Genomic DNA, 72089 nt, shown 5'->3' with positions numbered 1-72089 from the left:
GTTAAGTGCTTAAAATAAAAAGAGTTTGCTTTTTCACTCAAATGAAAAAAATTGAGTCAAACCAAAGACAAGTGAATTTACTACATATTGAAAGTTTTCTACAAGTTGCATACTACTAGAGGAGAGGGAAATTTTTGTAATTAGGTACTTAAATATTGAAATTCGTAACTTACTTGTTTTTTGACGTGACAACGTCTTATAATTCGATAGAGCCGGCTGCACGCCCGAAAAAACATGACTCATGCGGCGTTACCTCGCTCTGAGGCGTTCCAGTGCAAGCGAGAGCGCGGAATGAGCGACAAAGAAGGACAATCGTTGTCACGTTCAACTATCGTCAGTAAACTGACTTTATAGACAACCAATTTTTTTTTTATAAAACTGAACCAAAGCACTCGACACATTTTATCCACCCACATTTATCTAAAAACTATATGCCTCTAATTGCATCAATAGCATCAAAGTATACCGCATCCAATTTAGATAAAACATCAAATGTACCCGAAAATCCATAACGTGACGCAATAGTAATAGAGTCAATTAATTAATAACCATAATTCGTTTCTATAGATGCTTTCTCATTACCAGTCCGACTAGATTCCGTCGAAGTATTATGCATTATTACGTTATCAAACGGGTTAAGATCTGGTCCTATAAACTTGAATTTACTCAATTTCCGCTTACACTGTACAAAATAAACACAAAACGAACGAAACCCTACACAGGATTACAATCACTATCCCAAACATATAATGATCATTTTAGCGTAAACCAATTTGGTATAGAAGTACCATTCAATCGCTGGATGTTTTTCAACTGTAAAAGGGTTTGATTTGAATAAACGTGCTTGAGATTGTTTTTTAATAAAACCAAGAACTCGTTCCGTTAAATGCTCTCGTGACGTCATATCAATTGAAATTGCGAGTCTTGAGTCGTTAGAGGAGGCTAATTAAAACCATTTGGATATCTAGTAAATAACTTCCAAATAAGCCTAGGTTATTCAATTACGTTTGGATTAGATTCTGGCTTGCTATTTATCGGTCTTTATGCGAATATTTATTGTGAACAAAACAACATAACATGAGATAGGTACCTACTTAGCATAGATCTCTTTTTATTATTATTTTAAATATCCAAAAATATGCTAAATACTAATGCATCTGTGTCTAAACACTAACAATGTCTTTATTAATACTTTGATTTTCTTGTATCGTTTCTTACATTAATTAATTATAAATATTAGTTTAAAACGATTAAATGAAACTCTTCTTATTTAAGGAACTAAAAATGAATCAAATTCACAAAAGACAAATTGAATTGCAAAGCATGCCATTTTATTGCATCTTAATAATAACAAATGACAAAGGTGCAACTTGTAAAGCCACAGAACAACAATAAACATTCTGCACTGAAAACGTCAACATCTATTGATCTATTATCGACACCCCAAAGTTCCCGAACGAACCTCGGCACGGACCAACAAAAAAAAACCATAGACTCGTGTCAATACTTCATCTATTGACATTAAGTAGCATTGATCCGATCAGGTAAAAAACTTATTAACATCTATATTAAAAAAGTGTTACGACGTTTTTGTTAACTTTTTTTTTCGGAACCCTATTCGGAATTTAAATTGTGAGATACTTTTTTTTATTGTTGCCACTTAACTCGATCACGGTAGACGAATTTCAATAATGTTTGTGGATAGAGTCATGTTTTTTGGCGCGCTTTTTCATACAGTTTTTGTTTGTAAGAAAAACGTGTGAAGCCCCGTTTTTGCGATGACGATAGAGCGTTTTTATAATCTTACGTAAATATTATTTAAATTGTGATTTTTAATCCTGCTAGTGTTGGGAATACTATTAAAATAATAACTGAATAACTCTTTTTTTGATGACGTATTAAAATATTTTTGTGACTTTTTTATGAGTCGTTTCAACCGATCTACTTCTATCGTTGTGTAACTAGTTTTCTTGGATAAAAATAGAATAATAAAAATCGAATTTTTTACGGCTCTACAATTTATTATTAACTAATTTTAATAATGTAAAAGCTTTCACACACATATATTTCTTTCTTTTAAAAACTTTTGATCGAATGCGGTTTAAATTTAGAACTAGAAGGGCTTATTTATGGTAAAATGAGAGATAAGGAATGGATGGAGTTTAGAACCCTCGCTTATATAATTGTAAATTGTGATAACATACTGAAATACTTAGTACTTACTAAATATATAACATAAATTCTATTGGGTGTGTGGTGTGTGATGTGCTTAATTCATATGACATAATTATTACATTTTACAGAAGATACCAATATTTTCCAGGTCTATGTTTTTACATAGACTTTCATAGCCAAACTACCTGTTCCGATTTTGATATCCGTAAGTAGGTACCTATAACTCCTATAGATGATAAGAATCACACAAACCACTTTCAACTGTGGATGTAGTTATAGGTCTTCAAAGTTCTTCTCTGAAGCAAAGCCGCAGCCAGAAGCCTATGTACATAGTATAAATAACTATAAGTAAATTTCGTGTAGTTAGTTTCTATAGGTACGTTTCTTTTTCTATTTAAATAACATTTCAAAAGAGTAAATAAAAACAGTGCTCCATCATCTAAACAAACTGTCCAAACAACTTGCAAAAATAAAACTTCACACTTAATTATAAAAATTAAATATCCCTCCTTTCGAATGGCATAAAAAATCCATATTCACTTCATAATCCCCGCAAAAATGAGACGAAATCAACGGAGCCGTGTTCCTAATTAATTTCCTAGGGAAAAATTAAATTAAGGGGTGGAGAACATTTTTGCCAAACTTAAATAAAAATGCAGATAGGTAGTCGAGGGTTCTTTGAAGTCGAGAGCACGGGAGCGTGCATCTTGAAAACGACCCTTGGAGCCTTTAAGGTGTATACGCTTGGATTATTTACTGCGCCTTATTTATTGCTTGTACATAATTATCGGCTGATAGACATTTTTGGTTATTTTATAATGAGGGTAGTTGAGGAATTTGTGTATTTTTGCAGTTACTGTGCTGTGACGTATATGGTAGTATTGTTGTTGCTAAAAGATAATATGTATAATTAGAAATCTAAATAACAAGGTAGGTATAATCATTTTTTCTTAATTATCAAGTAAAATGGTTACAAAATAATGGTAGAGCTTAGAAATGCTTTTATTATATTTTGGTCATTGTCATGAATGAATGAATGAATGAAAAATTCTTTATTGCACACAAAAATACAAGATTACAAAATAAGAGTGATATCTACAAGTTATAATATGTACAGAGGGCGGTCTTATCGCTGTAAGCGTTGTGATGTTTACGATGTAAAGATCTTTTTGGCATTTCTCTCCTATAGATAGGTATATTATGCTTTTTCGAGAGTCTATATTAGCATTCATTCATTTAAGTAAGAACAGTAACAACACAACCCAATGAATGTTTATATTGATTACTTACCTATTACTATAAAAAGTTTTAGAGCACTTTGCCTACTAAAAACTTAAAATACGCTTCAACCACATAGACTAACACAACTATATATTTCTATATACGTTCAATAAATCTATTTATAAGCAAGTACCCCCTCGTAGTCAAACATGGGGCCCTTTGTTTGATTTCCATAATAGAAAACACAAATTGCCGAAAGGAAATTTTTCCTCAGACCCTACACCGTGGATGTTCGAAAAATATTTTTTAAGATGATGTACGGTTAACAAAATAATAATAAATACGTAATGCAACTAGTTACAGAACCAGTTTGTATACATGATTAAAGTAAACGTGTTTTTTTGGCAGTTTTTAGTTAAATAATTAGGTATTACCTTAAAATAACTATCCCAATTTGTACAGTGCTACGCATATTAATTTCCAATGAACAGATAGCTTGCTGAACTTTACTTTATTTCACATTGAATCGAACACCAAATAAATTAAATAACAAGTAATAACTGCGTTAAAAACAACTGACTTCAAACTTGTACTTGCAAAATTCACAAATACCTACAGACAAAAATGCTCATAAAATAAAAACTACTGGGCCTATCCGAATAAAATTTTTATGGGACCAATTCGACACCATCCCGCATCGAACAAAAAAAGAATCACGTAAATCGGTTCAGAAACCTCGGAGTAATCGGTGTACATACATAAAAAAAAACATACCGGCCGAATTGATAACCTCCTCCTTTTTTTTGAAGTCGGTTAAAAATGAATGTAACAATTTAGTGGGTCCACTCCTATATAAATACTCACAACTGGTTTAGAAAATAGGTTTATTTTTCACTGATAGAGATTTAAAAAAAATAAATCAGAACACATTTTAAATCTTTGATTAAATATTTTTATATATTTTTTTAATAAATTCAATTGATTTGAATTTATTAAAAAAATATTGACTTAAAGATGTGTGTATCTCTTATAATATAGACATTTTGTGAATTGCGAGTTGATGTATGTATAGACAGACAGATAAATAATCTATTTATTTTGCTGACGGTACTTCTATAAAACGATGACGTGAAAGCTCTCAATATTTTTAATTATTTCCCGTTCCCCCAAGCTTCGATAATAGCAAATAAATATTCTTATATATTGAGAATATGCAAAATTTAAACCAATAGGTAAGGTTATTTTTAAACCAAATTATGTTTTAAAAGTCGATTTAAAATTATATGCCACTTTCTATGCTGTCTTTTGCGATTATCAGTAGGTAGTGTCAACACAAACGGTATAATGTAATAAAATCTATTTATATCAAATTTAAGGTATATTAATTTGGCTGTGTGTGAAGTGATTAGTTAACTAGGTATCTATTTTATATTTATTGCACCACCAAAATTATTGTATATTATTATTGACACGAATAAACTTTTTCTAAGTTAGTCACGATTTGGAGCCATTTTATATGATTCATACAGGGGCAGTGACAGAAGCATTGTACGGAATTCATAAAAAAATATTTAACATATAAGACGAAGAATTAATATAAAATTGACCAGAAATATTATTATGATAGGTGAAATTTAGCAAATTTCAACTTGTAAATCATAAAAGATAATTCAAATATATCAAAAAGCCATTTCGGTACCTATTCCGTTAACACCAATTCTATCCATAAAAATACTACTAAAATTATTTTTATCCGTATTTACATTAAAAAAATCAACACGTTCACGGGGGTGTCAAAATTCACAAAATGTAGTCTAATTCTGCTTATATATAGTGGTATATATAGATAAAATGCGAGGGAGCACACCCTTATTAAAAAACCATCGCCCCCATATCAAAGTATTGTGACCCCAATGTATAGAAAAATCGATATTTTTGATGGCAATCCATCAGTGGTGTGATGTAAATGTCATTGGAATTGTTTGACACTATAATAAAATAATTATTAGACTATTCAGTTTTTTTGGCAGCATTAATATTAGGTACCTGTATACCTGTGAACCTGTATTTATTATACTTGTGGTAGTTTGTTAATACGTGTGGAATCTACGAGTAAAATACAAAATAAAAATATTCCTATACGAATAATAGTACTTATACGTAAATTTATTTATTACTAGCTGTGCCTCGCAGTTTCACCCGCGTGGCTCCGCTCCTGTTGGTCTTAGCGTGATGATATTTAATTATATAGCATTATAGCCTTATAGCCTTCCACGATAAATAGGCTAACTAACAACAAAATAATTTTTCAAATTGGACCAGTAGTTCTTGAGATTAGCGCATTCAAACATACAAACAAACTCTTCAGCTTTATAATATTAGTATAGATGGAAGATGAAATTATTGTCTATAATACTTTAGCTTGTTCTCACTTTGAAGGTAAAGCGGTTTACGTCCAAGAAATTATTCAGTTATCAACAGCGTCTATAAGAGCAACTGGCATGTATCACACCGTACCTCCAAAGGTACGGTGTGATACATGCCTTGTAGTACCTATACTACAAGGAAAAGTTATAAATCTCTTAGTTACAACAGTAGTAACCTATACACATTATAAACCAGATCGTTCTGAAAATTCTAGAAGCATGCAAGTATGCAAGTGACGGGTTAGTGGGAACTAACCCGTCACTTGTCACTAGTTTTTCCATACCATAATTACATTTTTCACAAGCCCTTGTCATGTAAATCCTATACATAAGTGAAAGGCAACCAACCCTCGGAGTATTTATTAAAAATGTATCGGCAGTCGCGTACGGTTTCAAAGTGAAGGGATTCGTTAAAGAAAATGAACTTTTCATCCGCGGAGTGAGGGTTTTATTACGTACTGTCGTGTTGAGAAGTCGAGGGATTTTATTTTATAGTAAAACTAGCAGGGTTTTATATAAAATCTCAGATATAAATACACATATGTATTATAAAGATTTCAATCTAGAATGATATATGTAAACCACAGTATTACAATGTATTGTAATACTGTGTGTAAACCGTATTATTCCGTTAGGTCAAAAAATATTTACATAACAATATGTAATACTAAGATTTAAATAATAGAAGGAGGAAAAAAAGAAAGGTGAAAAACGTACAAAGTAAATAAAACTAACAAATACGGAAAACTGAAATGGCAAAACGATGAATTAAGCTATACAAGTATACAATTCTAGAAACGTCTCAAACAATGTCCAGTTAAATGCATGTTATTAAAATCTTGTTATGCTATTTTCTATACTTCTCAAACGTTTAAGCATTTTTAAGTTCGTACTAAAAGCTCGTCCACACGACTGTACATACAAGCTACACCCCACTAGAACAAGATGAAGGTTTTTTGCTCAAATCAGATGCACTCCCTCGCTTGTTAGCTTCTCTATATTAGCTTTGTTATCACGCTATATACGGGGGCAGTAAATCTTATATACCAGCAGTAATCTCGATTATTTGTGCGGAATATTTAAGTATAATTATGCGGTCGGGGCGCCATTTTTAAAAGTTTCGCAATTATGCTCTTTCATGTTTTTAACCGCTTTTATATGAAGCTATAATTATGAGGTTTTAATGATCGCGGTTAATATACTATATAAGGGGTAAAAAGGATTATGTGTTATTTTAATTATGTCTTGAAGGATAGATAAAATAGCTTAGTAGCTAGGTGCCGTAGTCCAAGTTGACAGCTGATGTCACATGCAGACTTTTTGATTCTCGCATTTTGGTTTCGTCACTTGTTTTCCGTCGCCGATAATAATTATTGGAGTATCTACTTGTACGGTGTCTAGATGAATATAATAATACATTACATAAATAAGAATATTTTTAAAGTAAATACGTAGGTATTTACAAAAGCACACAATCATTATCACTCAATTATTAAGTAGAGATAATGGAATTTACACTCTCGGGCATTCTATTCAGGGAGAGAGACTCTAGTCTCTAACCATTAGGTACACCACTGAAGTCAATTGAAATATTATATAAATCATTTTGGAAACACTTACAATAACTAAAATTAATATATTTCTTAACGTTCTTCCTTCTTACCAAATCCTCTATTAGTTGTTTTCACATTTTCCTCAATCAATCAACGAATATAAATTTATACGCAAGTAGTGTATAATAATAATTATAAAAAGAAAAATCATTATCAGTCGAAATTAAAAATAAAGCCAATGCACGAAATGTTGATCCAAATATAAAACGCGATAACGTCAGCATTTCAAAGCGACCGATATTTCATTCGTATCAAACCCAAACTCACGTGACTAAAAATTAATTTAGTCACGCCATGCCATCCGTTACAAAACCATAGCCAACCGGTTCTAATAACTAAAAAAAAACAATACGTCCGAAACGCGAAATGGGGTCAATTATTCCCAAGCGAAATTGCAACAGAAAAAAAAATTAAATTCAATAAGCAGATCTGCATATTGCACCTTATTTTTTCAAAGACAATGCAATATTTCGTTGAATCCAACATCTGTTCTTAACCCTTCTGTGGCCATTGTTTATAGCAAAGGTAGAAATATTACAATGGTACACGTTGACACAATTATTTAACCCTCCACTTCCGCAGCGGCTAAAACAAAAAACTGTGATTGTTGGAAGTGAAACAGGTTTTTGTCATTAGAAAGGGTTAAGTGAGATGTAAGCTGGTGAAGTATTTATGATTTGAGGGCTGTCACATTTGAGAAAATGAAAGAGTGCATCTGGATTACATCATTCCTCTAAAAATTGTGATAATGGTTATACGTAGTAACTAAAATAAATTGAAATATTTTTAGATATGTTAATATGAATTTTTAAATATTTAAATTAAAACTTAAGTTTTGTTTTGAGTTTATTTAAAATGTATATTACAAATCAAGCAAATGTTTCCTTTAAATATTTCAGAAATTCAGTTCTCTGAAATATGTAAAGATGAATTGTTAAACTTATAGTCAACTTAAAAACTTCATAAAAATTAAACTGCTGACAAGGGACAACCCTACCCAGTTTTAATTGCATCTTCGTCCCTAACTCCTTAAAGATATTGTGGCCATAATTTATTCATTCTCATTATAATAATTTCGCACCCAACGTATGCAAATCGTATGAAATTAAAAACATAGACAAAGTACGTTTCTTTATGAAATGTCATTGCTGTTCCCACAGGACGGGATTTTATTACTTACCATTCTAATATTAAGGATAAACCCGTTTTTTGGTATAAAAAAGAAAAAAGGTGAATATGTAATATCTAGTTATTATAAAAGTTTTGTTATTCTTATAAAAATATGATATTGTTTGTATTGTAAAATAAATTACCTAATATTCAATACACATAAACTTATACTTAATAAGAAGTACATATTAAGTATAATTCATTTGTCTATTTTTATTTATATAAGTACCTATTGCTCTGTATAATAACGATAAGAATAAAAATAAATCCTAGTGGCTCTGTGGTTTGGGCTTTCGACTTTAATTAAAAAGCCGGCGGTTTCGATATTAAAATTACGTGCTAGGAATTTTAAATTTACATTTATTTGCAAATTATTCACATTCTTCTAGTATCAGTGAAAACATCATTATAAAAAAATGTACTTATTAATTAAGTTTACTTTATATTTCGTAAATCTATTAAGAAGAAACTTCTTATGATTGATTTGAAAAGATCGAACAGATACGAACCTATATAAATTGCTGATTCCTAATTAGATTCCTAAATTATTAATTTTGGAAAATCGCAATGGAATAGCTCATTTTAATGCGACACCAAATATAATAATGCTTCAAGAAATATTTAAGACGCCTCTACAAAGTCATCCGTAAAAAACTTAAATGCCACGACGCATTTTCATACTATCTTTTTCTTTTAAATAAAGTTATCAAAATAAGTCTATCTTTATTAATTTTTCCTAATATGCTATAGCCCTATAGGGTGTATTAACAGCCATGATTATACTAAAATATTCAATTTGCTATGTAATACCAGGTATTTTAATAACCCTTATAACAATTTCCTTGCAATACAATTTATGATCAGGATACAGTCGATAATTGCTACGTCCTTGTTAGATTTCATTCGTATCCTTTTCGCTATAGGTGTATTTTTTTAATGTTTTTTTGGATATCTAGAAATATCCGGAATTATTATTGCTTTTATTTTATTACAAGTTTAGGTAACATAAACATTACCAAAAATAATTGCACCTGCATGGCACTTGCATGCTACTTGCATGGCATTTGCATGTCATCTGCATGGGATCTGCATGGCATCTGCATGGCATTAGCATGGCATTTGCATGGCATTTATATGGCATTTGCATGGCACTTGCATGGCATTTGCATGGCATCTGCATGGCATTAGCATGGCATTTGTATGGCATTTGCAAGGCATGTGTGGATGCGCCATAGATGAAACCCCTGGCACACGGGTTTCATCAAAGCCAGAGACGTCAATGACGAAATCACGACGTTGAATGGATTCAAAGTTTTTATTTGCTGAATGTATGCATAACGCATTGAAGGCACTGAGGTAGATCAGATAATATAGAACATGGTTACAAGCCATTTTCTTGACTTTCTGGACGTGAAAAATATAAGAGAGAAACAATACAGTGAACACTTTTATCAACCAGATCCACTTCATTTTTAGTGCGATTATAGGGATATATTATTTCCGGTTTCAATTTATCTCCAGTATCATCTACTATGGTCTTCTTTACTATTTGAACATGACTAGTCGCCAACAAGATCATCACGACAATGGTCCAAACAATGGACCAAACCTGGATCGATCAGTCTCTTTCGTGTGTTCTCCATAATTATCTAAATAACTCTGCTTTAATTACCTGCAAATATAAATAAATATCTACATTATAAAATTAATGATTTATAATTCTGTAACATTATTTTTAAAATCGCAATATAACATTTGTAAAAAATAAATGAAACAGTCACTACAAAAAACTTACGTAGTAAGTCGCGCGGCATACGTACGTAGACCGCGAATTTTGCGAACTCCTGTTGCACAACCACGCGCACCCGACTCTCCGCTCTGCAGTGATTGCATGCGGCAACTATTCAACTTAGAGTACACGAAGGATGAAATAACTAGAGCTATTAGATTTTTAGAAATTTACAATTTTGTACCACTGGATTACACGTGTAGACCATGCGACTACTGTAGGGTTAAGAAAATTGGTACCTATTTGAACTTTGACTCTTGTCAAAAACTGCAAACTTTGCACACAAACGAACAGCGAAATTTTACAAATTAGGACAACATTATCAATCTAAAGGCCGCTGCATACGTGACGGGAAAATACCTCGGACGGGACGTGAGCGGGACGGGCACGTGATTGCCACGTTCAAAACGGGAACGTGGTGCTAACGCATACGTACCGTGGCATTGATTCGGATCTAACGTGCTAGTGTTGTGAACAACGAAAGATGGATTTTTCAATTCAAGAATTGGCTTTAATTATTATTTATTTTTTTATTAATTATTTATTTATTAATTTAAACTAAACAATACTGTTTTTGATTTATAAGCTTAAGATATTTCATTTTTATATTTTTGGTAATAATGCCGCCATAAAACAAAAATATTATGCACTAAAATTATTTTGGCATTTTAAACATAAAATACGTAATTCAGAACACGATGAAGTGTCACAGGAATCATCATAGGTGAAAAGGTCTAAGTATAGTTAGGAATACCACAATATATTCATTAAATAACACTAACCGTTTTCACTGTATGACAATTTCACAGCAATTTTACGCCATAAATAATTTTTATACTTTGTGTCTAAATATTGTGGGTTCGCTATACTATACAACGCTGGATATGAGCGAACACATTCGATCAGTTTTTCGTCGTCCATTTTCGATACTTGGAAGGCGTCACTATTAATCTCTCCGGCACGAACGGAGCGACTGTGCATACGTAGCGAAATCACGGACGGGACGGGGCACGTGCGGGACGGGACGTGCTAAACATCGTCGGCGACGATATTTTTCCCGTCCACGTTCCCGTCCCGTCGATGTTCCCGTGACATATGCGTATTTGGATACATTTTGTATGCAACGATGTTTCCAAAACTTCCCGTCACGTCCCGTCCGGGTAAAATCCCGTCACGTATGCAGCGGCCTTAATATAAACTATTATGACATACGGGAAACAGATGCATTTCAATAGAGTTGTAACTTGTAACTTAGTTCACTAGTTTCTTTGTTAAGTGTCCTCTAAGTTAGCCACCTGCTATGTTATCACAGGTGTTTTATTGGTCGTAGTTTTGAAACCTTATTACGATATCGTTTTATAATCGACTGCTTGACCGATTGCTTGGTGTCAGCATAATAGAGGTACCTATAAGATAATGCTTTTAATGTTGGTAGTAAAAAAGTCAACGCAAATGGTACATAGTAAGATCAAGAAAAATTGATAATAACATGTTGATGGTTAGGTATGTTATGTTCTTTATAGGGGATACAATGTTTAAAGATTATTATTATACTAGTCGCAAAACCTGTCGTCTAGTCTAGTTTTAAAGTACTTATGAAGATTATTGTATTGTTGTTGATGACGGTAGTAGTTGTGATCACGTATGGCGCAAGCGCCAGAACCGGCGTATCACGTATGGCGCAAGCGCCAGAACCGGCGTATCACGTATGGCGCTTGCGCCAGAACCGGCGTATCACGTATTGGCGAACCCACAAATCAGTGGCACCCATCCTAAAAAAAAAAAAAAAAAAAAAAAAAAAAAAAAAGTTTGGACTCTTTTCCCACTAAAGCGACCACGCTGAGTCGATAGCACTCACTCCCAAAGCGATAGGATGCACGGTTTCGAAGATGTGCAGATCGATTAACTCATATCTAATTGATATCCGGTGGGTCATTAGCGTCCCATTGTTCACCTTTTCCTATTAGCTAATTACACCGTCCGGCGTTCTTATCTATTACTCATTGTGCACCTCGCTTATCACTGCTTTTGTATTAAACTTCTTTGTTATGACCTACCTCACTATTCTAACCAAACGATGTATTATTATATTCAAGAAAAAATACGTCTAAAATCCTATAACTATATTTATATATTATCGTACTATATTATTATAATTGCTGTTTTTTTAAAAAGCGATTCGCTTCTGACGTTGTTTATCAAAGTCTAACCTAACCTAACCTAATTGTTGTTTTTTTAAAAAGCGATTCGCTTCTGGCGTTGTTTATCAAAATCTAACCTAACCTAATTATTTTTCCGGGTAATCTGATGTATCGAACTTTGTTGCGAGCTACCTCGCTATTCTGAATCATCAATAAAACACATTCATTTTACTGCCATTTTTATTTCCAAAATGTTGTTGCTTATTATCTACTGCTTTGTGTATTTAGCGACCATTTGTCCATTTTGCTATATAAAAATAATTATTGATGAACATTTGAATTGTAGCCTTATCTACTTATAAAATAGGAGCGAAACATCTCATCCACTAAAATATCGTTGTACAGTGTGTTCCCTGTAAATATGCTCGTAAAACTATGCATTGAATATCCCTGAAACTTATATAGCAAATACATTAAGCAATATTCACCACAAACTGAAGTCCAATCATTCTGAATCCTATCAACATTCCAGTCCCATCTCTTACAATTCCTTTTCAAAAACTGGAGATGATATCGCTCAGGTGTTCGTCCATATGAATCAAAATATTGACCGATGCCATTCGTATCGATATGTACAGCTACCCAGTGTGAACCTGGTTTATCATCCGCATCCAAATTGCATATTATATACGTTGGTACATGGGTATACATAGGCAGTCTATTAGCAGCATAAACATTATTTTCTAGACTAGGATGAATCTTTTTCATATGTTTTTGTAATTCTAGTGTATCCATGATATTACTGTTATTAGCAGATTATTACAGTACCAATCTATTCAATGGTTGTCATAGGAATGTTCAATTATAGTGTTTTGTATAAGATTAAATAGGAAGTTTGTAATGAAATAAAAAATAGTAAATTGCATACAATTTGTTTTATTTAATTTTATAATGTTTCCTTTAGTTACATATACACAAAATGCATTAAGCATAACACATAAATCTAAAATATAACACACATTATAACCTTAACTACTATAGTCTACAGTAACATTTCTATTTTTATCTATTTCAATAATATTATCAAACTCAGCATAAACAATACAGTTAATTGTTTGTGTTAGTGAGGATTCAAATCGTACTTCTAATCTTACACTACCATGCTTTATGAGATTCCAATGAGCTGATGAGTTAGCTGATAAATCAGGAGTTAAATCAAATGCTAAAAGACAGTAGCCATTGGCATACTGTTCACGAGAGATTGCATTTCCTTCATTAAGAAAGTGAATACCAGTCCCCGAGAATAGAGTATGATATGCCGATGTGAATATATTATTATTAAAAGATGGTTGCAATGCTTTGGAAGGTATTTGTTGACCATCAATATATAAGCTGAAAGAGTTAATACCATAGTTTTCAAAGTTAAATGGATTTTTAGTAAGTGAGCCATTAAATGCGGAATTGTTAACAAATCCAATAATACATCTTTTGGGTACCTGTCCCAAGAATATATTATCAAGAGTTTTTCCTTGAACACCTGATGGAATTGTTAAAACTTTAACTTCAGCACGAGTAATAGGATATTTAGCAGTTGTAGAAGCTAAAACTTTCTGATGTGCGAGTAATACACTTGGATTAATTCGTGCTCTTCGAACAATAAGAGTTGCATCCGTAATGCAAACTTTAAACTTTTCATCATTTGACCCAGCAATTAAATTAAAACTCTCTCTTGACCGAACTAATTTTACACTCATTTCAACACCATTAATTAAAAATTTATCTTGATTGAAAATGTCACCATGAAGATGACCAATCATTTCTATTTCCCGGCTTTCATTAACTAATTCCTGTCTTTTAGCAAATCCTGTGTTTTTACCATCTGTGGAATCCATTTTGCCTGCTGTATCATCATACCAAAGACTACAAGTAAGATGAGATTGTTTAGCAGCAGGAGCATAGTTTAAAAGGGTTTCCATGTATGCTCGATAGGCATAGGTATTATTAGGTGGTGATACAAGTTTTTGGTTTAAATAAACATCGAGTTGACTAAAAAGTGAATGCAACCAATTATTTACAGGTGCTACTACTGTAGTTGATAACAAGTTTGTTGAATCTTGATTTAATACTTTTGCCTTTATGTGGAGTAATGTATGAGACAAATCTATGTAGTCATCGCCTGTTCCAGGAACTTGAAACTCGATAGGTCCATCATCAGCAAGAGATGAAATTGGTTTATAGTGAATCCACAATCCATTTTCAATGCTTGTTTGTGTGGACGGTAATGCAAACAAATCTAATTCTGACTTAACGCACTCACAAGAATGATTATGAAGGAAAGACATACTTAATTTGAAAATATATCTTTGATGTTTTTTGGTTTTAGGCCAAGTTTTTTCGTAGCTTTCACTTTAGCTGTTAGTGGTGGAATGAACGAGGCCAATCGTTTTCTTTTAGTTATATACCCAGATCCTGTCATGTTTCATCGATCAATTTTGTTATCAGCCTTTCGTTTTAAGTTCGTACTAACTTGCTTTAGACGATCTTTTATTGAGGCTTCCATAGGACGGGCTTGAATCATATCCGATAAAAGTCCTACTCCAGCGTTTAATGCCTCCTTACCAACCACTCGAGCACCACTTGAAAGTAAAGGTAAAACTGATCTAAATAACCCTCCTAAGAAGCTCCCAATACCATGACCGCGTTGGTATGGTGAACCCTTATAAATTACTCCAACTCCTGATCCAGCTTGATGTGAATAATAATTTTCATATGGACATTTATGATGATCATGAGGAGAATACATTATTATAATTTGCGGAAATGTAGTTTAATACACACGGTTCCAAACTGGAATGGTATTTTTTGTCCTGCGCTCGATCTTATATCCATTTCCAGCGTATCGAACTCTCTTCGCATAACGGGTAAGTAGTGAGGTGGAGAGAAAACGTGCATTTTATACGCACCATAAATGTATTTTGAAGGATCTAATGAAATGACTCTTAATAGTGGAGTCATAACATCACCCACAATCTGAGGATCGATAATGTCGCAATATAGAAATAGTTGAGATGGTAACCCTAAATGTAAATTAGCAGGACACTTCCCAAAATTTCTGTCTAGGAGATTTGTATTTGGTTCATAACCTAGTTGTAAACTTAATTTGGGTGATAATGTTACGGATGTTATATTTTTATCCAAAACAGAAACAGACACAAATTTTGTTATTTCATCATAACGAAATTTCAAGTTCTCTCCGATACCATTTAACGCTCTCAAAATATGTTCAACGTTATCGTAGTTGGTAGCGGGAATATGTTTTTTGTAGTACACTGATGATGGTTTATCTTCATTAGGAATTAACATGGTTTTTGTGATGTATACAACATTTTCATGATCTTGAACAGTAAACATTGTGCATGGATATTGAAACTCCACAACTCCAACCAACCATTCACCTTCTAATTTCATAGCTTTTGGTAATTTTGTTGAAAAATTTGTGGTCTTGTTATCAGGAAAGTATTCCATTGAACTATTGCTGAGCAAAGTTAAATAAAAACTTTCTTTATTCATATTTCTTTTAAACTAGAAGCTAAAATCCAACTGTTAAATTTATCTGGATAACCTTTCCACTTCACTAATACTTCTTTTCTGTTGCCCGAATAACGAGTACCAATTATTTTATCTATTTTATATTGTGAGGTGGGGTTGTAAGTGACCTTCTGTAATTCTCTTTCATAAAAAGTACCAACTATTGGTTCATTTTGTAAATCTGTAATTGTATAAACAACCCATGGAGATCTATCAATTATTGAAGATATAATAAATATTTCATCACTCCAATTTGATTCATATCCTTTTTGGAAAACATGTTTATATTTAGTTATTCGAACATAATCACCCACGTTGAAATTTGGTTTTGAATTTACTAAAGAAAGTTTGTTTGACCCTCTATCATAAAGATTAGTCCAAACTGTCATAATATTGTTGGAACTTACATCACATGGGCACATCTTAATACTCGAGTGAATGCTGTGATTATAAGAGTATATTAAATCTTGTAAAACATCTATAAATCTATAAGTATTATTATGAGTGAAATAACGCCACATTTTCATTTTTAGAGTTCTTTGAAATCGTTCAACAATACTAGCCTTAATATCAGGATTGTTAGTGGTATAGTAATTTATCTTTTTGGATTTAAAGTATTTTTGTACATCTTTTGAAACAAATTCTGTACCTTTATCAGATTGTATGTGAGTAGGGGTTGAATTACTTTCAGTAAATATACTTTCAAAACATTCTTTAGTTGTTTCTGAGTTTTTCTTTTTCATTGGTCTTGCAAAAGCATATTTACTAAATACATCAATAACACAAAGTATGTAGTTGAAACCATCATTATATTGAGAATAAGTTCGCATATCACTTAAATCAGCTTGCCACAGCTCATTAATATTTGATAGAATGTACCTATTACGCGGGAATTTTTTCCGAATGGGTTTATGTAATGTATATGTTTCTTGTGATTGTAACCATTCCTTTACTTGCTTTTTATCCATTTTACCCTTCATAGCTTTTGATAATTTATCAATACTACCAAAACCAGCGGGGTTAGATGGATCATAATAAATCCTGTTAATTTCTTCTAGTACGGGGTCCATTTTTCCCAATCGATCTTTTTACGTATTTTAGTTATATATCTTTTATCTCCACTGCTCGGTGTAGAAAATTCTTGAACTTCAATCTCAGAGGTTTTGTTCAGATCTTTCGCTTGAAGTTGGTTAATAAACTCACATCTCTTTGGATTTCCAATATAAGTAAGTGGTACTTTAATATCTTTCAATGCTTTAGCAAATCTATCCCACCCTATCGGATCACTTTTTTTTAAGGGTCTAAGTGAATCATTTATTAAATCAACAATATTACTTCCTGGAATTTTTTCATTATCAATTATGACTGTGCCTTCATTATCCCAACGTATTTTACTTTTACTTGTTCCAATTAAGTTTAATAATGACTCACCTTTTTTATTATAAGTTTTTGGTATTAAACTGAGTATTTGTGTTGGTGAATACAGTGGATTTGCCTCACTTTCTATACTTTTAATGGAACCTTTCTCCTCCAACAAAGATTCAGCATCAACTGAACTTTTTAGATCTCTATCTTTATTTTTAAAACCAATTTTAGACTCATTTGAATATTCATTAGATGTAACAGAATAAATTGGTAATCTGAGTGGTTGACGATCCTCTTCGGTAAAGTGAAGGTATCTTTGTAGTGTTTGTAAATATAACATCCACTTCTTTCGGTCTTCCGTCTTACTATTCATAATATTTTGCATTTCAATATCTAATCGAGACAAATTACTTGTATCCTTATTTTCTTGTTTTAATTTTTCAATCAATCCAGGTTCAATAAGTATCATTTTCTTAGCATTTTCCATGTTAACTGGCTAGTCCACTTACTAATCCACTCAATATTGCACCTAATATTATTGGTAAGAAAGTCCCTCCTTTTTGTATAATAATATTTTTTCTTAGTTTATGTTTACACTTACGCACCAGTTTACGGAGTATATTTTTGTGTTTATTCAATTTTTGTTTATCTTGATCTTTAAGTGGTATCTTTCCTTGTAAAACGTTATGAATACATTCACAAATACAATTTATTTCTTTTTCATCACACGTTTTAAGTAATGCTCTTTGATGTTTTGGTTTAAGCGTATGCAAAGCATTTAGCAAATGTTTATGCGTTGAGACTCGACGATGCATCATTTAGAAATGATTTGAATTGTTTGATTCTTGGTGTATTTAAACTCTTTCGTGGGGACGTAGACTGTACAGTGACCATTAAATGGGAATACATTTGTCTTGATACGACAAAAATCATTTGTATTCTGTTTTAAATCTACCATTAAATATCCATGTGCTTCTAAAGTTGCATCCCTGTAGGCGTCTTCAATGAATTTTGTGTTATCTGGTGACACTTGTCGTGCTAAATATCTTATTTGAGTTTTATCTCGAGGGTTTTTAAAATAAATTATATAACTTGAGTTTAAAGAAATGTCTCTTTGACCTTTACCTTGATGAAATAAATTTTGTGTTAAATAAAATACACTAAGATTCCGGTGATGACTACCTTTTGTAAATATATCCACAATTCTTCCATCAGACTCTCTCATTAGATCATCAATAATAATAAGGTGTGGGTTTTCACCATCAAACATATTAAGATTTGGAATTCCTTGATGATAGTTAACATTTGGTAAATTATATAAAGGTTGCATTTCATCAAAGCACCATGTGATATGATTAAAATCACAATTACATATTTCTTTAACTGATTTTATGAAATTTGTTACAAAATTTGACTTCCCACATCCACTTGGTCCGGCCACAATAGCAGTAAACGGATGGATAAAGTGAAACATTTCACACGTCTAGAGTTTAAAGGGATGAAATAAAAAATGAAAATGTTGGTGTAAAAATTTAATATATTATATATAATATTATATTGCTAAAAATATGATCTGTTTACTATTTCTAACACAATTAGTACTTATCAGAATTTCACGAAGTTTAATACAAAGCAGTGATAAGCGAGGTGCACAATGAGTAATAGATAAGAACGCCGGACGGTGTAATTAGCTAATAGGGAAAGGTGAACAATGGGACGCTAATGACCCACCGGATATCAATTAGATATGAGTTAATCGATCTGCACATCTTCGAAACCGTGCATCCTATCGCTTTGGGAGTGAGTGCTATCGACTCAGCGTGGTCGCTTTAGTGGGAAAAGAGTCCAAACTTTTTTTTTTTTTACGTACGTTTTTTTTTTTTTTTTTTTTTTTTTTAGGATGGGTGCCACTGATTTGTGGGTTCGCCAATACGTGATACGCCGGTTCTGGCGCAAGCGCCATACGTGATACGCCGGTTCTGGCGCTTGCGCCAGAACCGGCGTATCACAACTACTGACGGTAAACTTTTCAGCTCTTCATTATCTTAATAAATAGTTTTTAAATCTCCGATTAAATGTAATATTTTCATCAACAGCAAAAAATACAACGAGTTTAATACACTTATATATGTTCGAATAATTAATTATTTTAACTGATTATTTTATAAAATTCAATTGTAGCCTTTTTTTCAGCGAACCCGCATCATTAGAAATGATTAAGATGTAAAGAGGCATACATAAACTTCTTATAACTATTACTTTAACAAAGTCTACATTATGTATTGAAGAGTTGAATTAATTGGATGTTTGCTGTCTTGACTTATTATTATTTTTTAGCTCAAGCTGTAATATGTAATAAATTGTAATGTTTTAAGAATGTTATAATAAGTTAGTTTAGTTATCCGGGCAAACGTTGTTCTGCCTTACTCTTATCACTTAAGGGTATGAAAAAAAGATGTTGTCCAATTCTCAGATACACTCAATAGGCACACAAAATTTTACGAAAATCGGTCTAACCGTTTTGGAGGAGTTTAATTTTAAACACCGCAACATGAGAATTTGATATATTAGATTATAATTAAAATTGCCAATCTTAGGTTAATAAGAATACTAAATATGATGTTATCGAGCTGGTTACGGAGCCTCATAGTAGATATTCAGTGATTCTTAATCCATCGAGTTTGGGTTCGATAGATGCTACTTCTAACTCTATTTTCTTCTTCTGGATTTGATGAAGAAGCTGGAAAGTGGCTAATGGAAACCTCAACCGCCTATGAGTACCTAAACCTGGAGTAGATTTTGGTGTAGTAAATGTTAAGGCGTCTTTATAAGTAGTTTATTATACTGATAATTTGTTTATTGATTAAAAAGTCGGTAATGTATTATCGAGTCGTAAGAATAAAATAATATGCATGTTAGTCGTCTTTATGTTATTAAATTATTCTGCTCTATCAACTTGTTTTATTTCATCTTTTTCCGTAGATACTAAAATAATTGTACAGAAGCAAACGTTTTGTGCATTATACTATTATTAATAGTGTACATTTATACCAAGATACGTTTCAATATTATTTGCCGTGAAAACATAAATGAATAGATAAAATATCCACTAGGTACTTAATCTATCAATACTTTAAAATACCCTTATTATAAGCTACCTAAAGCCCTAGACACAGGCATTTGTAAAACTGAATATCTGCAAAAGGTGTTCCATAAATGAACAAAGTAATTGATATTCTAAGTCGATAGGCCAGTAGATAATGCCGGATGCGAATGGCTTGACATATTTTTTACGAGCTTAGCTTGGCGTGTAAGCGATAGATACATAGGCTGGTTACACACAGAACGGTTTATAAAACATAATTGACAGAATATTGATGATGACAAACTTTTGTTGGAAAAAAAAACTGTCAAAGGATTATCGACAATTAAGTATTCATTTCGTTAGTATTTTTTTAATTCAGTACTAAACTGTGTATTTTTGATGGTTACAGTATGAGTTATAGTAAAGATAATACTTGTTAGAAATATGTCTGCGATAGAGTCAACCAAATAATTCGGCTTCCTGACTTGTGATAAACTTTCAACTGGAAAAAAAAAACAGAATACGTAAACAACCTGTAACAATAAATGTGAACTTAGGATTGTTCTCTAATTTTTTGAGTGAACGTGTTGTCTCAATTAATTTTTATAATTCTATTTTAAACTTTTACTTCACATCATGAATATAAGGATCTTTTTCTTTTACTGAACGGTGTCTAGGAAATAGTCTATAGATTTTTCTGTATTTGGAATCGTTTACGATAAATCATTAAACCAGCAACCGCTCAGTATGTAACCTGCCTAATTCACATCCGCAATTATTTTATGGTCCCGCTTTGCATATGTCTGCGAATAATAGAAAATAGTAGCTAGAAATAGACTTACTGTTAGATAATAGCCAAGAATACTTTACTTGGAAAGGTGTTACTTAACTATACATAATGTAACTGTTGTTTTACAAGGAGGCGTATGTCTGCATGCATGTAGCGTTCTATGCATTACAATATCGTCTTTTTTATAAGCGTTAATACAGAATAAATAACTGTTACGTATTAGTGCATGTTTCGGTTGATTAATAGATTAGAGATATATTTGCACTTTAATATGCTCTATCAAGCATAACCAAAAAGCTTTCTTGTTATATCCTGGCCTATATTTACAATATTTCATCGAAACATTGTATTTTATAGGATCAAAGACTAAAAATGATACAAGTTTTTACCTACCTGGGTTTTGACACCTAATAAATAAATTTGTTTATTTAGTGAAAATCGTCACGGGAAAGTAGAAAAAAGGGAATAATAAGACTTGGTCATTCAGACCAGCAACTCTACCCGCTCGTTCTAGCTTCGTCCATTTGACCTGCCATAAATACTAACAAAAATATAGGCTAGGTTACTCAGAAAAATTGTAACTTTTTACTAAGGAAAACTGAATTTTACCTCTTTGTAATTAAGTTCATATTGTGTATTTAAATGCAAAATAAACGGATCAACCTAAAAGCTAGAATAGTGGTTGACCCTAGCGTCCCTAGGGTGCACTGACACAAACCTAACCTCTAATTTTCTGTTAATTCATACCCTTTATACAGAAACCTTAATTACTTGTGTTGAAAAATAAATAAATATTCTTAAAGAAATATTCTTAAATAAAATAAAGAAACCTAATTTAGATGGATAAGCACGTTTTTATTCAAAAACCCAAAGTATAGTGTTATATTATCAGTGGTAATACTTAAAAGTGTGCTTAAAATGATACCTAGATATTAAATGAATGTTATAAGGACTGTAGAAATATAGAGTTTATAAACCTGAAGAGTTTGTTTGATTGTTTAAACGCGCTAAGCTCAGGAACTACTGGGATTTGAAAAAATTCTTTCGGTGATTTATCGAGGAAGGCTATATTTAAATATTTCCACACAAATATTGGTTCCGCTTGTCATCGTACCTACTTATAACTATTTTAAATTTATCTGATAAAATTATTTGCAAATTTAAAACAACATGACTCCCAGGAGGCATGTTGAAATAATATTCATGATAAATGTATTTAATATTATTATTATAATAGAGGTGCAATCAAACAAACACCTTTTATGCTTAGAAAAACTAGCTATGCATCGCGGTTTTACCCGCGTTGCTCCGCTCCTGTTGGTTATAGCGTGATTATAGCCTTCCTAGATATATGCGGGTTCAAATCGGACCAGTAAGTAGTGCCTGAGATTAACACGTTCAAACAAACAAACAAACTCTTTAGACTTTATTATAATATTAAGTATAGATATATTCCCTCATATAAACAAGAATTGATGGTCATCAGCCAGTAAATTATATAAATATAATAAAGGTTACAGATAAGCCAAAAGTACGACAAGTATCGATCAATAGGCTTCATAAAAACAGTAATAAGTAATTTAATCTATACAAGTATACAGTCCACGCTAGACTTCCCCAAGTAATTATAACTTATTGAATACTATCTGTGCCGCGCGGTTTCACCCGCGTACGAATCCGCGTGCAAAATCAAGTATTTCTATTGTCCCATGTGTTATTCTGATAAACTAGTTATAAATAAGACAAATAACCTGTATTCCTGTAAAAATTTTATCCAAATCCATCCAGTAGTTTTGAAAGAGAACGAAAGAGTATAACAAAATATATCCATACATTCATACTTCAGTTTGATATTTATTTTTAGGCGGATTCACGGGTGGCCAAGAGGCTAGGCGTTGCTCCGGCATGGCAAAAAGGACGCGGGTTCGAATCCCGTCACGGCACGAGATCGATGGTTTTCTATTCTTAATATTTTTGAGTTTTTTTTCTCTATAGCATGCAAATCTATATCGGGGTGATTCGGATAGCCCTCTAGGTCCTCTACCTCCCAGCTTCCGTTTATCACTACTTTTTGGGACACCCTGTATAGGTATATAAATGAAACGGGTGAACGGGTGGACCGATTTCGATAATTCTTTTTTTTATTATATTCCTTGAAGTACGAGGATGGTTCTTATGTAGAGAATACGAAAATATGTACCACAGGCGAAGCCGGGGCGGACCGTGCTTTATAAATTTGCATGCAATAGAGAAAAAAAACTAAGCATTTGAATACTATAAAAAACGAAATACTACGTACAGTTTGTTCACCTTTATTAATTACACAACCCTCGAAATAAAACTATAAAGTTTTCTACCATTTGCATATTATGAGTCAACGGGCGTGGCGTTGACCTTAGTTATGTAATGTTTTTTTATAAGACATTGTAATAATAGACTTGAAGTAAGGTAGTAAGGTATAATTTTGTACCATTGAAGCTAATGAATCGATATGTTTATTCAGCGTATTACTTGTATTATATAGTATAGTAGTAGCTTTTTATCATTAACTAGCTGCGCTTCGCGGTTTCGTCCCACGTCACACGTGGCTCCGCTCCGTGGGTCTTAGCGTAATGATATATAGCCTAAAGCCTTCCTCGATAAATGGGCTATCTAACACCGAAAGAATTTTCAAATCGGACCAGTAGTTCCTGAGATTAGCGCGTTCAAACAAACAAACAAACTCTTCAGCTTTATAACGTGATACCTAGTAGGTACGTATAGATTTTGATGCAATATTGAGCTATCCATTCTAAAGTGAGACAAAAGCGAAAGTATATCTATGACAACTAAGGGCTGATTTTTCAATAGTTGGTTAAAACTTATTCATCGAATACGGAATAACGTATTAAACTACCATTTCAAAAATGTATTCTAATTGTCCGTATTTGACAGCTTAGTGCTTACAGGTGACATTTTAAAGTGTTCGTGTAATACTTTATTGGACAGATAAATTTTAACCAAGAATTGAAAAATCGGCCCTAAACTACATAAATTTGAATGATAATGAAATTAGTTGAAGAGTTGAAGACCCAGGGTGAAACGGACGATAAAATTTTCACGTTATTTAGGTAGGTACTATAGGGACTATAGGGATATTCAGCACCTTCGTCGAATATTTGAATTTAAAAATAGTGATTAGTCTTATTGTTCAATATACTTATGAACGACCAATGCCATAGTTACTACAAAAAAAAATCTTATTATTTAATTATAATATGAATTATGTACCTAGTTACCTACCTAGATTTCAATTTTGTCATAATAAATAGGAAGGTAATCAAATTTTTAAAATAGTGAAACATGATTGATGTATCATGTACATATTCTAATTTAAAGATAAAACTCCTTACCAACCTTAATTTATTAGGTAGGTACAAGTTTTTAGTCATATTTTTTTAATTTCGTATAGGTACCTAAGCATAATTAATAATCTCAAAATGAATGCAAATATGGTTGAGATTTTCCTAATTTAACATTTATGAAGAATAGTAAATATATAAACACATCTGTTACTATACCCAAATTATAAAATTAAATAATCGTACTAATATAATATATGTCATTATTATTTATTAGATACATATTATTGTCAATACATAGATACTTAGATTAAGGATTTGTTGGACCAATCCTTAATCTAAGCATAGATATATTATTGTATGACGTCATCAAACATAATGTAAAAGAATGTTGCAAAATTCAAAATTCTATCTACGACGAGAATTGTAAAGTTCAACGAATAGGGAGAGATCCCTCTTCACTTTCGTTCTAATAATAAATTTGTCACAGCAAAACGACTACCCGTCGAACGCAATCTGATTAAAATCAGTGCAACTGTAATTAAAAAAAAAGTAGCAAAAAATCCTCTTTGTTTCGCCAACGAATGTAGATTCGTTACAAGCTTTCATGTCAGGTTTTAAATCAAAAATATCAAAAGACGTAGTCAAATTTCACTATTGTTTCATGGCAACATAGAAACGAAAGGGGACTTTTTACATTTAAACTATTGTCACCAGACTTTTTTTAATTAGAAACACGCGGAGTCATTTTTCATGCATCGCTTGCTGTGTGATTTACCTGCCAGTTGCATTTTAGTTTTTTTTCAAGTAGTATTTTTTATCTGTGCAAAAAACGGAGGGGTTAAATTTGACCATATCTCGTTTGAAATGTAATGAATGCAAATAATATACATTACTTTTATATTAAATTTAAGAGCTCATTTAACTGTTATAGTAGCACTGAATTACGAATATAACACTATTTATTATTTCCCGCCAACAACTTCTGCTGTCACTCGATACTTTTGTTTATGGCAAAAGGCGTTTAATAGTTTGACTGCGCACTAAATTTGTTTTTTTTTCGCGTGTCTTGACTTGTAATGATAGGCGAAGGCTATAATTTCTGTCGTGCGTCCCGGCCCTAGCCACACTTGATAATAATATATTTATCCATAATTGTTTTAATTGAGTTGCTTTAACTAATTAACATCATTTGCATTCATTTATGGCAATACAATTACAGTTCTTATTTAAATGTTTGTTTTATTTTTCAAGTTATTACTATTGTTACATACGTTTTATACGTTCAGTTAAGAATTTTTTGCTTAACAAAAACTAAAGTTTTGTTTATATCTGATGTTATCTTACTTAATTTTTTTGAATGTTTCAACTTAAATAATACAATCACATCATAAATTACTCTTCTTTATTACTTCTTTCCTGTTTATATTATAATACGATGGTAGGTATTATCATCGTGTTGTTGCATGAAAACATTATTAACTTCTTTAAGAACAATTTATTGCATAAACATTACAATATTTTGTTACTTATTTGAGTTTCAGAGTGCATCAAAAATAATACACTCATTGTTTCCCTTCTTCTAACTAATTCTTGGTCGTTTTTCAAGCATATCAACAATTTTAACAAATTAAAATAACATTTTGTCATAAAACATTCTCCATAGAAAAAGTTAGTTAGCTAAATGTAGGCTGTTAATAATAAATCCGAATAATTGCAAGAATACTTCTAAAGCACTTCAAAATTCTATAGACAAAGCAGAATATTTTAAATTTTTAGCGCGGGTTTTTGTCACGCACACATACATACATCACACAACAAGGTGGTAAAACAGGTTTTGTTATTTCTACTCCCCGCTAGATGGTGCTTAAATAAAAAGGTAGTTTTTAAAAGTTATTTAGTTTTATTGAAAACTTTTTATGAAAAATGAATAATAAATAAAATAGGTATATGAACGAAATATTATAGCTGCTTACTATTTTTAAAACATTTTGTCAATAATCATTATTATTGTAAACAAAACTGTTTTCGTAACTTCACATCTAGATGGCGTTACTCGTATCGAGAGGAATAAATATTTACTCTCAAAGTTATTGAAGAAAATAAATTTAATATTACGTTTATAATATAAAATATAATTATACTTTTCTCAATAATTGATATGCCCATGGAGAAAATGAAGAAGCACGTTATATTAAATGAAGGGCTAAACAAATAATTCTTAAAATTTCTAATAAGAACTTGTTTAGTTGAACGTTCTTGATGGAATTAAATTCTTATAATACCTACCTAAGCGTAATCCAATAAACATAATTATAATAAAAATTACAAGATAAAGGTTTCTATTATTTAAACAATTTATACCGTATACTTAATACGAACACTCTAGGTAGGTAGTAGGTAGATATTTTGTAAAAATGTTAACATGATATTTTTCAACATCCAACACATGTTCTGAATAATATCTATTATGCAGTGAGATTATATTTAACGAATGTTTAAAATCTAATAAGAAAATATGAATATCTTCAGATTTAAAAAACCTTAATACCTATGTAAGATCATAGTTATTGCAATATATGGAAAATTTATAAATAAAATTCCTTCAGTTTGATTTTAAAACAAAACTTTATAAAAAAAAAATGCATAATAATTATACGTCATATTTAACTCTAAATGTGTACGTACATCAAAATCGATCCCTTTATTTTTTGCAATATGTTTTGTCTCTCTCACTCTAAGCTCCACCCTTATTTTGGTAGGGACGATCTGCGCAAGAGTTCAATTTTTTAGTTCAATTTAGATGAAGAAAAGAGATAAGCAATTTAATGATTTATTATTCATAGTGTTTATTAAAAAAAGTTATTTCAGTGGCACTAAGTGAAGAATTTTCTTATATAGTGGGATATAGAAAATGTTTTAGTATGATGAAAAAAAAATGTGCTGTGAAGGGTTAAAAGTATGATGAAAACGCGGCTTTGCGGACGTAATAAAATCCTTCCAATCGGCTAAGAAAAATATTATTAGTACATTACGTAGATTATTTTATATTCTGTATCTATTGTTGAGGAAAGAAAACAATTTGGCTATAATATTTTACATTTTTATTATTAACTAGCTGTGCCTCGCGGTTTCACCCGTATTGCTCCACTCGTGTTGGTCTTAGCGTGATGATATTATAGCCTATAATAGCCGTCCTCGATAAATGAGCTATCCAAAACCGAAAGAATTTTTTCAAATCAGACCAGTAGTTCCTGAGATTAGCGCGTTCAAACGAACAAACTCTTCAGCTTTATAATATTAGTATAGATTAAAATGCTATTCTAGAAAGAGGATTTATTTCAAAAACTGATTAGGAAAACCATTAGGTGTAACCATCTCGTAAAGCATGGTTAAATCTAATATAGGTAGGTACGTTGTTAGTTAATAAAAATGTTTATTACTTATATCATACCTATTTAATATCTATTATTATAGCAAAAGAGTTAAGCTAGCAAAGCTTACCTTTATATTAATTGAATCTGATAATATGGCGCTCCTTTGTACGAACTCGTTAGCGTGAAGATTTGTATCAAACTTATTTACAAGGATTTTATTGTTTTATTGCCTACGAGTAGGATTTTAAATTATGTACAATGGTGTGGTTTTCTATAGAGGAATAGGTGTAATAGAATAAAGTAAACAAATCGTTAGTAGTGATTATTAGAATGGAAAGATGAATGAAAAATTTATGAATGCTAATTTTTTATTTAAATATAAATAAATTACTTATAAAACTGCACGTTTTTATCACCGCCAATTGTAAACAAAATATTGTTAGTTAGTCTCTGTATTGATGTGAGTAAATGAATATAATATCCTCTCTATTTTATTTTTAATTTTTTAGTAGCCTTGCTGTTGCGACTAGTTACTAGTTATTATTCTGTGCTAGTGGTAACAAGTAGATAACTGCGTTAAAAACAACCGACTTCAAACTTGCACTTGCAACATTTACAAATACAGACAAAAATGCTCATAAAATAAAAACTACTGGGCCTATCCGAATAAAATTTTTATGGGACCAATTCGACACCATCCCGCATCGAACAAAAAAAGAATTACGTAAATCGGTTCAGAAACCTCGGAGTAATCGGTGTACATACATAAAAAAAACATACCGGCCGAATTGATAACCTCCTCCTTTTTTTTTTTGAGTCGGTTAAAAAATAATTTAATTTAGTTTGTTAGCTTTTCCGTGGTAGCATGGAAGAGATCGCTTCTAAGTGATAAGGCTGCAGACTTCCTATAAAAAAAAAAACTACCTAGGTATATATTTACTGGTTTTTTGTAGATATTTATTATTAAGATTTCTGTATGTAGGTAATAACAGTTTTATTAAAATGTCATAAGCAACTAAACATAACTTATAAGGTATTTATTTTATTAAAGGTAACAGGTACCTACTTAGGTAATTAAATACAAAAAAAATATATACTTACATATACTTATATTTAAACAAGAAGCAATATTAAATAACCTCAAGAATTTTAAAATTAAAAATAAATATTAAGCTAAAGTTAAGAACAGATGTTAATCTGAATATTTATAAATTTATAAATAGGTATTATTTTTATAGTTCCAAATCAATAAACAAATATTGTAAATGGCCTTAAACACGAAAATAAATATAGATAATCTTAATACATATAGATTAGTAAATAGAAACAGGATAAAATATAGCATATTTAGGTATTTATCATGATATTATATACTAGCTTCCGCCCGCGACTCCGTCCGCGCGGATGTCGGTCTTCGCGTGGATGGTTTATTTATCCATTTTGAGTAGGTACCTCTGACAATAACATCTTATAAATATCTATTGGAGCCAATTCCCAAATACGGTTAGGCCTATAATAATACGCAACGTGTGTTCGCGGTTCTACGGAACAACGTCTATGGATAAAACTGAAAAATTAAGATTAATTTTTTTCTACGTATTTTTCCAGGATAAAAAGTAGGTATCCTATTTTACGCCCAGGATAATAAGGTATAATTATACCAAGTTTCATCGAAATCGAACCGCTAGTTTTCACGTGATGCCTTCACATACAGACAGACAGACAGACAGACAGACAAAAATTTTTTTAATCACATATTTGGGTTTGGTATCGATCCAGTAACACCCCCTGGTATTTATTTTTTCAATATTTTCAATGTACAGAATTGACCCTTCTACAGATTTATTATATGTATAGATTTATGATATTTTTAACCACAACTGCCTATGCTACGCTACGCTACGCTGATACGTTTTCCAATTTTTATTAAGATAAAACCAGGATTATGTAAAATATAAATACATAATAATTTAACCCACTTCAATATACCTACTTACATAGGATCTGTAAATATTTTCCCAAATTTTGTGTATTTTCACGAATCAAATTTATTTTTAAAGAGCTGTGTTGCATAATGAAATTGCAATATGAAAATGCATAATGCTAAAAAAAACTACTTGCAAAAATTTATATCTCTATGTGTAAACTCTATTATATTTATTTGTATTCACTCCTTGTATATGCACTATCTACCTTTTTCAATCTTTTCATTTTCCTATAACCCAAGGTTGCCTGGAAGAAATCGCTTTAAAGCGATAAGGCCGCCAATTTGTACGGTGAAGATTCATTTTGTATATTGTTGTATTTTTATATCTGTGCATTGTACAATAAAGTGTTTTTTATATTAAACTGTTTTAAGTTTTTATTTTATTTGAATGTCGTGGAAAAATCACGAAAGTGAAATGTAGCTACTATTAAATATTCATTGCTATTAGAGCAATTTATTTCTAATTTTAAAGTAATCTGTATTTAGCTGTAACATAAGAAAGTATGATATTGGCATAAGTATATACTTTTCAGTTTTTAACGAAAGTTCGTTGCAAACTTATTCTCAAACAGAACATCTATTTCATTTAAATTCCATTTCCCTCCATTGCATACAAGGAAAACATAATTTTACAGCATTACCGTCCCCACATAAAACCTTATTACGTGTGCGATTTACGAATTCCAAAATTCTAAATTTTCGCATTCGGAATACGGAATGCTCGTTCATTCAACCCTCAACTGCCAAGTCAAATAAAGACGAAACTTACACACAACATGACATCAGATCATAAGAAGTCATTAGGCATTCGAGTGTACGGAGTACGAACCCTTAATATTCGATAATCTGTACACGATTCTCATCTTTACCGCGCAAATATTACGTGTGACATTCGGCTGCGGTCACACTGAGAACAATTGCGCGCGTGACACTTTTCCGCGAATGAAAAAACGTTGTATTAGTGTGATGTAAGGTTGGGATTTCAGTGTGTGGGGTACAGTCAACAAAAACACACGGGAAAAAACCGGGCATCTTTTTGCGTCATTCCCTCGCTCCCCTGCGAGAGGGTGGGGTGAAGAAAAATCCGCGTGGGGTGGGTACCGTGTAGTAGTTTTTCGTTGGAATCACGCGTTCGCGACACGCCGTGTATTGATTTTCCGGCACATGCTTGCCAGGTGTACATGTTTTAAGGCTTATTTGTATTGCTTGATGCTTTTGTTGATTGCAATGTGTTTTTCTTGCATGGTATACTACGAATACTACGATAGTATAGATAAACATATCGTTTTAACAAATGAAGTTAGCTTTTTAGACATCGTCGATAGCGTGACAATCTTAAGGCGTTATTTATTAATGGGTATAAATATAACCCAACATAAACAGCTAAGAATTATTCAAAACTAGCTTTCCACCCGCGGCTTGGCCCACGCTGTCAAAGAAAAACCCGCACAGTTTCCGTTCCCGTGGGATTTCCGGGAACACCTATCCTATGTCCATAAGTAGCCTATGTCCTTTCTCGAGTATCAAAATATCTCTATACCAAATTTTATGAAAATTGGTTCAGTAGTTTAGGCGTGATTGAGTAACAGACAGAGTTACTTTCGCATTTATAATATTAGTATGGATATTAGGTATATTATTCCGATTTTCATTTTCTCTGAAACCCTCTGACACAGTACTAAATACTCCTTATTTGCTTATTTCCATTTTTAGTTTTGAATGTCACATCAATGACAATAAAATAAGCATGCTTAAAATTAAAACAGTAGATCTAAATTCGTTTCAATTTATACAACGATATTTATATAGGTAGTAATAGTAAATTAAAGTATTATACTAACACTTTTTATAATAATGTTTTTGTGTGTTTTTATCTTAATTTACTCCCTGTTATAAAACGTTGAGGTCTGTAATTACAATCAATTATGTGCTCTTAATTACACACCGCGTATTAAAATACTCCATCAAAGGTGTAAAATCAGTTAATAAATCTGCGTTTTTGCAACTATAATTATTTAGTATATTCGCTAACCGCCACTAAGCCGTTGATATTATGCAAATGACTCAAAGGTGTTGAAGATTAGCATCTTATTGTGATTCCCGAATTCGTTCCGTGTACTCGTTGTTTGATCGCAATTCGCCACGGACCGGTGTGACGCCACCTTTACGATGATTCTGGAATGATTTAAAAATTTGAATTTGGAATATGAATTCTGATGACAGGATGGTGACAGATAATTTAAAATTTATTGAGCGCTATGATGAGTACCAAAAGGAGTTATTTAACTAGGTAGGTACTTCAACAATAACTTTTTTGAACTATTTGACGTTGTTATTAAATATGAACATAATAAAATATCATTGTGAAAATTGTCAAGATTTTGTTGTTTCCATATTATTTGAGATTATTTTTTATTTTTTAGTCGATGGTCCTAAGCGATTCCAACAAATTCGGATTCTACCAATGTACCTACTGATGGATTGGTTCAAGATAGATAGCTCATTTAAACAATTAGGTGGATATAAGAGTTCACTAATTAGTGCAATTTAATAATATTCAATAATCATTGTGAAGTTTCCTGAAACTTGTTTATGTTTTAGTTATTAATTGTAAGTAATTTTCTATATGTTCTAAACGGTTAATCTGTGTGTGAAGAAATTTACTACAAACAAATGGAGCTTAAAAAAATTCGCAAAATGCAAATTGCAAAACTATACACATTTTATGAGGTGACACCGTGCATAATTATGCGTGCTATTATTAATTTTACGCACACCTTTCGCACCCTTATCGATATGGATATAAGACCCATTTCCGTTTATCAGAATATTGTCAAAGCAACAAAAGTCTCATTGTTTAAGTTGCAGCGATTTTGTTTTCGATTTAAATATTTTATACATTTGTATGAGAACCGGTACTTGTGAATAAAAAATTAAATATCAGAATTATGACTGTCTCTTTGTCTTTTAATATATGCAAATGCTATTGAAGGGTTAGTTTGTGTTTTTTTAGTGTTAAAACATCTACTATTACGTAACGGTATTTTTAAGATACTTTTTTGGGTTTCATTTCCTATTGGTTTACGTTTTTATTTATATTTCAAATAGCATAATGCTGAATTAATTAGCTCAAATAATCCCACAAAAGAGTTGAACCTATCAAATAAAGTTTTCTTTTTAATTTTTAATTTTTTTAAAGCATTAGATGCAGTTTATTAAAAAAAAATATGAATCGATAATTTCGAATGATGCGTGATTCGATTGAAACTCTATTAAGAACAAACCACAATAATTAAAAAACGGAATAAAAATTGGGAATCGAACCCAAGACTTAAAGATTCAATTCCTCACCATTTAAATAGGAACATTAGGAAGAAAATAATCCATCGTAAATAATACGCTCCTTGCGAAGACGGCCATATTTCACTTACTCACGATAGATTTAACCGAATAAACTTGTCCGTTGACAATTTATCTTTGCGCATTTTTCTTTCTCTAAAATTAGATGTAAGATATTGTTTGTGTGAAGACTTTGTGAGTAAGTAAGTACATACATACTTATTTAAAATACATGGGTTCGGAACTTAGATCATGATCTAAGGTTCGGAACGATTTGGTATTCATTTTTATTTAATTGAGAACTCTTATTTTTTGAAAAAGATAGGAATGTATATCGCTATGCAGTTAGTTTTGTTTTCTATTGTTAATTAGTTGTCTCATCAAAAAGCTGATTATAAGTTACTATTTCAAAGATTTCAAGGCATTTTTTCCATACCTTCCACAGATTATGCAATGATTTTATCGTAATTAAAATAGAAATTAAATCCTTAGAAAAAATTATACTTCTTAATTAATTTAGGTTATTAAAAGTAAATATAATCACAATTATTTTAAAAAGACAAATATTACCTACAGGCAATCGAACCCGCTACCCCATAATCAATATTCAAATCAAGAAATAATAGATGAAAATAATTTATTCAAACCCATTTTTATTATCTGCCAACTGTTTATTTTATCTGTTAGTGAACAATGCGTGTATTGATATTATAATATCAGCAATTAATCTTGTACTTTTGCTACAACTGATTATCATCCACTTCAAAGTCACATCAAATATGATACATTCGTTTCTATTGTCTATGCGAAATACATTCAAAACATGCAACTATAATTTATTGTTTAAATCAAATGATTTTAAAGAAGTCTACCTACGTTATTTTCCAATATCATTTATTATTATACAATAGGTACTAAAAATATCTACTACATTTCCTCAATCTTCATACTTTTATAACATATTTGTTTTGACTGTATGATTAGTTTCGCATTTTTCGTATTACGATTCTAAAAATATAAAACTATTCAAATATCATAACTGTTTATTCGCGTATTTCTAGAACGTTCTTCGATCCGTGGGAAGATACCTTCATCAAACATCTATCACATATACAAAGGATAAACTCAAAATATGACAGCGCACCAAAAATATTTAATCTCATTACCATACATAGATATTCCAAACGCCATAGATTACAGAATCAATAGACGCGACAATGTTGCCGTGCGAAAAGTCATTTCCAAAATCTAACCCCCAAGACGGTCGGACTAAAAATGACATAGACATGCAAATACATATTCAAATGAGCCATTTTGTACCAGGATGCGGAAGAGCAATTTTGACACTCGGAAGAATAACCCTTTTTCTTTATTCAAATCGATTTCTTAGATAAAATAGTTGTATAGATAATAGATGTTTTTTCTTAATAACGCTTTAATGTATTCATGGATTTTGTGGGAACGCAATGTTTTGTAGGTACGTGAGAATCTTTGTGATGGCTAATCGATGGGGTTGGGTGGAAAGCTGTGTCAACATAATATGCTAATTTATTATTAGTTTCTTGGAGTACTTGACTGACTTTTTTCGTTTTATAGAAAGTGGATTATCTACAGTTTAATACACCTAGTGTGTAGTTTGCAAGATTGATGTAGATTAAAGATTTGTGAATAGAAATCGTTTTGAAATTTTCAATTTTTCGATTTATTTTATCTTTTAGTTATTGTATCTTATCTTATCTTCAACACCTCAAGCTTAATTATTACTAAATATTTAATTATTAGGATATTGTTGTTCCATTTTCAAGCCTCTTCATATTTTTAACATTCATAGGTATTCTATATATTTATTAAAAAAGTTGTCTAAAAAATATTTCTTAAACCAATAAAACAAGCATTTTAACACAAAAAGTATTTTGTTAACATTTAAACGTCTAGTTCAAACATAATTTCAAATCGAACGTCTTCAACCCTTCCGCGTGCATTCAAATTCAAATGACCGAGCACCAAGCAAATGTGGGTTCGTGATGTCTTTGAAAGAATTTCCGCTCAAGCCAGTGTTTCTCTATAATTTTCTTAAACGTTCTTTATATAAAACAAAAAGATGTTTTTTTGGGAGATCTAAATATTTGATATTAAATAGCTTGTTTAAAAAAATGTGATGTATTTTTCGACTGAGATATAAATAAACGTTTTTATCTTATTCTGGTTAAACATTATCATACCTATTAAACAGATAGTAAACAATTTGAGAAGAATGGTTTTCGTAGAAGCAATTAAAATCACACAACCATTGTTTTTTTGTCACTCCGATATTAAATTTTAAATTAATTTTTTGCAACTTAATACTAACGTATGTAGAACATTCTAAACGGATTTAAATACGTTACAACTGAAATCTTTGTTTGTCGGTACATTGTGCATAAAATAATAACACACCTGGGTCAAAAAGACCGGTCGTGATTTCGTCACATCCGCGCCTAATTTGCATGCAAAGGGTTAATTCTTCGCGATTATTTGAACTCACGCATTTTTAATTATTCAAGGGGCAACACAATGTATTCTATTTTTTATAAGTTTGAAATGTCGCGAATTTTTGAAAAGATTCTCAGTATGTGATTGAATTTTGTTGAGAGTGCATCTTGTGTAAGTGTTATTTATTTTATAGTGACGTTTTAGCTTTTGCTTAAAAGCTCCAATTTAGTTATACTATTTACGGTTAAGTATTGCAAACTTATTATGTCTTTGTTAAATAAATACGACTCAATTTTGATCCAAACGGTTTAGGAACTGTCAACATGCAGTCTTTTTTTTTCTAAGATTAAAAATAAATCAGCAAATTTAAAATCCGAACGTTCGAATATAATCAAATTGCGAGTCCTCGAAGTCAAGCAAGAGTAGTGACGTAGCCATGCATCACAGATAATGATTGGATTTGCCCCGCCTACGTCATCAATCACTAAGAACGAGCGGGTGGTAAACCAACCAAATTACGGAGACCTCTAGCGTTCCATAGGTGTCGCGTGGTTGTTTGCATTTTTATAACAACTTTCGCAAGCGGGAGGTTTTGCGAAATGGTCGCGTTATAGGGAGGTAGGTTTTTCCAAAGCTATTGTGTCTTGTTAGGCCCTCTAATGTCTTGGATGGTTGGATGTAAGTAAATTATGCTTTTTCGACGTGTGGGGTAAAAATGTTCGTGTTTTCTTGATTTACTAGATGCTAGTTATAATAGGGTTTTTTCGTGCGCAGAATAGATATTTTTATGTAATTTTAGGGAAACTTTTTAAGCGATTTTTTAGAATGGTAACATTTTATATGCGTTTAATTTATTGGTAGATAGTGTCTTTACTAAAACTTAATACAGATAAACTTAAATTGGTTAAGATATCAGCCGGAACGAACAGACGAACATTTTCATACTTATCTGTATTTTACAAGTACCTACTGTAATAAAGTTTTTATATAACAAAAACAGATTTTTCAATTTAATTTACATTAAATATAAATTCTACATTAATAATCACTTTCCGAACGCTCGTATCATAATTGTTAATATTAAAAAATTGTTACTTGTAAAATATAACTTTTATTACGAAAAAGTAATAAGGGAAAGGTGCTTATAGGGAGGAGGGGGAGGGGGGGTAATCCTCCTTGAGGCCTCGGAATTGTGCCGATGTAAGAGGATTACTGTGATGTATTTCGTGACAATATTAGCTTGAAGATGTATTTTTCAAAAACTATTGCCTAGAAAAGTATCATAATATTATATCTGCAGATAATTGTTGCTTTTATATATATTATGTATACTAAATAACCGCCCGCGTCTTCGCCCGCTTTGTCTAAAACCTAATACCTAAATTATATACTAAAACCTTCCTCTTGATCACTCTATCGATTAAAAAAAACCGCATCAAAATCCGTTGCGTGGTTTTAAAGATTTAAGCATACAAAGGGACATAGGGACAGAGAAAGCGACTTTGTTTTATACTATGTAGTGATAGGAAGAGCTTTTTGGTCGCGCTAACCTTAGGAACTTCTGGTAGTAACTACCTATTTATAGTGATCTTTATTTTTGTAGTGTGTGTTTTAGATACGAGTTGATAATTTTATTTAATGTTAGATGTTTCATTTATAGAGGATTAGATATTAAAATCATGTTATATACAATAGAAGCATAGACGCAATGAGAACATTGCAAAAAATCCTAGAATATAAATTTTAGGTATTCTGTAGGTACCTATACATAATAGCAAAATTCGAAGTTTTTCTTTACATAGATTATTATCTACAAAATATATCACTACATAGTATAAAATAAAGTCGTTTTCTCTGTCCCTATGTCCCTTTGTATGCTTATCTTTAAAACCACGCAACGGATTTTGATGCAGTTATTTTAATAGATAGATTGATTCAAGAGGAATATTTAATAATTTATTAGGTTTTAGTCAAAGCGGGCGAAGCCGCGGGCGGTAAGCTAGTATCTTTATAGATAATTAATTTACCTAGGTCAATTAAGAAGTTGTAAAAGTGGTATACATAATATAAAATATAAAAGCTATATAAATAAGAAAGAGGGTATGAGATCCCACAAATCTCCTCCGAGTAATATCTTTGAGAAAAATAAATTCGTAAACCGTGAAGCACCTGACGTGTATTTATGTATGGGGGTAATATAAGGCGGCGATATAATGAAAAGGCCTTATATATTTTTGATAAAAAATAATTACATAAATAATTCATCTTGAATATGGAAATTGTCAAATCGTAATTAGTTTGAAACTATGCGCGATGTTAATGGAAAGTTTTTGCTGAAGATATTTTAGAAATGCCTTTCAACTTAGGTATTAAATCGCGGTGTTATCGTAGTAGGTATATTATCAATCTTATTTATTTATTTATTTATTCGTCTTTGGGAAACAAACAATAGAGTGTTTCTTAAATTAAAAAAAAACAAAATAAATTTTTACTTAATCAAATATTATTTGAAAAAAAAATAATATAATCAGAATTGTAGTAGATTTCTTTGTATATGAGATAATATTAGACAATTTTAGCTATTGCCCGCGGCTTCACTCTCATTCAACACGCTTGTTGGCTGTACCTGGAATAAAATATAGCTACACGAGACATTTTTAATCTATATTCCACAATCAAACAAAAAATTCATCATTAAATCATTAAATAAGACTTCTAGAAGCTCGTCTGAATCGCCATACTTTTACCATTTACTACCAGCTCGGAAAGCAGTGTCTTATTAAAGAACCGACAAGAAACTAGTTTCTCTTTTTAACCGACTTCAAAAAAGGGGAGGTTATCAATTCGGCCGGTATGTTTTTTTTTTAATGTATGTACACCGATTACTCCGAGGTTTCTGAACCGATTTACGCGATTCTTTTTTTGTTCGATGCGGGATGGTGTCGAATTGGTCCCATAAAAATTTTATTTGGATAGGCCCAGTAGTTTTTATTTTACGAGTATTTTTGTCTGTACCTATTTGTAAATGTTGCAAGTGCAAGTTTGAAGTCGGTTGTTTTTAACGCAGTTATCACTTGTACATAAGTTTACTACTACAATACTTCACTGTAAGACCTTAAAAGTAGCTCAAAAATTAGTCCCAAATTCGACTTCTTTCCCGTTCCCTCTTACTCACATTATGACCTTACCCTTACCGTATTTCCATACATATGAGGTAGCGGGATGAAACTGTTAGCGAAACGATCCGAAGCTTACTTTATTTTTGTTTTTCCCGCTTTGTCTTAGCGTCCCTTTGTAAGGTAAACGCGGTCTAGTTACGTTCTGGATCCTATATGTAATAGCGAATTGGTGTACAATTTTTCTTGGTATGAAAGTTTGTTGTGGAAATTTTGGTGGTAGGTTAAAAGGTAGCTATAGCTTACAAGTACAATCGGTTCACTCTGTTATTGTATTGTTGTATCATACTGATATGTTTTTAATGTAAGCTTAAAATTAATAGGGCTTTTTAGTAACATCTCAATGATCGGGTAGAAGTTATGGCGGATTCGTAGGATTTGTAGGCGAGGCTATATAGGGAGGTTTTAAAAAATAGAAACGACTGTTTACTGTAAAATTTATTTACTTTAGTCCACTTCATGAAATGTAAAACGTCCTAAACTTAATTCTATAATATAGGTACGACAGTTTTTAGGCCTAAAATATACACAAAATAAATTTCTAATGATTAGGTACCTATGTATAACATAAAACTAGATAGGTACTATTATTTATTAGTTAGCTGAAACTAACGTTGTGTATGACGCGCAATAGTTTTTCATTCTACTGTAATATATCCACAGAATATCATATTATTTTTCTTATATCACATCAGCGAAGCTTTGTGAAGCACTTTTCAAGACACAATCCACCCTCGGCCTCCTTAGCAAAGTGCGTGTGGTGCAAGTCACTGAAAGTAGGAGAATTTAAAGTATATTTTCTTATATTATTTAGTAAGTCTAATTAGTTAATTTAAAAAACATGACAGTTTAATCTGTAAATAATAATATGAAACCACCGAAATTGCCGAAAACTTAAAGAAGTGATAAAAAATTGTAGAAACTCTACATGACATGTTTACCTCAGATACAATTTTGAGTAAGATATCACTACATAATATAAAACAAAGTCGCTTTCTCTGTCCCTATTTCCCTATGTCCCTTTGTATGCTTAAATCTTTAAAACTACGCGACGGATTTTGTGATGTAGATAGAGTGATTCAAGAGGAAGGTTTTAGTATATAATTTATTCGGTTTTAGACAAAGCGGGCGAAGCCGCGGGCGGTAAGCTAGTTAAATATAAAGACTTCTTATACTGATAGGTTTGTCGTTAATGTAATTTTTGTTATTTTAATTTAACAAGATGCCTCGTTTTGTTTACAATTTAACCATTTTTCGCAACTAAACTTTTTTCTCCTACTACGTATACAATTAATGATTTAACCTGACTGTAGTCGATTTGCATGAAATTTGGTATAGAGATATTTTGATACCCGAGAAAGGACATAAGCTACCTTTTATTGCGAAATATGTACCACGGGCGAAGCCGGGGCGGACCTCTAGTACCTTATACATTACACCCGCTATATCTTATCCCTTGTGTTTCTCAGTTCTTTCCCCACTTCGCAATTTTGATGCATCGCAATATTTTCGTGTCAACCACATGCGACGTCACTTGATATATTGGACGATACTTGCTTTGTTTTCCGGCTCCGTCTCTAGTCTTCTATGCTTTATGATCCGATAAGTTCTGCCAAAGGCCGTGTTATGAGTGAGGCCCTTTAAGGTACTAAATAAGATATATAGGTATGTTATATTATGACGATTGATTAACTATTACCTCATACTAACCTTTATTATGCCCTGAAATGTTCTTACTAATAATGCTAAGCAGCATTTCTAGTTCCTCTTCAGATATTTTATTTACCTCGAAACAAAATGTTCAAAGTGTAAGTTAATTTTAGCTAAATCTGCTCAGCCGTGTTTTAGTAATCAATATTCAAATGTTAGACTTATGTGATATCCATACTATCCATACTAATATTATAAATGCGAAAGTAACTCTGTCTGTCTGTCTGTTACTCAATCACGCCTATACTACTGAACCAATTTGCATGAAATTTGGTATGGAGATATTTTGATACCCGAGAAAGGACATAGGCTACCTTTTATTGCGAAACATGTACCACGGGCGAAGCCGGGGCGGACCACTAGTTTAATATAAGTAACAATTACTCGCTTCATAATGATATAAATAAAGGCATGAAGTACGTTAATAAAACGGTTGTAAATACAATTAAGAAACTCTGGACTAATAAACGTAACAAGATAATCATCAAATTCCAAGTAATTCGTCTTCAAGTAATCTTTTGCACATACCCACTTCGAATTGCAATAAATTTCGCGTTAATTCGACGATAAACCATCGAGCAGAAAAACGCTGTTAATTGCCTTGTTTTAATTAAACAAAAAACAACGCCAATAAGGTAATTATATTTTGTTTTAAGCCTCCATTATGAGCTTTTTCCCCGTCAAGGGCTTCCATCTTGCAATCTTCAATACCATTGTTTAGTTCCGTAATAATCCATATTGTTCGAGATGCTTCGAGATAAGCCTCGTCTGGACATTATGACAATCCCTAATAACGTCATTAGACGACAAAGAAATTCTCAATAGAAACAATGCAATCTCTCTTTTAACTCTTGTTGATAGAGTCGAGAATTGCACGTGCGCAAGTCCCTTATTATTGTCTATTATTTGTCCACTAATTGACTGTTATATTGTGTACAGAGCCTTATTAGGAATTATTAGGATTTAGGACGCATGATTTTTTTAACCTGTATTTGTTGACTCTTTGGTTTTGTTATCTCTCTGCTCTATGTGTAGGATTTTAATTATTTACTGCTCTTTTGTGTTGATGATTTTCTTGAAAATTATAAACGGAATCTTTGGCATACATAAGCAGGTACAACTTTTCATTAGTACCATCAAAAATTTTTAACTCAGTAGGTAAGGACTTATTGTCGAACTTAATCTAATAAGAAATTTTAAAGTTGTAAAATCACAGAACGTTTTAACATTTCTAAATTAAGTTAAATAAGTTGTTACATATGATCATATTATTTAAAATATATAGATAAAATTTTAATCTGTTATTTTCAACAATCATATTCTTTAATTTTTTTACAACTTATTTCTTATTGCGCTATAAATTCTGACCGCCAAGTCCGTAAATAGTTTTTAATTGCGAAAAATTGTTAAATTGTAAACAAAACGAGGCATCTTGTTAAATTAAAATAACCCAAATTCCATTAACGACAAACCTATCAGCATTCTCTATCCACATAAGACCTTAACTCGTATAAAATACCTTCACAAAGAAGGAAAAAGTAATGTAAAGGAATCAGAACGAACTACTATCGCGAAATTGATCTCAGCGAGCGTAAACGATAAACGACCTTTTGTTATGTAAATACAATATAAAATCCCTTGGAACAGCGGATTATAAATTAGATTTTTGCGCGCATCTAATCTAAACTTTAGGCGGTAGAGATAAAGTTCGATTTTGGTTGGATTGATCTTACATGTACCCTCACATAAGTTAAGGCCCAAGTAATACGAATGACGACGAAGTTAGTGGAAAGAAAGGGGAGAAGGGAATAACGAGGGGTGAAGTGGGGGGTGGGGGGTGCACCCCTGTTTCGGGTTTTCAATAGATGTTTGAGTTTCGCTCGTACGATTTAAAAAGTAGACAGGTAGAGTGTTTACTTGTACATACGTGGCTAATTGCTTGGGCCTTTGATATTTTTATGTATATTTTTTTTGCAATATTGCCATAATTTTATATTTTGCCGCCAAAATGTATCACAGTCCACAGAGCTAAGCTAAGCTTACTTATTTGTTTCATAGATTAGTTGTTCAGCCATTTAATCCATTAGCCATTTTTCTCCAAATGTTTTTAAACTATTAAAGATACATTTATATGTACGCATCTAGTGAAACTTAACCTAAGTATAATATTCGTAAATTTTCATTGCATGAATTTCCAACTAAATAGCGTGTGACTTTAAATTAAACTTTTAAAGTTAAAGGTACTTTAGACTTTCTTTGTATAGCTACACACTTTATACATTTTTACTTCATAGCTTTGAGTTTATATAGATTATAGAGCACTATTTTATCAAATTGTAATTCAAACTTCAAAGTTTCAAACACTATAAGTTCTTACGATAAAATAGGTACTTCTTCTTAAGATAATTTTTATGCTTAATATTAATTGTTTACTTTTAATTTTTGTCCCCTTATAACTACAGTTATAATCAATAATTTCCACAGTCTAACTATATCGATTGAATGAAAGTCAGACTGTGATTGTTTAAATACGGGAAGCGTGAGCCCTATTTTAACCCGGCGACTGCTAATCACATCTGTGACACTGACCTATTTTGAAGTTCACTAATTTAGATGTTTTGTAACAATTTTTAAGCTTTCTCTTGATTGCGATTTTTTGTCTGATTATTTTCTTAAAAATTATTTTCAAATTAAAATTTAGAATAATACATTTAATATGTCACAACATCCTGGAAGACCACACGCTCAAACTTTGAATGCAATGAATGAGTACCTAACCTAAACTTATGTTTGTAACTTACTTAGTATGTAACTTACTCTAAATTTTTAATTAACTAACGAATGATATTTTTTATAAATACCTATGTTTTAAATTTAAGTTTCTCATGTAAGTGACTTAATGTCTTAATGGGAATAAATGTCTTTAAACCTAATATGTGACTGTGATGTGACAAAAATATGCCCTGTATTGTCTTCAACTTCAGTATTTTTTCCTCTTATATCAGCTGTTATAATTATATAATTTATTTATTTCATATGTAAACATTATTATTTGAATAATTCTATTTTATTGAGTTATTTTTATTGAAATACTAGTTCTCAATATTATAGTATCGTATTGAGATTTCCACCTTTAGTAGTGTTTTTTTTTTGTTGATATATATACCTATAGAAGCAGGTATGTACCGTGGTACTAATTTGTATAAATATTTTATAAGAAATACTTAATATGGGAACTATAGACTAAGTTTCTAACTTTGCTGCCATCACTTTTTAGAACTTTGTAGGTATGTCTATAGAAAGTTACAAAACTGTCAGAAGCCCAATCATCACCACAGTTATCTATAAATTATTCTAGCAAATTTGAAACAAATAGTCTAGCGATATCCAGAATGCTATTTACAAGTTAATTTTTAACAGATAATTACGCGTTATATGCAACGAAAGTACCGTAAAAGTCAATGCCGGGGTTATTATTCATATTTCCAAAGTGTAGGGAACTCTAATGTGCCACTTCATACCCCTACATTTTCGCGACCATGTTTTTTTCTATAATTTTTTGTTTGTCACCCCTCTCTGTCTAGCACATGCAGATGCATATTTTCTCTCCCGTTCGCTCTATCGTTGTAAATGTGGGGTGGTTACAGAAAATATGATACGTTTTGGGGCTTAAATTGATTTTTCGGAAGTGTGTGGAGGCCATTTTTCCCGCGCTTCGTTGGTTAAGACTTCGTTGGTTCCTTTTATAATATTGTGAACTGAAAATCGTAAACTTCACAAGGCTCTATTTTGTCTGTCTGTTAGCAGTAGGTGAAACTTCGTTCTATCCATCTAACCAGGTTCTCTCTATGAGTATATCATATTTATAACTAGCTGTTTGTACCGGCCGCGGCACCGCATGGGTGATACGATGTAAAAATAATGTAGACAGTACAAGTTGATAAAGAAGTAGCTTTGTGATGGTAAAATACTATATATCCACCTACGCAAGTTTCATTTCTAATACTGATATACTAAACTTTCAAGTAGATAGAACTAAACCCTTTAATGCATGCCCTACGTTACTACTTACTACGTTCACAAAATTGTTCGCAGATGAGCGTCCACCGCACATAAAAAAATTGAAAGCAATATTTACATAAAACAAAACATTGTACATCACTGTCGGATAACTAGCGGATAGGCCAATTTAAATACCAGCTTTACAGGCTGTACGAGTTAAACTGATAATTAAGTTTATTACAAAGACTGATGGATCTAAAATGTCCATTGTTTGCACAGTCCCCAATATTAAAATATCGGTACATCTGCATACATAATGTGATGGTTGAACATTGCTTATCTAGATATTTTACACGCGATCGTTAATTATAAGTGGGTGAAAGTATTTTATACAAAATATTTTTGTTCCATGTACACTTGTCTGGGTGGGACTTCAATTGTAATGCCAATGTGTACAAAGACTTATAGCGATTGATATTTTTTTGTGATAAGATTAAGTCATTATTATTCATCAGAAAAGCAAACTATCTATGCTAATATTATGAAGCTGAGCTTGTTTGTTTGAACGCGCTAATCTCAGGAACTATACTGGTCCGATGTGAATTCTTTCTGTGTTAGAGAGCCCGTTTATCGAGAAAGGCTATTGACTATATATCTTCACGCTAAGACAAACAGGAGCGAAGCAATACGGGTAAAACCGCGGGGCACAGCTAGTGTTTGGAGAAATAGATTATGTCAACAATAACAATAGATATTCTCAGATACAAAAATAAAAAAATAATTAAAGTACGTAAGAAAATGGACAAAAATTAATTAAAATTACTACATCCTTATTACGCGCGATGTATTCCTCAAGCACCCGTAAGTTAATAAGGGTTTATAATTCATAATAACGAATAGGAAGAAAGTAATAAAATACGGCCATTCAAAATTAACGAACTATCACTGAAACACGTAATAATTGCCTATAAAATATTATTAAAATCGCGTAAAATGTTGGTTGTAAAAATTAATGTTATTGGACACATAAATTGAGTGTTGGGTTATAATTGTTAACCTACTTAACAGTTCTCGTTAACTTTTTACATTTGTATATGGAATATTGAAACTAAAATAATAAAGTTTACTCTTTATTTGAAGGTTTTGTGAGCGATTCAAGTGATTGTTTCTTTTTAGGATTTTTTGTTTGTAGAGTTTTTATCGCTAAAAGATTTTTTTACTCCGTTGAGCTGTTTGCAAATTAAATTGCAACAAACACACGTTTAAAGACTTAAAAATAACGTCATATTCTACATAATTTTATTCAAGCTTTAACAGAACAATCTTATTTAAAAACAGATAATATAAAACTGACTCCAAGAAACAGCTTCACAAGCAAAAATAGGAAAACAAAAAATTCATACATATTCCGTCACTATTTCACAGTCAAAACCATCGCGTGAAAGTCAGCATAAAAATAAAATTCATTAACAATTATACTATGCATAAGTCCTGCATCAGAAACACGTATAAATCACTAAGCTCGTAAAATAGTGGCTTGATCTTATCGTGGAACCTAATTTTCTTTTCGATGGTCAGTCGGTTCACGTAAAATAAACAGAAAATAAATTACTGTGTTGTAGATTATACTATAAATTACGAATAAACATTTTGTTTAAGTATATTTTTATGGCCGCATTTGAGGGTTATGTAGGAATTTTTAAATGTTTAAGAATTTTTTAGTAATACGAAGTATAATTTAGCTGAAATCGTCTTATAATAGGGAATATTTTTACTTTTTCTTATTTAAATAAAGTGCATTTTAATAATTATCATAATATCAAGTAGGTACTAAATATTTTTTTCTTTTGTTTCAGGAACCACAGCTGGCAAGGAAACACCGAATTTGACAATATGTACTTATTTTGTTGTAATAAATTATTTTGATTTTGAATTATTTTTTTATTATTGTACTTATCCTTTATTTAATGTTATTTAATAAAACCGTACGTTCGAAGAGCTGTTTAACGTAAAAATTAATTTATTTTAATATCACAATAGACACAGAAAGTTATCAAATTTTACAAAGAAAGTTATCTTAATCTCTAATCTCCCCAACCAAACCCAGACCTCGAAATTAGTTAACAATATCATACCCAAGAGCATTAAATTTAAAACGTATTAAAATTCGGAGTTAATTGCTTCTAATTTAGGGTTATTTTTTAACTTTAACACGAGCAGTTAATTTGTTATTTGCCGTTTCCGGCATGACAAGGTTTTATCTTAATTTAGATACGCCATAATTAGAGCTTCACTATGATGTTACAATTATAAAATAATTCTTAAATTATGGGTTTTTAGTGCGGTGTGATATGTAGTTTTTTTATACGAAAGTGAAAGAGAATTTCTTATTAGCATTGGAGTCTGTTTGGTGTGAATAGGATGTTTTATTAAATTAAGTTAAGGTAAATTTTCACAAAACATTCAAATCTCACATTTAATTTTTGAAGTGAAACTTCTTTATCGGGGTTGGAAAATTTAGTGTAACATTTTTCTTATCCCTACCACGCGTGATTCGAAGCATTTCTGTAAAGTTGCAAATAGTAAATTATTTTTTGAAAAATAAGGTCATAAAGAAGTTTCACTTCTTACGTGTGTACACTATGTACACGCCCACTTTTTTTAAAATAGTGTATCTAAAGAGTCTGTTAAATTATGGGTTTGAATAAACATTTATCACAATAAAATCTCTTAAAATTAAAAGAGCAAATAGTCCTAAAATAATTAATCTTAGAAAGAGTGTACGTTTAAAGTACGTACGAGTTATAAGCAGTTTCAGTTGCTAGTTGTTCAACACGAACGATTAATAACCTATTCCCAAAAACTACAATACATTAAATATGCAATAAAAACGTCTCTTACACCAAAACTCGAGCACAATTAAACGAAACCGTTACTCGATGCATATCTAAAAATGGTTATCTCTCAATAGTGTTGTGGCATGCAACCATGTTTACACTGTTAAAAAACCGGTAAAAATCGAGTAGGCCGAATTAACGCTTTCACTATGAATAATTATCTTAATCAGGGTATAAATATTTATGTGTAGGGCATTATCAACATCTTTTCATTAAACATGCTAATTGTACTTTGGAGTATGTGTTCGTAAATTTAATAAGTATAGAGGTATCGTTAGAACTTGAATGGAGGTTTTCTGTGCATAATTTAACACGTAATTTGGTTATCTGATATCGAGATTGGCGTAATAAAGACAAATTAATGGGTTGAGCTGTTTATAAGAAGCAGCTTCACCTGGTTAACATCTTGCGTTTAGATTTGGGTGTGTCTGCTAAATAATTAATGCCCGTGGGTTGGAATTTACTTGTGAATGAATGAAACTGTTGATAAGACTTTGAAATTTACAAAAATAATGAATTGGTACATGGATTTGAAAAATATTCAATGCTGTATGAATGTAGTGTTTTATAGATTTCTCAATCATAGGTCATATTTTCTGACGTATGGAAATAAAAGGCAGGAACAGATAATTAACAAACTGCAGTCCTTCAAAAGCAAAAAGGTATTAAATAATAACAATATCCACACAGTAAATAAACATCTAAGTAGTAAAATGTAATTAAGCAAATTACAATTTCACACGTCATGAACTTTTCGTATCTGTACCCACATTAATTTACTATATCTATTTTTATTATTTTTTTCCAATACAAACGTCAAACACACATAACAACAGCTTTTCATTCATCACACCTATTCTATATATTCAATTGAGACGTACAGACTCAACAAATAATTATTTAATCTATATTCAAAACTACATTATCACCTGCTCTCACACCAAAACTATCAGAGCATATTATAACCATTAGATTATACAGTTTAAAGCTCGTATAGTTAACAAGTCAAATAACCAACAGATAAGATTATATCTCGACTAATTCACACCGATCTTTAAGTACAACTATTTTGGAAATTTTAGGGTCATGTGACGTCAGTTGGGGTGTGAAATTAGGCACAGTCATTTGCATTTACTGTTTCAACTGCTTTTATTAAAACCTCTTGATTGTTACGTTACTGAGAACTTAGTCTATCAATCCCATAATTTCATCTTAATCCCAAAAAATTTTTTTAAATAAATTTGAAACAAAAATGCTTGCTAACTTCTTTCCCGATGTCATTATTCATAGCCTGATTAGATCTGCTGATGCTGCATATGCTATGCCATGTTGTTATGACATTATCAGTCATATGAATACATATCATAGAATAAATCCCAAATTTAGACTAGCAAAGAAATAGTAAGGTTATTGTTATCTCACCTTATAAATTTCATATGAGTTATACTTTCTTTGTTAAGGACTAAGATCCAAACAAAGGTAAATAGACTGTCAGCCTTACTTTATAAATAATGCAATTAATTCAACATATTCAATTTTAAATCTAATTATGATATCCCTTCTACAATCTACATGCAATTAAGAACTGTCGCAATCCTGGCGAAAGTACATAAAATGACATGATCAATGTAACGCATCCAAAATGTTCCAATATTGTTATTTAATTACTGTAATAAATATTAAAACAATATAGCAGAAAAGATGGAGCCGATAATCATTGAAGTGCATAAAAAATATAATGACCCGATGCCACCTGCGGCAGGACATTAAATTTCAGCTTGAAGAAAGCGCATTAAGTAATGTTTTTATGTATCAAAAAAGTATATCGATGGGTTTGTAACTAGCAGTTTACGATGTCACCAGGGTGGATCAATATAACTTACTAGCAGTCCGCCCCGGCTTCGCCCGTGGTACATATTTCGCAATAAAAAGTAGCCTATGTCCTTTCTCGGGTATCAAAATATCTCTATACCAAATTTCATGCAAATTGGTTCAGTAGTTTAGGCGTGATTGAGTAACAGACAGACAGAGTTACTTTCGCATTTATAATATTAGTATGGATTATCTATCTAGAAATGTATCTTATAAACGGTAAAAGAAAGTTTCAAGGAACACTACATATAATTTAACTCTTATTGATATGGAATGTTCAACTCAAACAATGTTTCACTATCAATCTTGATAAACATTTGAAATAAAATATGAATAGGGAAAAAAAGGAGCAGGATTTGAATCCGTGTCATTTTTACCGCATCGATGCAACGGTTCACAAAAAGGTTTTACAATAAATTATTTATAATCATAGTTCCACTTCCAATATGAGAAGATAAAGTGTTGTAGAAAGAGAATGGTATGACGAAATGTAACATCTATCAATCTGTCTGTCTTTCTGTTTATGTTCTTTTAGGTCACCTGTAGTGGCAAAAATAGAAGATGACTAGCTCTTTCAATAATTCCTATAACATTCAGCTAATTTGTACTTCATTCCCTTATTCTTAGCTATAATATACAAGACAAAATACAACGAAAAAAATCTAAAACGGGTTGCAAATAAAACAAGATGTTATAATCGAATTAACGGCTCACCTCTCTGTCTACAAAGAATTAGCCAAGTGTGATCGATCTGAATTGAAAGGGTTCTGCATAATTTTAATTGGTCTGATTTTGATAAGAAATTTGATATGTTACTTTTTCAGGAATATCTTCACTGTGTATGTATTTTGAGGTTTGGTGTGTTTCGGAATATGCGATAGGTAACTTTAAGGACTTTTTAAATATGACAAAAAAGGTTCCATATTTCATTATTCGATTTATTATATTTAATTATGTGTTTCGATACTATGTGGACCGAATCTTAAAGCTAAATATACAATATGACAAATATAAAACTTTATTGTAAATCATACAAAGGTAAAGATTTTTTTGCAATAGAAACTCTATGCAAAAATATACGAATACAAATATCTATTCAGAGAACCCTAATAACTGGTTCAAAATTGAATTAATTAGGCTATCAACAGGTGGTTAAAATAACTCGCTTACTTGGAGGTTCTTAATAATTGCATTTTTACTTTCATTCCTGGCTTCTAAATTAGAATATTGGATGAGGCATTTTAGACAAAAGTACAATACTTTAGGTAGATACTAGATACGTCGCGTCGTAAGGTAGTTTTATAACCGTTGACATTCGAAAATGGCCTTTGTAATTTTCGATACAACAGAACAATGGCTAATTATGCAGACTTTTTTTTACCTACAATAAAATATGCTACTAATAATATGTTCAATAGCTTAAGTTTGTGATAATTTTAAGTTGCCTAATTACATTCTATTCTTATATAGCATAGCCAGTATATTATTTAAACTGAATTAAAATTAATATTATAAGCTAATCATCCCATTTTAGTCCCATATAAATTGTGAGAACGTTAAAGTTATTAAGTGCCACATCCACCTTTCGTGCATCATTCGCTCTGTAAAAGTTAAGCTTTCGTTTTTTGTCTCGATTCGCTGAAACATCCCCCCCCCCTTCCTTCCTAGTAATTAGTGATTAGTCTGTTTCTGATTACCGCTAATGGTCTGAGAAATTCTGTCTGCGTCTGACGGAAGTCATTTGTACAATTTGTTTTTGTTTGCGGATGTTTATAGCATGAGGCTAGAGAAAAAAGGACAATTTATAGGTCGAGTCATTAAGTTTTTTTAAATCTCGAATTGTTTTTAAATGGTGTGAGTATACGTGCCTGAATAATTGAAACATTAATCATATTCAATTTCCATATTTATTATGTAAAACAATCGAAATTCGAGTCGAAAGTCAAAGTTTCGTATTTTGACAAAAATAATTGATTCAGTTTCCCATAAAAGTTAATAAGTAATAAGTTAGTTAATAATGAAAAACAAAATTATTCTTCTAAGATTCCTCTCATCATCTGACGTCTATGGTATACATAATATTTCACTTTTACAATACGGTCTTCGAGTCGACATTTCTAAAACACTAGAACTCCAACGCAATCTTCTAAAGAAATAAAACAGAATTTCAAAGGACTAAAACCATACAATATAACATTGAAATACGTCCTTTAAAACAGATAAATAAAGCTGCGGAAAGCAAACTGGTTCCGTCGTCAGCCCGTGGTTTCCTGGTACCTTCCGGCCTTCTAAAAAGGCCCTACTTTGTAAAACAAAGGCCCTTTGCAGTATTTTTGTTTAACATGCTGTTTCTTACACAAAAACATCGTGATGTGAACGAGTGGCTCTGAAGGCTATGGAGACTTTATGGAATGTAAACTATTTTTATAATTGCACTTTTTTAGACATAGAGCGTTGTTCTAAATAATATGGAGAAGAAACTACGCTATCAAATAAACGATTAAGTTGAATCTGATTTTATTATTTCATTAATATACAAGTATCAAAGTGCTTTGATTTGTGTATTTATAACATTTACACCATGCTATTTTATTCATAGATGCTGATGAACTCTGATAAAACCTACTTACGATAAACGTTACTAAAATTAGTTTACAAATAATGCATTATGTTGCTACTTACAATGACCTATTATACTAGTAGACGCGGCATACGCCAACATCATTGCACTAAAAAACAGCGTAATTAATACATACCTACTTACTATCGCATTATCACCAATACAGTTGTTCTCTCTTTCACTCTCACGCACGAGACATAATAGATGTCTCACTCATGTACTTCGTAATAACAACTGCCGATTAAAATATAAAAAGAACGTCCAGCCACGACGCTGAATGGTGCGTGACTAAGTGAAACTCGGGCACTTAGCTGAGTTTTTTCTTGCCAAAATAGAGAGCGGGTAACGTATCTAGCTTTTTTATATATCATAGGCTACATATGAATCTTAATTCTTAGCCTACCTTATAATATACTTAAATCATTATTTATTATAATCAGTGTAGGTAAGTTCATCTTTAATTTGACCCACCGATGCAAGAAGCACTCGTTAAAAACATTGAACTTAGTAGTCGAAGTCATTATTTTCTTGAAATTTAACCGACCAACACAGCATGGTTTCTTAAATATGAAATGTATAACAATATTCTTCGTATCACGCTACATTAGTGACTTGGTGACGGAATTTATGGGCGCCATTTGCAAAATTTATGGCATTGGCGAAATGAGGGGGTGCGTCTTCCCTTTGTAATATGTAATTTGTATATGCACACTTCTGAGCTTGGTAATGACCGTTTGAAATATGAAAGACGGTATGGAAAATGTTGAGAGCGAATATTGCTATGGCTCTTGGACTAATGAGTTCTTCCTTATACTCTAGGAACTAAGTTGGTATAAACTAAATAATATAATGTTTGCGTAGTAACTTTTCAGTAATTTTAATGTATCATTTAATAGTTTGGTGCTTTTTTATTCAATTTTTGAACAAATGCTTGTTTTTATAGTTAAATAGATATCGTATAGTAAACAAAAAACTGAACGTAAAAATAGGAGAACTGTAGGATTTTATATCGTCTGCGAATACATCTCAATGTGAGGGGCGAATACAGATATCCCCATACAAAGTAGCTTTGTGCTCGTGTCACAGTGGCAGCTGGGATATTTTAAAATATATTATTTGTACTTCTAAATATGTATTGCTCATCTATCTTATACATGTGTAACAAACTAATAAGAATTCTTGAACATCAAATGAAACATTAAATTTATCCGTTTTTAGAAGTCCCGTCCTAATTTTTTTTTATTAAAAAAGTTGAACCAAGATGTTTTAGAGTTACTGTCGTCATGTTGCTGGTGACACTGCATGTAGCAAAACTAATGACGAGAAGCAGATCTATTCTATTTAAAACTTTCCAACATCATAGTACGAAGCTTATCTTTCACTAAAAAATGATTGATCAATAAAAGTCCAAACATCGGAAATGCTTTTTTATAGTTTTAAGTGAAGCTGCGAGCCAGGGGCCTTAGACAAAGTAACAATTACAAAACGATAACGAAGTTAGAAATCGCAAAAATGTATGGGATTGACATTAGATAGACCACGTGATCTAACGCGGCGTATGTCAATCCCATACATTTTTGCGATTTCTAACTTCGTTATCGTTTTGTAATTGTTACTTTGTCTATGGCCCCTGTTATTTTCATATTATAATCTATTCTTCGTCATTATAGTTCTAAAAATCAAACAAACATTATATAGTTCCTATCCCACTGGTATACAAGGTTAATAAGAAAATGTTTCCCCGTCCTTTGTTCCGGGATAAGATACAGCAGCGTTCACACACGACTGCATCCCTTTTTAATCCCGGGATTTTTCTTCGCAAAGGAATAACTTCGCCAACTTGAGGCAGAGCTCTGAATTTCCATGTATTTATATGCGTTTCGGTAAATATATGGCTCTTTTAGATTTTACATCTTTACTGATATACATATTTTCTTAAGACCTTTTTCGCTTTTTATATATTGATCTTAAACATGTTTTTGTTTTTGATAGTATGAAGATTTGATTGTTTGCACCAAATAAGCTCCTACTGAGGGGATTTTGAATAGTTCATACAAGTTGTAAGCTAAGCTATTTTTGAGCGATTTTAGCTGCTTGTCCATTGAAGCTTTGTTTCTAGAATCGGACTAATAAAATGTGAAAGTTCGTGAGAATACAATACATCCATACATAGATACTATGTATGGATGTATGTATATTTACTACTCTTTCACGAAAATTACTCGACCGATTTTGATGATACATGGTAATAATGTAGATTGTAGGTTATATACCAAAATAACAAATAAGGTATAGAAATACTTTCTGTTACCCGCGGGTGAAACTGCGGGGCACAGCTTTTTATTTATAAAATCCTTAAAGACTATGCAATGTCACGATCTTTTTGAATGCATTCTAACGACTCACTTGCCGTTCTCATGAAACATGCATACGAAAAATCTGCATTGTTCTGCAAAAATAAATATAATACGTATCATTGAGATGTAGGGGGTCACTCTGAAATACGTAGGATAACTATAATAATAAGTATTAAATATTAATCTATACTAAAATTATAAAGCTAAAGAGTTTGATTGTTTGTTTGAACGCGCTAATCTCAGGAACTACTGGTCCGATTTGAAAAATTCTTTCGGTGTTAGATAGCCCATTTATCGAGGCTACTATATACCATATCATCACGCTAACACCAACAGGAGCGCAGCAATGCGGGTGAGACCGCGGGGCACAGCTAGTATAGTATAAAGAGAACTTATACTATGGTGCCTATTAATATAGAGACAGCGTTATAAATCTAATTGGAGTAGAGTCAGATTGTAAAATTCTTAAAAAGTTAAACTATTAACTAACAATATTTCGTTCACATAATGCGTACCTATAGCTGTTATTCTATTATCTAACTGCATGAAAACGTACGTACCTAGTAAAATCATATCAGGATAGATAGATCTAGATCCAGCTAGCATCTATCTACCCATCTCAGCCAATTTACACAGTGTCAGCTGTGTTGTTTTCTTTTTCTTAGTGTTTGTTTTATTTTGAAACTGTGAACACTTTATGTAAAACACACATTAATCGAAAAAAATTGTTTGTCTATCCGTCTATTGGTTCGGATAATCCGGGCCAATTTCATCGGATTTACTTCTGAAGTAAGTTGTAATTACAGAAGTTATTATGACATAATTTATTTTAAGAAAGAAACTAATTATTATATTATTTTTACAAATACATCTTTACTCTATAAAAATATATCTAGAATGTTCTATTTATTTAATACTAAAGTCTTGATTAATAACATCAACCTACGTATAAAGTAAAATATTTTAAGAATTTATTTCCAATAAAGATGAAACTATTTCATATTAGAAGTTAGCTTTATCAAAGCTTATAAGAACGTTCCTAAAGTTTGGCCGACGGGGCTTTGAAGTTGCCGCCCGACGGCCGCGTACCTACATACAGGAGTTTCAAAAAATACACTTTTATAGGGAATTAAAATATATTTTATGTTATACATAGAATGATTCAATTTGTGTTATGTAAAATAATTAAAGAATATATTAAAAATGATTTTGTTTAAAAAGATGGTGTAAGCTGTGCATTGTTGTAAATTAAATTTAATTGTATAAAATTGAGTTAAACATTGCAAACATTGAAAAATTTAGGAAATATTGACAAATTTTGTTTTTTCGATTGCAAAGAAATAAATTTAAATAGAGAATCGCTTTATACCTGTTTCACCTTTACTCCAAAATACCAGGCAATCAGAACTGGGTTAAAAGTTTAATAGAGATTAAGTTTAATAGAGATTAGGATCTAATCACTGTTGCCTATTCTTGGGAACGTAGCTATTCATACGACTTTCAATACATTTAAATAAATTATCACTAAACAACAACTCATAATAAAAATGAAGAAAACTGAATGTTTATAAGAAAATGCATTCCTGAAGAAAGTTCGTACTTGAACTAAGAATCCTTCGACCTAATTCTGAAGTACCAGGCAATCAGAACTGGGGTGAAAGTTCAGTGGTGGTCAAGGTGAAGGCGACGCCCATTAACGTCTCTACTTAGAACAACTCCGCGCCGTCTTAAGATTTCTACAGCGATCTATTGGTTTTGGTACTTGATGTAAAGGACAATTCTGATCCTGGTTCTACAAACTCTTTTGTTTTTATTGTTCAAATATCAATTAATGATAAACCTTCACAAAAAGGACTTTAATAGAGAACGTGAATTTCAAATAAGAATTCCGGTTCCACCACACTGGATATGTTCGTATTAGCTTGGGATGTTAGTTAAATTGATAAATAATAAAGATATGAAAATTGACATAAAATAGCGTATAGGCTATCATGGACATAATAATTGAAATTACAAATTTTATATTTAAAATCTCCTATTATAGAACCTAGGCAGTAGGTGTAGCGACACCTCGCTCTGAATCGCGCAAGCGAAATGTTTCGCTACAGAGCTATATATACAACTTTCCGACATCATCCATTGGGGCCTTCACGGCCGACCAGTCGAGTAGACTGGTCGAGGATCCTCCCTTTTTCGATGGAGGAATTCCACATTCCTTCCTCCACAGTGGTGACCCCTGACAGTTCACAACTCCTTCTGTCCATCCATGATGTCCATGCTCACCTATCCCTTTCCCGCCCGCCAGCCAGCGCACTCGGCTTCAAATGGAGTACTGTCCACTACCATGTGCGATCGCGCATGCTTGGTCAGCTCCACAGCCACCCTCACTGCACACTCCGACTCACTGGAGCATTACACGCAGCATCACCGCACTCAGTTCCGACTCACCGTGAACTAGCGGCTTCCTGTTCCGACTCACTGGAACATACCTGGCATTGGCAAGGCAATTCGTACTACGACCTCCGGTCTCGGAGGGGAGTCCTGTAGCGACACCTCGCTCTGAATCGCGCAAGCGAAATGTTTCGCTACAGAGCTATATATACAACTTTCCGACATCATCCATTGGGGCCTTCACGGCCGACCAGTCGAGTAGACTGGTCGAGGATCCTCCCTTTTTCGATGGAGGAATTCCACCTTCCTTCCTCCACAGTAGGTAAACATATTTCGAAACATTGGCTCAAAGAAAGCAATTTCATATTAAATGTGTTTGTCTTTAATTCAATAATTATACTTTATCATTATTATCAATTATTATACTATATCTTATTCCATAATACCTACAATTTTTTTTTATTTACAAATTAAAATAATTTCTGTCACAAGTAAGTATTACCCCAACAAACGAGACAATATTTTCAAGTATCAAGCCGAATACGCGCAGTATATAAAGTTTGCTAAGTAATAAGATAATGAAGAACAGCGGGGTCGGGATACGAATTAAAACGGGAGAGTCCGTCACTGTGGCAGGACCACCAGGATGCAAATATACTAGCGTAAATGGCACAAATGGAATGTGTAATGGAGAATGTTGTAGATTTTATTTGTTTATTATGTAGATAATACTTAAAAGGAATTTATTGAATAAAGTTGCTCTTTGAGAAAAATAAATGTCATGGATGTGTATCGTATAGTTAATTTACGTTTAACATAATTTGCTGACGCATTGCATTTGAGTTACACATAAGTATCTACTGTACGATTTTTTGCAATTTTTACATGGGAGTAATATGTAGAAACTATAATAAAAAAAGAAGAAATTCATTATCAGATTCTTATGATTTAAAAAATAAATCGATTGTATCAAAATTTTCAGACGAATTCAATGCGCGTCCTCCTGGCACGACGCACATTTTATTCCTTGTTTATTTAATGAGTGAATCTGAGACGACCTCGTTATGACGTCACTACTTCGGGAGAGTGGGATAGTGGATATTGGCAATGCGAATTTCATCAAGTGCGAAAGGGATAGTTGCATCAGCTGATACTCAATGAACATCTTAAGGTTGTCTAATGAAATCGAAAACGTGTCAATGCACTTTGTAAGAAATGGGATGAAATATTAAACGATGTGGGAGTTGAAATTAAATACTTTCAACGGATTGGCCGACTTGATTTTTATTTTCATTCATAAAAGTTACATTGGCTTTTGTAATTTAAATGCTTTATGATTGCTATTGTTTATGTAACTTGTAGTGTTAATTCGGCTCTACCGATTTCAGAATGTTTTCAACGTTAGAACAAATCGTTTTTTTTTTATGTCAGAGCAAGCAAAGGAGCAGGTGGGCCACCTGATGTTAAGTGGTCACCACCGCCCATATTCGTTCTTCCAGAAATACGTTGTCGGCCAATCCATCCAAATGATTTTACTTCTTTCTTTCTTCTTTCAATCCAGATAGTGAGTTGAATGTAGCGCTATAAAATTGTAATGACAACACCAGTTTTTGTAACTGCATTCTTACAAATAAATGTAATTTGAATTTGAGACTTTTCCAAGACGTTTCTCTTCATAAGAACTTTCTCGTTCTTCAAGGAATATTATTAAAAAATAATTAACGAAATCGATTCAGCCGTTCTCGAGTTTACAGAAGATTTATTTTAAAAAAATGTAGAGATGGATATTGATGTTTATCATTCTTGCAAATAGGTACTTTTTGATGAATTTTGAAACAGAAATATTATGTATTATATAAGTATGATAAAGAAATATTAATTAAAATCTTCGGACAATATACCTACATCTTTATCCACGAGTGAAACCTTGGGCTAATGAGCATATCGATTGAGTTTACCTATAATCAACTCGCCCTTTGCCAATTTTCGGGTAGCCGTGACTATAATGTTAACTAATAATATGAATCCGTATATAAATTAAATCAAAGTAATGATATGTAGCATTTTGATACAAAAATAATTGCTAATAATAATCATTTTTCCCAACGAATTTAAGCTTGTACCATAAAATCATTAATCAGGACATTGCATAAACTTTCTAATAAGAAGAACCATAGCAAATGTGTTCTGTGAACATAATATTATGTAAACTGGGAATCAAATCTCTTTTTAAATAGTCAGGTTCATCAAATACTGAGGTGTCGTGGTAAAATATGAGTAAAATCGATGCAGCAAATATTCATGTACTGAGTTAAATTTTCAATATTTTTCAAGTAAATATATTTTTAAAATTAAAGAATCGTAAAAATTAATGAGTAAGTTGAAATGAAAACTTATTTAAAATCGTTAATTACGTCTACGCAAAAACGAAATTTTGTGGAGATAATAATTGAACCAATTAAAAACAGTGAATACGTTCATACATGTTTACAACATTATATTAAAATATATCTTATACCTTAATGTATAAATAACTCAAACTATTGAATAATATCAACCCCATTTCATACCACAATCCCATAAAGTCTAATTAATATCGATTTAGGTAAGTTAACAATGGTTTTAGGCGTAGCTCTATGTCAACAGATATCAATAATTGACATTTATTAGATAACAATAAGTACTAATAATCATTATTTAACAAAAAAATATCACCAAATAAAAAACTTTTATATCAGACTTATAAATAAAAAAACTGATTTACAAATAAATAGAAAATACATAAATTCATCGAATCATTTTATTTTACTCAATAACTAATACTGTTTAATTTTCGTCTAAATTTATGTTGATTTCGTTACCAACGTAAACCCATTTCAGACTTTTTTTTACATTCGCGAAGCTGAGCGCCACATTTATAGTCCAGACCTCGATTTTTTTTTAATTTATATCTTTATTTTATGATGGCTAAGTTTTGATTTAATTTATTAATGTATATCCTAATAGTATTGATCTTTGTTAGGTAATTTGAAACAATATTTTATTTAATCATCAAATCATCGATAATTATTTACGTCCAATTAGAAATGTAAGAAATATGTGAGCTTTTGAAGTAAAACTGTACTTCTATCCAACATTCTTTCTTATTTGAAACAAGCTACGCTATGTTGTATTAATGACTTAAAGTTTCTATAGAAATGTGTATTAATTTTATTGTATTCTTATTTTCTACGCCTTAAAGATTCGCTACTTCCTTTTTCAGTGCTGTATTGTACCTATTGAAACCATTTTTGTACAAAGTGTAAATAAAACACACGTAATCGAAAACATCTAAACACCTAATGCCCCTATAAATATCGCACAAGCGTTTTTCATTAGGCTACGATCACATTAGGCGGGCGGACAGGCACCAGGATTATTGGATCCGACGGACGAAAGACTTCGATCCGTTGGTTGCCTTTTTTACTTATTTCCCGAGCGCCGTCTGGAAAGCCTTTTCCTCTTATTTATTGCTTATACGGAACTGGAATTGGATATTTGTGAAAGGTTGAGTTTGCCATTGGAAAATATTAAGTCGGGTTTCTTATTAGACCCGGGATAGCTATATTGAGTATTTGTACATTGACGTCTGTACTAATGATAAATGCAATGATGGGGTGTGGTTGTTTGATGGTGTGCAATTTTTTTTATTTTGCATATTATAGCTTAAATCATTAAATAATAATAATCAATGAAATAATGTATCGATATACATGTAGATTGGCTTTATTCAAAAGATATATAGAACAAATATGAAAGAATAAAAGTAATTTCAAGAATAACACAAACATTTCATGTTTATACCTTCCTACTTACTTCTGATTTATTTATTTATTTAGCCTTTACATTCATTACATTTAGATACAATTTACAACAAAAGATATGTGTAACATGAAAATATTAATAATGCAATTCGGTTAAATGTCCTGGCCCCTTTCGGGTATAGGCCTGATTACGGAAGCTAAATAAAAGAATACTTATATAAGCTTCAATGATTTGCGAATATTAAAAATAGTTAAATTAGTTAAAACAGTAATTGTTCGCTATACATCGATAGTTTTCTTATTAGAAATCAAGCAGTTATGATAACAGCGTGATTTTTTAATGAGTTTTATTAACTGACAGCTTTCTTTCTAAAATTAAAATATACAGGGTGTGTCAACTTGAGCTTTAGTGTTAATAAAGTCACTGTCCACTGAACACAATAAATTCTTCTTAATTTAAGAATTAACATGTCCATTTTTTGACTGGTTCAAATGATATTTAATTTCAGCCGATATCCTTTGCTTAGGATCCTAAAAACCAGGTCAAAGGAGTATTTGTTAATTTTACAACGTTTCCACTCCATTGGTTTGACATTCAAACGGAACAAATACAGGGTGTTCTTTATAAAATGATGATGAAGGATTATTAAAAATAAAAAACACAATTCAAAAAGAATATTTATTTCATTTTACAAAAATAATAGTAGAACTCAATTACACAAATAAAATATTATCAGTCAATTTACTTAAAATTCTAAAAGATAAAGTCGAAAAGTTCTTGCAATTTAAAATTATAATCCAAACTAATCGAAACACATTACACAGTCACCAAAAAATAAATAATTCGATAATATTAACTACAGGTTACCAATAAAATCTTCTAATTAGGGTTGGCAGTAACGCCACTCGACGAGGTTTTTGCACCCTTTCGCAAGCACTAGGCGGCACTAATGAGACAGCCCTTGAATGAAAAGAATTCAAAATGTTTGCACATAACGCGGTTGGTTTATATTTATAATTAACGTTTACTATATAAAAAAGTACTGGTAAAATATTAATTGGATTTTATTTATATTTAAATTGTACTAAAAACTACGTACCAACCGGTCCTAAAAATATGACTATGAAAAATTACATAGCCAAGTACAAAGGACATCATATCACATACTCATTATTCTATTCATTCCTTCTATAATCTTATTGCTTGCGTCCAGGTAACTTTTATTTAACAGTTCTTATTAGAACAAGAATGATAACAAATGTTCTTACAGGACAAAATACCGGTTTTTAAATGTTCATACCTTATAAGAACTTTATACAAGTATAGGATATATGCCTGTAATTAGGGTTAAAAGTTTTATCCTCTAGAAACATGGCAACAGTATCAATTTAATAACAACGCCGGCAAGGAGGCCCCCTCCACCCTAAAGTTGACATTTACGTACTCAGCTAATTTAAAACTCGAAAAACACATTACACGCAACGGGAAAATTCCCCAAAAACTTATCTGTGGAAAGCCACCGTACAATCCATCATCACTATGCCAAAACTCGGCGAAATTCAATAAAAAAAACTTTCTTGTTCAGACCCATCTAGCGGCGGTGACGGGAACTTCGCGCCCCCACCGGGTGGCCACCCCACGTTGTATCCCTTTTTTCCTTATCCACACCCTTATACCTGAGCTTTCTTTATCCACAGCCAAACTTTTTATTTCTACCCGTCTCACTCCCTCTCGTGCACAACGCGTATTCAAGTGTGACAACTGAAAAGCCGTCCCACTCTAGCGCAAAGAAAAAATCTGTATAAAAATGAAAGTGCTTGACGGGGCACGGCTTCGTAGACATATTGTGGGGTAATGTTTCATATGCGGAGGGGTGTTTTTTGTACACGTACAAAAAATGTACCCCAACAGAAGCCGAACTTTCTTTTAAATATATACATTTCCAATTTCGATAACAAAGCGTAATTTCGCCGCCATATTTTTCCTTTTGTTCGTATCTCGATATAATTGTGTTTTTGATCCGTTTTTGCTATTTCCGAAGGTTCTTCCTGTATCTGTCCTGATGTAGCAGTTTCATATGCATGGTTAGTTAAAGGCGGATTCATTAAAAATAAAAATCTTAAATGAGACCGCCGTTTAGTTTCTGTTTTCACATTGATCAAAAGATTTTTTAATTGGAATTTTTTGATCTTTGGTACATTAATAGAGCGGATTTCCTTTTAGCGCATATTATGTGTAGGTAAATACACACTTTTGGAAATAAAAAAGTACTAATGATATTGATGTTTTGATTTTAAAGAAATTTTGAATAAACTTAGATTTAAAATGTCTGAATGTTGAGACAATATTTATTTTATTTTGGGAATTATTTTTTATCGACATTGTGATGTTTTTTGGGTAATTATTATTAGGGTCCCTCCAGTTTTTTAAGATCGACTTCGACGCTTCAATTCAAGTTACGCAAAAAAGGTAAATTTTCTTTATCATACATACCTTTTATGCTCTACTCTTTTTATTTATTCGCTTTCCGTACCAAATGTTCTTTGTTAGTACTAGGTTAGTAGGTACCTAATCGTTGCGTATAAAATACAATTTTATTACTTTCAAGCTTGATGAGTAATTTCATATCGTAATAAAATCTTTAAATTTGGAAATATGTAGTACGTAAAAATAGGCTTATATTATTAACATTTTCATACATTATATTATGTTATTTTATCCGAAAGTTGATTAAGACAGAATATTATTATCCAGTAGTTGTCAAATTATAATTAAAATTTTAGATTTTAATTCCTTGGCAAATTAAATCAATTAACTATAGGTAGGTAGGTATATACCTTTTATATATTAGTTGAGCAAATGAAAAAATAAAGTCTATGTCGTAATGCTAATATACCTATTGATTAAATTCATATATTTCGGAATTAATTAATTATTTTTTTAATTATTTTATTATCTTTTAGTACCTAATAAAGATGATAGAGTATTCTTAATACATATCTATACATATAATAAATCTGTAGAAGGGTCAATTCTGTACATTGAAAATATTGAAAAAATAAATACCAGGGGGTGTTACTGGATCGATACCAAACCCAAATATGTGATTAAAAAAATTTTTGTCTGTCTGTCTGTCTGTATGTGAAGGCATCACGTGAAAACTACCGGTTCGATTTCGATGAAACTTGGTATAATTATACCTTATTATCCTGGGCGTAAAATAGGATACTTTTTATCCTGAAAAAATACGTAGAAAAAATTAATCTTAATTTTTCAGTTTTATCCATAGACGTTGTTCTGTAAAACCGCGAACACACGTTGCGTATTATTTATAGGCCTAGCCGTATTTGGGTCCAATAGATATTTATAAGATGTCATTGTCAGAGTTACTCAAAATGGAGAAATAAACTCACGTGTAAATAGTAGTAAATCCACGTGAAAAACTACTTAATGAAATACGAATCGCTCTCAGACAGATTCCTGAACCTTTATTGGTGAAATACCATTCCTGTGCAGTATTTTAATGATAAAAATGTGCTTCAATAAAGCATGTTTAATTGAGAATGTTCTTCTGCTGTGAAATAAACAAAATAATTAACTGGATGAGTTACCTATTTTTGTATGTTTGTTTGAAGAAACTTTGCATCAGAGGAAATTTAATATTTAAATGATTCTATAATTTGATACTTAAGTGGTGTTAAGTTTACGAAGGGCTGGTATTTAATTATTAAAAAAATCTCTACATAATAATTAATTTAATTGAATAAATGATAAGTAAATAATGTTATCATACAAAGACATACATAAAATGCTATTGTAACTAAAAGGTATTTATTGAAGTGAAACTTCTTTATCGGGGTTGGAAAAAAAATTAGTGTAACATTTTTTTCTACACAACAACCTACCACGCGTGATTCGACGTATTTCTGTAAAGTTGCATATAGTAAATTATTTTTTGAAAAATAAGGTCATCACTTCTTACGTGTGTACACTAGTACACGCACACATTTTTTTTTTCTCTGTTGGCAACTCGACTTACAAACTCTTTTTATTTTATCAAAAACTTAACACTATTTGTTATAATATATATATATATTTTAATTATATCTTTCATACTTATATGACCAATGGCAACATGTGGCATTTATTAACCTCCACTTCACCATAACTCCTTTAAATTTATGGGTTCATACATACTTTACTCAATCTTAAAATTATTTATAGACTAGATTTCCGCCCGCGGCTTCGCCCGCGTTTTCAAAGGAAAACCAGCATAGTTCCCGTACCCGTGGGATTTCCGGGATAAAAACTATCCTATGTGTTAATCCAAGTTACCCTCTATATGTGTGCTAAATTTCATTGTAATCGGTTCAGTAGTTTTTACGTGAAAGAGTAACAAACATCCATACATCCATACATCCATACTTACAAACTTTCGCCTTTATAATATATATTAGATGTATCGTTCTTACCTCCCTATGATCAAACTGTTTGCATCCCTCACTTGCTGGAAAGTTTTGATAACTATGTATTTATTATAATATGTATAGACTAGTTTACCGCCTGCGGCTTCGCCCGCTTTGACTACAACCTAATAAATTATATACTAAAACCTTCCTCTTGAATCACTCTAAGTATAAAAAAACCGCCTCAAAATCCGTTGCGTAGTTTGAAAGATTTAAGCATACAAAGGGACATAGGGACAGAGAAAGTGACTTTGTTTTATACTATGTAGTGATTATCACACTTGCTTTCCAAAGCAATAAAAATTGGGTTTATCTTCATATAAACCTAAACAGCGCGTTCATCGCCCTATAGGCTATAGCCTATCCCCAGGACTTAGAAACCTGATCATGTAATACGATCCCACTAATGTCATTTGATTATAGCACCCCAAAGGCTTAACCTGACACCGCCACGTCTTAAGGTGAAATGAGACCCAAAACAGACGTTTCGAGCTCACGGAGAATTAATTTTTTTGTTCAAAAACTACCAATTTGATTTTTTTTATTTATCGATTTATTTAATTGAAGAGTTTGTCTAGTGACGCTTGGGCACCGAAACACGATTGAAAAAAATTGCCTCGATAGAAAAACGTTGTGAAGTTTCCCAAAAATTAAACGGAGAATCAATTTCATTTGGACAATAGTAAAGTAATATCAATGAAACTTTATCCACATCCAATTCCAGTCAATTCTTGAGAGACGTGCGGGATTAGATTTTACAACTAATACATCAGGAATTATAAAAACATATATTTATAAATTATGAGCACAAAATTGCGCGTAGGCCGGTCGCTTCCGCCGTTCTGCCTCCTGTTAGTCGACGCCAACGCGTCTTAGAGAGCAGTCCTGTACAACTTTTTCGCGCGATGCCGTTGTCTACTCGCATACGTGATTTAGTGTTAGTGATACTAAAGTTTTTCATAATCATGGTGAATTTTGGTGGCCAAAACATTGATGTGGTGAGAACATTAGGAAGAAAATGTTGCGAAGGCAGATGAAAAAACTACAGTTATTGAACCTAAATAGGTAAGTTTAATGTTTATCATGCTTATTTATATTTATTATGTCTTTCGGCCGCTACAAGTCTAAAGATTTCAACTTCCAATATTTTGATTACTAGGTATGTTTGCAAGTCTAAATTGAGAAACACATAGATCAAAATTTGATAGCTACATATTTTTATTTGTAGTAAGTAATAAATATTATTTTAGTTTTTTTAGTGGTATATGTTTACAAAGTCTGAATTTACTAACGCACAAATCAAGATTTTAGAATTTTATGCACTCCGTATTTATATTTATTTATAATGTTATTATTGGTATAGATAAGTAATGTTTTAGTTATTTTTTGAGATTTCATCTTCCAATAAATATACTACTGATTTGTGTATGTATATTTATTTCTAACAGCGAAGCGCGACCACGAAAAATCCGATGAGCAGCCTGCAAGCCAGGACGTAATAAAAGACAAACCATGATTACCGAAAACTGATGAAGATCAGACAGTTTCACATAGTACTTTTTTTGTAAGTTTATCTTATGTCATTTATTTATAAGTCATAAGATTGAAGATAGTAAAATATTTCAGACTAGTGTAAGTTATCACTTACAAGTGAGATCAGAAAAAACCCTATTGCGTATAACTTTTTTGTTTTGTTTTTTTTTATGATGTATGATAACTATTGTCAGGATTTTTTCACTGCACCAGTAATTGTTATTTTTACTCATTAGATATGCTATTTGAGGCTTATTGCCGATCTTCTAACAATTATATATACATGTGAGCAATCCCAAGACAAGGATCTAAATAAGATATTATATATAATTTTATTTATACATAATACATCAATTCGAATGAATACATTCATTCGAATTGATATATGTATGAGTATTTTTTAAATTTGTTTTTATGCATGTTATGCATAAGCATAATTACTTATAAATTTTATATAAAAAAAATATTTGAAAAATTTGTATGTAACAAATTTACATCGATGCCGACAATCGACTTTTTTACGAGCGAGGACAATAGAGCGATAAACGAACGCACACAGCTGCGAAATTTTTACTAATTTTTATAAAAGCACTTGTTATAATAATTGCGGTCAACCGTAAAATTTTGCAAACAAAAGAACGTTCTCAGAAAGTTTGCTGTGTATGACGCCGACAATCGAGTTTATTACGGGCTAGGATAATAAAGCGACAAAGGAACGTACACAGCTGCGCAATTTTTTCTAGATGAAAGTATCTTTATAATAATCGTGGTATTATAATTAGTTTATCAAGGAATTTGGCTATAAATCTTTTTTTGGTATACAGAATTTTCGTTCTCAACTGTTATAACTTATTATGGTTGTTTCAGCACCTCAATGTACAATGACAGCTCAAAGTGACGGGCAAAAGACATATTTATTTACGGAACAAGGTGAAGAAGAAGAAAAAATGAAAGTAGTATCAAGAATATTTAAACATTGGAACAATAAAATGGTACCAAAACCAGCATTCGCCAATATCTGATGTTATATAATAATATATCAAATGTCAACATTCTATCTTATTATACATCATATATTTTATGTTAAATATATCAAAATGCCGGATATATTTAAAAAAAATCAAAATTGTAAATAATATTTTTTTGTTATTGATTTTTTAATAATTATATGATATACATATATGTAAAAAAAAAAACAAACGTAAATAGTATTAGTGTATACGTAGTATATTATTATTAGTCTGTGGTATAAGTCTATTACGTATTTTTATTATCGTATTGTACGTAAAGTCCCCATGACGAAAAACTATAAATTTTGTTTAGGTACAAAGATTTTCAAATAATTTACATAGGTAGCGACAATTCTAACAATAACAGATCATTTCATCGTAAAATAATTTAGTCGCAAGCTCATTTTTTGTAACCAGACTTGTACCAATTAAAAATCGACCTTCGTGCAAAGGAACAAAGGTCGATTTTTCTAGTCCGATGGGCCCGGCAACGAAAAGACGTTGCCGGATCGCTTTACTCAGCTTTAACCGCGCGAATATAAGAATTTAAGTAAAGTTCATTGAACCTCCGTTCGTTCCGTATGTTTCCGTCATCTATTCAGTTGTGTGGCGTGGCGAGGGGATTTTTGTCAAGCGTCCCGCGCGCTCTTATGCTCCACCCAGGGGGCGTAGCCCAAAAGGTGCACAAACACGATTGTATTTCGTCTTAATAACACCTTGAAAACCACAATTTTTTACGCGATTTTCGACAAGAACACCTAGTGACGACCACAAGTAAGGAATTAGCTTGCTACATGATACGGGTTTACACGTTTTCCTGTTTACAATGTTTTCCAGAATTTTCTGGAATCGCTTGTGAAATATAATCGAAAGGTATACAGTTTATTTTATTTTATAATTTACTCACTTATTCTTTTTAATGTGTATCTGTTGGAATATTGTAGAGCTCAAAATTATTATATTTTATTTAGCTCTTCATTTTTTTAATAATATAAATTATTATATTTTCTGATAAATTATTCAGAAATTTTAATGTTTAATTTTGAATACTCTATTTCTTATTATACAGTTACCTATTGATGATTATATATAAAAAATCCTTACTTATGTTCATAATTTACTTATTTTTTTTAAATACCTGACACTAAGTAGGTATATTTTGTAACGTCTGCCCCAACAAAGGCTTTAATTCTTAAATTAATAATATGTATCTATTAATTATTTATTGTATTTATATGTATCACGATTATCCCCGCTATCTAATATATAAAATTCTCGTGCCACAGTTTTCGTTGCCATACTCCTCCGAAACGGCTGGACCGATTCTCATGAAATTTTCTGTGCATATCGGGTAAGTCTGAGAATCAGCCAACATCTATTTTTCATATGTAGGTACCACGGGCGAAGCCGGGGCGGACCGCTAGTTACATTATATTAATCGCTGACAAAGGTGAAAAAATTTCAATTGGTATTTCCAAAAAGTAATTGTTTAATTTTAAAGCAAATAATCTTCATGCTACCGTAAAAATAAAATCATGAATATTCCACAACATCCAAACTTTTTTTTGTATCATAGTCTGCAAAGGAACTGTTATGTCGCATGACGATAAGTGCTACCACCTCGACCGCCCATAAATATGTTTAATCGTAAAGTTCCTATAAAGTTGAAAAAGTCTTCAGAAACTATACGAAATCCCAAATTCTTTACAAAGAATACCCCAGACCTTGTCTCCAGTAAAAAAAAAAAACCATCAAAGCGCAGGTAAAATCAATCGTATAATTCTTAGGGCTAATTGATGTCGACAATCGATTGAATCGAATCGACAATGCCACTTGACTCGGCACACCCCTAATTCCTTCGATATCCCATTCAATCGATAACAATTGCATATTTTGACGTATTGTCGATACAAATTGGTTATGGTTTTTGGACGACAATACAACACTATTTAGTGGTTAGTGAGGGGTAAAATCGATTATGTATTAATTGAATGATTGTATGACTGTATGTACTGTGTTCGATTGGGTTCGATTTAATGTGATGGCTATATACAATGAGAGTTGTGGCAGTGATTACAAAATAAATTGATATTTTTCAATTAAGTAGGAATCGATAAGGTGATGTTTTCTTGATATTTAACAATTAATATGTTTTCAATAAAACATTGAAGTTAGGATTAAGCGTAAAAAGTGTCTTTATAATAAATAAAAAATAATAATTTTGTTTGCAACTTAGTTAATCCTTTCTTATGAAAATCATTGAAAAAATTTAAACATCTGTAAATTTTGATAGAGCAAGATGTTGATAAATTTAAAACTAATATCCTTATAAAAATAAATGTACAGATTAATTAACATACATACATACATTACATTTTATATCTAGTTTACGTTCCCATCACATATTAAAGCATCAATTAAAAAATTACAATATATTACCATTTACGCATCTGTAAAGCACTCCCGTTTATAAAAATAATTTAAAACGTGGGAAGAAAGTTCCTTGAACTATCAATTAATAAGCAGAATCATGCAAACCAATTTGCATAGCACAGCAAAAATGCAAAATAGACATTGTATCGAGTAACGGACGCACTTATTAAAGACTAGTTCAAAAAGTTCTTAAATTTCACTTCCTTATAAATATTTATTCATCAAATAATATGCAAAATACTATAATTATAGGGCGAGTTGAGAAATGGGTTAGCTGTTTTGCATACGGGCAGCCATTTTGAAACGTCACATGTGCGTGTTTTCGCGCGCTCTAAATGCTGCGTAATATGGGCGTTGTTAGTTTGAATTTTGACATTTCCGAACGTCGGCTGGCATGCGTTCGATATAATTTTTTTTTAATTTTGCAAATTTCACACCTTGAGACGGGTCGCGACAGGTTTTAAGTGTTTAAAAATAAAGACGTGACGCTGTGACGCTTTTTTTTGTTCGAAGTGTAATAATTTAGCTCAATTTATGCACGTTGCTCGTTAGACAATTAGCGAGCAGATGCCTTGTGGATATTTTAGCCACTGCCGGTGGGAAATGGGGTTGCTTCCGTCTTTATAATTTAATAGTTAATTTTCTTATGCAATATTCAATAGCTTATAAAGATTCTGCAACATTTCCGTTCGTATGTAATTTTAATTGCATGAATAGGGGCGTTATTTTAGCATTTTTATTGAGCAGTAACATAAACGCAATCATTTTGTTACTTTAAACTGAAACCTGACAAAAAGTAATGCAAAAAGCGCACTTGCTTTAAAAAAATGAAATATAGCCTGTATCCATTTATCATATCAATTTAAAAAATTTTAAATTAATCAGCAAAGTCATTTGAATTAGTTAATTAAACCAAATAAAGCAAAATTTATGGATATTCCGTAGTAATTATTTTAAATTCGTGTTACTAATACTTAGTTACATCCGCCTTAAAAATATTTATTTTATTAAATTACTAAAACATAAAAAATGGCAGGTGCACTGCAAAGGACTAAACGCACATATGAAAAAAAAAACATTTTTTAATTAGCGAATTAATAATGCGCAGAAAATATGTTACCCTCACCTGGCTATAGCCGCTTGACTCCACAGTCAAAATGTGTTAAAAATATTCAAATCACTAAACCAACATTCCAAATTTAAACACTAAAACATTTAAAAAAAAATGTCGCAAAAAACATACCAGCTGCGTTCCAATTTAAAAATACCAGTAATGATTTAGTAGGTATTATTCATGGCCGGTTTGACTAAAAAAAGTTAAAGGGCAAACTTAATGATATGCATGTCCTACTTTCCGAACGCATTTGAGACAAAAAATTAAAAAAAAAAAAACAACTGTCAATGAATGGCGCGTTTTTTTAGTCGCTCTCAAGGATATCAGTTACCGGTATTGCATTCATTTTAATGACAACAGGGCTGTTATTGTCTATGACTATTATGTAAATTAGATGAAGAAGCTAGTTTGTAAGCTATGGAGCCACTTAATGCATGGTATCTAGTTCTAATGGCGCTATATTATATGCTGCTATTAAAATATTGTAACGTACTCTTCTTTATGGTTTTACTGAATTGTTCTTGACTTATAATAAAGATGCGCCCTTTTTATAATATTATGTCATTACTTTTATCTTCATAATATTAATTATTATTATGAAGAAAAACACTATAAAAATTGCAGTGGACTTTTTTTAATGTCGATGTTTGACTCTAATTATTTATCTAACAATACCTTTTGGTATTGTTTCATACTTTGTTCACCATTGTACTAATGAACCAAGTCTAGATAGACTTAGATAACTTCTTCTCATTTTTTATTTTTTTAATTCTATTTGCGGCCAGAAGAAAATGACTTCTTTGTAGACATAATATTAGGTTTTGA

Source organism: Colias croceus, chromosome 9, assembly GCF_905220415.1.
Source record: "Colias croceus chromosome 9, ilColCroc2.1".
In the NCBI taxonomy this organism is placed as follows: domain Eukaryota; kingdom Metazoa; phylum Arthropoda; class Insecta; order Lepidoptera; family Pieridae; genus Colias; species Colias croceus.
The sequence above is the reverse complement of the archived record's forward strand: the minus strand, read 5'-3'. Positions refer to the sequence as shown.